At 41.8% G+C, this 72,089-nt stretch overlaps 3 protein-coding genes across 6 annotated transcripts in view; 2 read left to right on the top strand and 1 right to left on the bottom strand.

Annotated features, from left to right (window-relative positions):
* Positions 1-2,946, top strand: part of LOC124479289 (serine protease 33-like) — a 6,315-nt gene extending 3,369 nt beyond the window's left edge. Inside the window, exons 6-10 of the mRNA XM_047037979.1 lie at positions 1-186; positions 661-829; positions 1,498-1,751; positions 1,886-1,977; positions 2,071-2,946. The exon at positions 1-186 is cut by the window's left edge and continues 79 nt beyond it. Of these exons, the coding sequence (XP_046893935.1) occupies positions 1-186; positions 661-829; positions 1,498-1,751; positions 1,886-1,935 (659 nt within the window). The 3' untranslated portion in view covers positions 1,936-1,977; positions 2,071-2,946. The remainder of the gene's footprint in view (positions 187-660; positions 830-1,497; positions 1,752-1,885; positions 1,978-2,070) is intronic.
* Positions 2,947-31,508: 28,562 nt separating this feature from the next.
* On the bottom strand, positions 31,509-39,398 carry cln3 (CLN3 lysosomal/endosomal transmembrane protein, battenin). Of its 4 annotated transcripts, none has more exons than XM_047037989.1 (15): positions 39,018-39,398; positions 38,806-38,842; positions 38,348-38,444; positions 38,133-38,216; positions 37,939-38,018; positions 37,364-37,449; positions 36,406-36,478; positions 35,809-35,952; positions 35,513-35,667; positions 35,268-35,317; positions 34,756-34,824; positions 34,367-34,422; positions 34,031-34,124; positions 33,744-33,884; positions 31,509-33,078 (listed from the first exon to the last, which is right to left on the bottom strand). In XM_047037989.1, the coding sequence occupies exons 1-15, from the start codon at positions 39,070-39,072 to the stop codon at positions 32,959-32,961; spliced, it is 1,341 nt and encodes a 446-aa protein (XP_046893945.1). In that variant the 5' UTR covers positions 39,073-39,398; the 3' UTR covers positions 31,509-32,958. The 4 variants fall into 4 exon arrangements, with proteins under 4 accessions (XP_046893945.1, XP_046893943.1, XP_046893946.1 ...); XM_047037987.1 differs by having other exon boundaries at positions 35,268-35,320; positions 39,018-39,396; XM_047037990.1 differs by having other exon boundaries at positions 31,509-33,075; positions 39,018-39,395.
* A 15,602-nt stretch (positions 39,399-55,000) lies between these two features.
* Positions 55,001-57,214, top strand: LOC124479327 (tryptase-like). Its single transcript, XM_047038045.1, has 5 exons — positions 55,001-55,104; positions 55,238-55,412; positions 55,725-55,999; positions 56,513-56,646; positions 56,873-57,214. Exons 1-5 carry the CDS (start codon positions 55,053-55,055, stop codon positions 57,026-57,028), a joined length of 792 nt encoding a protein of 263 aa, XP_046894001.1. The 5' UTR covers positions 55,001-55,052; the 3' UTR covers positions 57,029-57,214.
* The last annotated feature ends 14,875 nt before the right edge of the window (positions 57,215-72,089 follow it).

The raw sequence follows: 72,089 nt of genomic DNA, 5'->3' as shown, positions 1-72,089 counted from the left end.
GTGCTCTGGCCAATTTCCCAGGAGTCTATGCCAGAGTATCCAAGTACCAGACGTGGATCAACAGCATAATCACCAGCAGCCAGCCAGGATTTGTTACTTTCAACTCTGGTGGAACTAACTCTGACCTAAGTATCACCTGCACTGGCTTACCACCTGTCCCGACCACTGTATCTCCTACAACTAAACGTGAGTTACAGTATTACAGTTACAGTAATAGGAAACTTTCATGGATTTGTCTCTAATGAATTGTAAAATGAGTAGCTCAAAGGCTCTCTACAGGTAAATGATTTGGGTGCATCAAAATGCAGATGTTCACATATGGCTTCAAACCTCTACTTGAGGAGCAGAAGGGAAATTAATCATTAATTTGCACATGGACTGGGAGGAAAATAGAACAGCGTTTACTTGAAATTCCTTAATTGGTAAAAAATATGCTGATAGTTGATTATAGTGAGTTAATCTCAGTGTGTAGATCCCACCTTAGAAATGCAGGCAAGTCCAGGCAATTGTTCAAAGTGACAATTTTTATAAGGGAATTATTATTTTATACATTTATGATGACTGTAGCATATATATCAAATTAATAATTATTGAATAGTTCAAAGGACTATAAAGGTATTTAATCTTAGTGTCCCCTTTTTTCCATTGATCCCTGTGTAGCTGGGGTTTGCGGCAGTGCCTCTTTGAATTCCCGTATTGGTGGAGGTTCTGTGGCATCAGCTGGCACATGGCCATGGATGGCCAGCATACACCTAAATGGAACACATGTCTGTGGAGGAACACTAGTGGCAGAAAACTTTGTCATGAGTGATGCTGGCTGTTTCTCCAGGTAAAATACTCAAATAATGTTTCAGTTCTGGCCTAGCTATAAATAGCTATTTAGCAGAAAGAGAGCACCACTAAAATATATGCTTAAATACTTACTGTTTTAGTGTCAAATACAGTGGCGGCGCCGGATAATTTTTAATGCAGGTGCTGAGGGGGTGCAAGATCATTGACAGGGGGAGCTGCGCAATTATATATATATTATATATAAATACTATTAATAAATAAGCAATATTTTTTGGGGTGCTATCGGGGTGCTTTGGTCTTTCTTGGGGGTGCTGAAGCACCTGCTAGCCCCTCCCTAGCGCCGCCCATGGTCAAATACATAATAATGACAAACAATGAGACTAGCAAGGTCAGTTCATGCATGCCGTACTCAATTGAACATACTGGTTAGTATAAAATAAAAAAGTAAATGTTAAATTCCACGATACCACAAATTTGGCTTAGGTTAGTTAGTTGACTTAAATAAAGTGGTAATATTTGTCAACCACACCCTTCCTCTCTCTTCTGTGGTATATTACTTTGAATCAGTCAACTGTTTGTGTCCAGATGTAGTCTTCAGAAAAACCAACAAATAAATCGTAATCACGTAAAGGTGTCCATTAGGTTGTATTGTATTGAAAAAAATGACAACATTTATTGTTTCTTTCATTTCTGCACTTTACCCAGCCAGCCAAAGGCCTCTGGTTGGATGGTCGTCTTGGGAAGTCTGAAACAAAATGGAACCAATCCATTCGAGGTGACCCTGAGCGTAACCAACATCACTATGAGTAACTTGACGGGAAACAATATAGCACTTCTTCAACTAGGAACCAAACCCACACTCTCGAACTACATCCAGCCTATTTGCCTGGACACCAGCAACACAAACGTTACCTTAGGCTCTACATGCTGGGTGGCTGGCTGGGGTGCAGGGCAAGGAGGTATGTGAAAAATGTATACATGTGTTTGTGTACAGAGCAGTTGTTTGAATTAAGTAGTGTATGGAATGTGTTAAATTAATAAGTGTATGAAAATAAGATGCAGTGCATTCATCTGTCTTTCCTTCATTCCCAAGTGAGCCTGCAAGAGTTGCAAACCTCTGTGGTGGATTGCGGTAATGCATAAACAGCTGACAGCATTTGCACTGGAGCTGTGACTTTGCAAAAGGTAGAGTACCTCCATACTGGCCCTTGGTTGACACAGAGTTACAGTATTGTAGCTGTATGATAACCATAATGTCTCTTCCCTTTCTTTTTACAGGGTGATGAAGGGGGTCCCCTAATGTGTAAGCAGAATAATGCATGGTTTCAGGCTGCTGTGTTGACTCTGACAAGCATTTCTAACAGCAGTACTAACAGCAGCAGCAATAGCAACAAAACACTATCAGACTTGGCACAGCGATCTTCCCCCATGGTCTTCTCCAAAGTATCCCGCTATGGGACCTTCATTATAGCCACTGTAGGAGGTTTGCTGTCCCCTGCCTCAACCAGCAGCCCTGTTGCTGCCACCACCGTCAATGGAGCTTTCCCAGCTCAGACCTCCTTCTCTTCTCTCCTTCTCTTGTCCCTCAATGGTGTCTTATTTTTCTTCAAATAAGGTTTAATGAACCAGAACACTTCCACAAAAGTTTAGAATGTCCTTTCCATAACATGTGTCTAGGAAGTTTGTTTTCAGTCCTGAATGTTTACAACCTATTTTGCCCTAAATCATTCAAGGACATTTTGTTACTGACACAGAATTTTTTTTTTTCACAAAGTAGGACAAATATGTACTTACAAGAAAAAAATGATATTCAAGCAATGCAGTTAAATTGGAATAACCTTTGTCAGATTCCGTTTGTTTTCACAGTACATAGTAAAAGATTATGTATTCTTTCAAATTTCGAAAATGTATTTCACAGATTTGAAGGACTAGCAGCACTAAAACCAACCTGTGTCATAGTTGTCAGCACTGCATTCACCATGTTGACCTTTTGAGGGTTTACCTCATCTGCAGACACAACTAAAGTGTACTGAATCTCTCTCAAATATTATGGTATACTCAAGCTATTTCTGGTAATTTATAGTCAAGATGTTTTACTTTTTTGCGTTGAGGCTCTGGATACCAATTTGTACCATTTAGCTGCATGCAGTCATAAAAAGAAAGAGTTGCATCAATTGATTGGCTTTACGTTCATGGTACTGCACTGTAGGATAGTTAGAACTAGAGCGAGCTAGCATGAGTTTCAAACACAGCAGCATCGTCGTTGTGGAACAGTTGTACTGCATTGTATGAAGGAGCTGTGCCAAGGTAAGAATGTGTAAGTTCTTGGCTCATTTTCTGGCATCTAGTACATTTAATATTTCAGTATCTTAAAGTGCCGAGATTTTTTGATGCTAGCTAGAAATGTAGAAGCCAGAACGTAGCAAAAACAATGTGCTACGAAGTGAGTGATGACCTGTTTATGTAATGTTAAGTGTAGCTTGCTAATTTAGTGCACTATTTATGTTTATTGAGAAACTAATGCCTACAAACAAGTTTGTGTGAGAGGAAAGCTGTATTTAATAATTAATTCATAAAGGTGGTCGCTTATTTGCACCAAAGTCTGGTAGTTAGTACGGTAAGAAATTGGATTATATTATACAGTATCAAGGAACCATCAAAGAACAGAGTACAACATGGTTAATCTATTCATAAAGTGAATGTTTACTAAGCAAACTATGAGTTAGAAACCATTGTAACATTCAGTCCATCATGAGTTAGAGACCATTGTAACATTCAGTCCATCATGTGATTATCATTACAGCTTACTGTCTGTTTATGTGTGTGTGTGTGTTGTGGTTATGGCCCTTGCAGTCTGGCATTGCTACTGAGGTTGATGTGAGCTGAAAAGGAGGCCCAGTGCCTTGGAGGTGGATGTCAGACCACTGGACGAACGAGCGCTGGATGGGAGACCACTAGTTGAAGGAGCGCTGGATGGGAGAACACTGGATGAGAGAGAGCTGGAAGGGGGACCACTGGATGAGGGAAAATGTGATGGAGTGGGCTGTCTTATATTTGAACCACAGTATTTTTGTCATTACTATGCTTTTAATTGTGGTCGTTATTGAGTTATATTGAGTTTGCTCCTGTTGACTTTAGCAAACCACCTCTTTCTCTCACTATCAGCTGGGAAGCTGTAGCCTACATCACGACTCCCTATTTGGAGCATGCAATACATCCAAGATGCTTGGTGCAAGACCAAGACAGCGCAGTGTAGACAAAAGTGTTACCTTTATTGTGACACTCTTTTCATAGCAGAGACTAAAATAACGTGTACATATTTGAATAGTCATGTTGGCTATCATAGTTGTACTGTAGCCTTTCACAACCAAGTCCTTGAGGTTTAATCATTGTGCACTACACATGCTTAAAATGTTATTAAACTGTTTCCTATTTCTATCATTACATGGTCATAATCACCTTGTGTGCTGTCAGTTATTGATGATTCAATAAAAAGGAATAAGTAGGGCAAGATTAAATAAAGATGCAGAACATACTACTTGTTTGTAAGTTACATTTAATGACAACACATGAAGGGTATGAAGAGATTCTTAAATTGGAGTACAGCTCTGGTTGCATCTATATGGCTGTTGATTTGCCTGATAGACTTGCTGTTGATAATGACAAAAATGCAGAACACGCCACTACAAATGCACTCCATAAACTATGACTAAATTGTGTCGGTCAAACTGCAGAGTATTACAGTATAACTATGCTAACCTGCTAGGGAAGTTTACCGGCTACCTGCCTAATGTTACAACATTGGATTAAAATTATTAGAGCTACGTTTTACTCATTTACACGAGTTCCTTAGTTTAACCCGTATGACAGATCGTTGCTAGCTAGAGCTAAATTCATCTGAATTTGTGGTTGCCGTGTACGCGATAAGTAGGCTACACTTCAAAATATCCACATATCATCTGACCAGATATCAATAGTTTGATCAGCTGCCTTTAGTAGCTCCAATATCCGTCTGGACATGTTTACTGTGACTTTACGTCTCTAATCTATCTGGTCTTGCTATGGCATGTAGTGATGTGTCGTTCGTGAACGATTCGTTCATTTTGAACGAATCCTTATAAGGACTCGGGAGTAACGAGTCCTCTCAACGAGTGATTCGTTCATTTCCCGACTCGGTCTTTCTACGAGTCTTTGGATCATTTTTCACGTGACCTGCATAGGCTCTGTAGCTAGAGGAAACGAACGATTCGTTCCTTTCCCGACTCGGTCTTTCTACGAGTCTTTGGATCATTTTTCACGTGACCTGTACAGGCTGTAGCAAGAGGAAACGAACGATTCGTTCCTTTCCCGACTCGGTCTTTCTACGAGTCTTTGGATCATTTTTCACGTGACCTGCATAGGCTCTGTAGCTAGAGGAAACGAATGATTAGTTCCTTCCCCGACTCGGTCTTTCTACGAGTCTTTGGATCCTTTTTTCACGTGACCCGCATTGTATTTTTTAGTAGAGGAAACAGTTTCCTTATTCCCTTTCGCGTGGCCGCTGTTTTAGTAAGACGTGAATGAATGATATTCGCTCAAGTCATCATACTGACTGGTTTTGTTATTTTCACTTTACATTTACACTTACAGTTTAGTGCAGTGTAATTGTTTGACGTGATAATTAAATGCTAGTGTGATAATACATGACCAAATCATACAAACTCATGATACATTATTTTAATGCAGGAATTTATTTTGAAATAGTATTTGCTGGTGCACATGTCATGCACTAACCTACAGTGGACGTATAGGGGCTAGTGATGTGTCGTTTGTGAACGATTCGTTCATTTTGAACGAATCCTTATAAGGACTCGGGAGTAACGAGTCCTCTCAACGAGTGATTCGTTCATTTCCCGACTCGGTCTTTCTACGAGTCTTTGGATCATTTTTCACGTGACCTGCATAGGCTCTGTAGCTAGAGGAAACGAACGATTCGTTCCTTTCCCGACTCGGTCTTTCTACGAGTCTTTGGATCATTTTTCACGTGACCTGTATAGGCTGTAGCAAGAGGAAACGAACGATTCGTTCCTTTCCCGACTCGGTCTTTCTACGAGTCTTTGGATCATTTTTCACGTGACCTGCATAGGCTCTGTAGCTAGAGGAAACGAATGATTAGTTCCTTTCCCGACTCGGTCTTTCTACGAGTCTTTGGATCATTTTTCACGTGACCTGCATAGGCTCTGTAGCTAGAGGAAACGAATGATTAGTTCCTTCACCGACTCGGTCTTTCTACGAGTCTTTGGATCCTTTTTTCACGTGACCCGCATTGTATTTTTTTGTAGAGGAAACAGTTTCCTTATTCCCTTTCGCGTGGCCGCTGTTTTAGTAAGACGTGAATGAATGATATTCGCTCAAGTCATCATACTGACTGGTTTTGTTATTTTCACTTTACATTTACACTTACAGTTTAGTGCAGTGTAATTGTTTGACGTGATAATTAAATGCTAGTGTGATAATACATGACCAAATCATACAAACTCATGATACATTATTTTAATGCAGGAGTTTATTTTGAAATAGTATTTGCTGGTGCACATGTCATGCACTAACCTACAGTGGACGTATAGGGGCTATACGTCCTTTGCAGTGGACGTATAGCCCCCAACCCCCCCCCCCCCCCCCCCTCCTGAAATGAACAAATGACTCGAAAAAAGATTTGTTCATTTTACTGAACGAGATTCAAAGAACCGAATCAGTAAAAAGAACCGAACTTCCCATCACTAATAGGGGCTATACGTCCTTTGCAGTGGACGTATAGCCCCCAACCCCCCCCCCCCCCCCCCCCCCCCCCCCCCCCCTGAAATGAACAAATGACTCGAAAAAAGATTCGTTCATTTTACTGAACGAGATTCAAAGAACCGAATCAGTAAAAAGAACCGAACTTCCCATCACTAATGGCATGATGCTTGGCTGAACCTCCTGCCCTGATCCCGCCCTGATCCCGCCCCTATCCCGCCCCCTAATTAGCTTAAGGATGAAGAAATACAGAAATAAATGTACACAGAAATAAATAAATACAGAAATAAATACAGACAGAAATAAATCTATCAATAAATATATTGCATACGTAGAAATAATTTTACAATTATTTTACTATAGTCTTTTGTTTTCTACATAATTTATTTCTGTCTGTATTTATTTCTGTATTTATTTATTTCTGTGTACATTTATTTCTGTATTTATTTATTTCTGTGTACATTTATTTCTGTATTTCTTCATCCTTAAGCTAATTAGGGGGCGGGATAGGGGCGGGATCAGGGCGGGATCAGGGCAGGACGTTCAGCCAAGCATCATGCCATAGCAAGACCAGATAGATTAGAGACGTAAAGTCACAGTAAACATGTCCAGACGGATATTGGAGCTACTAAAGGCAGCTGATCAAACTATTGATATCTGGTCAGATGATATGTGGATATTTTGAAGTGTAGCCTACTTATCGCGTACACGGCAACCACAAATTCAGATGAATTTAGCTCTAGCTAGCAACGATCTGTCATACGGGTTAAACTAAGGAACTCGTGTAAATGAGTAAAACGTAGCTCTAATAATTTTAATCCAATGTTGTAACATTAGGCAGGTAGCCGGTAAACTTCCCTAGCAGGTTAGCATAGTTATACTGTAATACTCTGCAGTTTGACCGACACAATTTAGTCATAGTTTATGGAGTGCATTTGTAGTGGCGTGTTCTGCATTTTTGTCATTATCAACAGCAAGTCTATCAGGCAAATCAACAGCCATATAGATGCAACCAGAGCTGTACTCCAATTTAAGAATCTCTTCATACCCTTCATGTGTTGTCATTAAATGTAACTTACAAACAAGTAGTATGTTCTGCATCTTTATTTAATCTTGCCCTACTTATTCCTTTTTATTGAATCATCAATAACTGACAGCACACAAGGTGATTATGACCATGTAATGATAGAAATAGGAAACAGTTTAATAACATTTTAAGCATGTGTAGTGCACAATGATTAAACCTCAAGGACTTGGTTGTGAAAGGCTACAGTACAACTATGATAGCCAACATGACTATTCAAATATGTACACGTTATTTTAGTCTCTGCTATGAAAAGAGTGTCACAATAAAGGTAACACTTTTGTCTACACTGCGCTGTCTTGGTCTTGCACCAAGCATCTTGGATGTATTGCATGCTCCAAATAGGGAGTCGTGATGTAGGCTACAGCTTCCCAGCTGATAGTGAGAGAAAGAGGTGGTTTGCTAAAGTCAACAGGAGCAAACTCAATATAACTCAATAACGACCACAATTAAAAGCATAGTAATGACAAAAATACTGTGGTTCAAATATAAGACAGCCCACTCCATCACATTTTCCCTCATCCAGTGGTCCCCCTTCCAGCTCTCTCTCATCCAGTGTTCTCCCATCCAGCGCTCCTTCAACTAGTGGTCTCCCATCCAGCGCTCGTTCGTCCAGTGGTCTGACATCCACCTCCAAGGCACTGGGCCTCCTTTTCAGCTCACATCAACCTCAGTAGCAATGCCAGACTGCAAGGGCCATAACCACAACACACACACACACATAAACAGACAGTAAGCTGTAATGATAATCACATGATGGACTGAATGTTACAATGGTCTCTAACTCATGATGGACTGAATGTTACAATGGTTTCTAACTCATAGTTTGCTTAGTAAACATTCACTTTATGAATAGATTAACCATGTTGTACTCTGTTCTTTGATGGTTCCTTGATACTGTATAATATAATCCAATTTCTTACCGTACTAACTACCAGACTTTGGTGCAAATAAGCGACCACCTTTATGAATTAATTATTAAATACAGCTTTCCTCTCACACAAACTTGTTTGTAGGCATTAGTTTCTCAATAAACATAAATAGTGCACTAAATTAGCAAGCTACACTTAACATTACATAAACAGGTCATCACTCACTTCGTAGCACATTGTTTTTGCTACGTTCTGGCTTCTACATTTCTAGCTAGCATCAAAAAATCTCGGCACTTTAAGATACTGAAATATTAAATGTACTAGATGCCAGAAAATGAACCAAGAACTTACACATTCTTACCTTGGCACAGCTCCTTCATACAATGCAGTACAACTGTTCCACAACGACGATGCTGCTGTGTTTGAAACTCATGCTAGCTCGCTCTAGTTCTAACTATCCTACAGTGCAGTACCATGAACGTAAAGCCAATCAATTGATGCAACTCTTTCTTTTTATGACTCTGCATGCAGCTAAATGGTACAAATTGGTATCCAGAGCCTCAACGCAAAAAAGTAAAACATCTTGACTAGCACTTTTTTAGCAAGGTTAGCTAGCCAAAACTATCAAATCTCTGGCTATCTGTTGCGTGTGTGCAGTCTTTTGTTTACTAAGGTATTCATAGCAACCCCAGGCATGGAAAGTCCATCTTCGCACTCTGATACCAATCAACCAATGGGGTTAAGGTGACACCGTGACATACATTGATTGACAGCTTACCTCATTAGCTTAAGGACAAGGAAATACAGAAATAAATGTACACATAAATAAATAAATACAGAAATAAATGTACACAGAAATAAATAAATACAAAAATAAATAAATACAGAAATAAATGGCCATGTAAATAAATAAATACGTAATTAATATTTTTTCATACATTTATTTTTATATATTTACATTTTTTTATGTATAAGTACATTTATTTATACATTTATTTATTTATTCATTTATTTTTGATTTTGGCAGGTTTGGTCCTCCATACTTTTGACAGCCACACAAAATACGGCACAAAGAGGACACTGTGAGTCTGAGCAATCTGACAACAAAGAGAATTTCTTGAAATGATTGCTAGACACAATCGCATGGTAGCCAAAAAAATGAAAGCAAAACGCAATGCAAAATACACAAGCAATACCATACAAAATGAAATTCTGCAGTGCTTAGCCAGTATGGTGCAGGATTCCATTGTGAAAGAAAGTGAGGTATTCTCCATCATCGCTGATGAAACCAAAGATTTGCAAAAAAAGGAGCAGCTGTCATTAGTACTTTGATATTATTACAATGGGGCTGTTCATGAAATTCCAGCATGCACAAAATATAGATGCTAAGGGGCTTAGTGACATGATCATCAAGTGCTTAGAAAGCTGTGACCTTCAGTATAAATAAAACCTTGTTAGACAAGGTTATGACGGCGCCTCAGTAATGAGTAGTAAACATTCGGGTGTGGCAGCCAGAATTAAGACAGAGGCTAAAACTGCGTTTTATGTCCACTGTAATGCGCACTGTCTAAACCTGGTCTTGGTTGACACTGTAAAGTAAGTTCCAGAGGCAGATTGTTTCTTTTCGCTGCTTGAAAAGATCTATGTATACATGTCAGGCTCTTATGTGCAACAGAAATGGCTTACTGTCCAGAAAGAGATGTATGGTGGCACACCTAGAGAGTTACAAAAATTAAGTGACACAAGATGGCCATTTAGAGCAGTAGCTTGCAGGAATTTAATGGATAGATTACCAGCTGTGTTGTGTGTTCTTCAAAACATAAGTGCAGAAAATCACAGAGACAGGTCCATTGATGCTAGAAGTCTGCTTGCACAGATTGACCTCACATTCATAGGCCTCCTTGCAACCTTCCGAAAAGTTTTCGGTGACACTAAGCTGCTTTCTGACCTGTTGCAGAACAGAGACATTTTGTGATAAACTATGGCATGACAAAGTAGAGACAGCCAAACAGTGCAACATAGCTGTTGGGAATGTTGAGAAGAAAAGAGCACATAGTCAGCACCAAACTTGGTGGGTCGTATGTGACATGTACTATAGGCCTGCGCAAGGGTAATGCAGACAAAGATACATTCAGGCAGGGACTACTCTACCCCATCCTTGACACCTTAGTTTCTGAAATGGAAAGAAGGTTCTCAAAAATTAACTGTTCAGTAATGAGAGGTTACAGGCCTTAAATCCTAAAAGCAGTACATTCCTCCAGGATGACCAGGTCTGTCACTTTGGAAAAATACATGGGTGTGATAAGAAAGATCTTACTCATGAGCTTCACCAGGCTAGAAGAACTTTGCCAAGGAAAGCTAAGAGTGGGGCGGCACAGATGGGAAACATCCTAGATTTAACAGTGTTTTTGGAACCATACCAAGAGGTGTTTGTTGAGCTCTTCAGGCTATGCAAAATAGCTCTAGCCCTCCCAGTCAGCAGTGCTGCATGTGAGCGGAGTTTTTCAGCTCTAAAGCTCATTAAAAAGACAACCATGCTAGACAACAGACTAAGCCATTTAGGTTTGCTAAGTATTGAGTCAAGAAGAGCGAGGGCACTTAACATGGATGATTTTATCAAAGTGTTTGCAAGCAAACACAAGAACAGGCGAATTGCACTGTTTTAACCCTCCTGTTTACCTCAGCTTAATAGTCCATGAGCCAGGGGGTTGGTCGTGCCACTTTGGAGGGACCAAGTCTCATGGTGAATTTTTTTAAAGGTCTATGTCCCTAGCCTGGCTGCCAGCCCAACTTTTCCCCGCCCCCAAAAAAATTTGGTCGGGAAGTTGGGTCTGGAGGGTCTCGTATTGGGGACCAACTACAGAAAACCAGAATCTGGGCGAACCAATGAAATTGCCAGGGCGGGCTTTATACGATGATGGACAGATGATCAACAGTAACGTAATCACCCACGACACAAAAGAGCGCTTAAGTTGAATTCGTTTTGAACAAACATGGCTACTGCTGGAGATCTGGGATGTTATGATTCTGCCATCGAGTCTGTTTTAGAAGACATCGACAGCGCATTAATTTTGAAAGAGGAACAGAGACGCAATCAAGGCATTTGTCGATGGAAAATATGTTTTTGCCGTCCTTCCTACGGGATTCGGTAAAAGTTTAATTTATCAGCTGGCCCCGATGGTTGCGAAGAAGATGGGACACAATGAGAACCCAGTGGCCATTGTGGTTTCTCCTTTTCTTTTGTGGATTTGTAATCCTAAACGTAGAACTTGTTCGTATATGCATTGCCCTTTATTGTTTCGCTCAAAAAGGTTGACCGTGTGAACAAGTACTCCCCCTGCCCTTAAATTAATTTTACAACACCAGCAAAAATCGTTTGTATTCATTCTTCAAGCATACTTCAAGTCTGCTTGCAGTTTAGTCAGTAAAGATTTAGCTGCCTCTCAGTTTACTTTTGTTGACAACAACTATGCGGCGCTTAACATACGTCACATACTCTGTTGCTCTGATTGGTTGTAGATCTATCCAATTGATCGAAGAGGCATTTGTTTTCCAGGCTCGTTTGAAACACGCCTCGTAGTCAAAGCCCAACGGAGAGTTCTCAGACTCATATTCTGACTAGAATTATGAGTATGACAACGTTAGGCTACTATGTCCCTAGTGTAGGGGTAGAAATCACCTTTTCTGTGTTATCGTGTTGGGTTCAGGAGATATGATGCAAAATACATAATTTGGTTGTGGTGGAAAGTAAAATGGCCGCCATGGCTGCCACGAGGCGTTTTTGCGATGGTTCCCTATCTGAAAATGTTCATGGCCCCAAACTGTTCAAGTGTACCAAGTTTCATGAGGTTGTGAAAAAGTGAATATCATTCTCACATATCACCTGGATACCCACTATCACCCACTGCTACTGAAACGGGGCCTCATCAGCTGTGACATGTTAATATTGACAACAGGGTAAGAGTGGAAACAAATCAAATAATTGATAAACCTGGTAGAGAATACGTTTCTTGGAAGGTTTTTTGAGTTTTTGTATTATTTTGTGTTTCTGCTGCTAAGAAAGTCATTTACAAACTGCCCACAATAACAGAATCCAATGCAAAGTTCTGAATATTCTATCAGATGCAAATTGCACAAAGTTACATTTATTCTGATAAGAAATATTGTTATTGTTGTTATTCATGTAATATATCATTTTAAAGCTTTATGCTGGAACTATCTATGTGCACATCAGATCAATATGAAGTTAGATATAAGGGCATTTGCAATGGCATTCAGAATTGGCCCGATTACAGCATTAGAGGTCAAATGTCAAATTCTCTTGACCTCAGTGTCATGACAATGTGACCGATGGACAGATTATAGTCTAAGCTTTACAATCATATATGACTTCATGGCATTGTGTGTTGGTTTCCCTCTTTTATACTGGATCTATGTGTAAAATGGCGAAAAAAGATGTAAAAATGTGAACGATGGAGGGATGAAAAAAGGAGTGATAGCACATAGAAAGCTACCATTGCTGCAATGCTATCATGCATTTCCCAACACTAGGGACATAGACCTTTAAAAAAAATCACCATGAGACTTGGTCCCTCCAAAGTGGCACGGCAACCAAATGTTGGGGGTCTGGCTCATGGACTATAAGGAAGGAAGAAGGGGGTAGGAAGGACGGAATGAATAACAGAGGAAGGACAGAGGGAGGAAAGAAAGAGAGAAGGACAGGAAGAAGGGAGGAAGGAAGCAAGGAAGGAAGGAACTGCCAAAACAGATTGGGTCTCTTGAATGGTAATACTAGGTAATACTATAGTAACCAACACTGTAGCACATGTAAAGTTTATAATTTGTTTGGTTAAATAATTTGTTCAAAGAGACGTATGTATTTTAAATGTTTTCACTTTATAGGCGGTGATTAACTGTGTTTTTTAATGTGCATTGTTTTCTTATGTTGGCTTTTGGAGTCACAGGTTATTTTGTAGCATTATTACTGTAACAAATCAGTGTTGAAACAAGATTTGTTACAAGTGATGTAAGCTTTTTTATGCACACATAAGCTCTGGTAAGGTCAGCTATCTCTGTTGATAAAATATTCTACACGGTCTGTACATCCAACCATTACATTGTTGCACATGTAAAGTTTTGCACAGTTTTGTCAAGTAAATATTTTCCCCAAAGAGTCTTATTTATTTTAATTTTGTTGGCACTTTATTCAGAAAGTACATTGTCTTTTTTGTATGTACTGTATATCATACCTTGGAAGGTTGTTTTTAAGTTAGAATAAAGCATGGTAGTTTTCAATTACATTTGTGTGTTGCCTTTTCCTGAATGTTGTGACTAGTAGGTCGGGGGGCTATTCCAAGTAGCGGGTTTAATGAAAACTTTGAGTTGTTTAACCCTGAAAATAGGCATACTCCGAGTTCCACGTTCCAGAAAGAGAAGTAACGAAACCTTTTGGTAAGTTTCCATGGTAACGTACTCCTTGAAACTAACCTGCTCGCTAGCAGGTTTTCCATAGCCTGACGTTGTCATACTCATAATTCTAGTCAGAATATGAGTCTGAGAACTCTCCGTTGGGCTTTGACTACAGGGCGTGTTTCAAACGAGCCTGGAAAACAAATGCCTCTTCGCTCAATTGGATAGATCTACAACCAATCAGAGCAACAGAGTATGTGACGTATGTTAAGCACCGCATAGTTGTTGTCAACAGAACTAAACTACAAGCAGACTTGAAGTATGCTTGAAGAATGAATACAAACGATTTTTGCCGATGTTGTAAAATTAATTTAAGGGTAGGGAGAGTACTTGCTCACACGGTCAACCTTTTTGAGCGAAACAATAATGGGCAATGCATATACGAAGTTCTCCGTTTAGGATTACAACTCCATCGGGGCCAGCTGATAAATTAAACTTTTACCGAATCCCGTAGGAAGGACGGCAAAAACATATTTTCCATCGACAAATGCCTTGATTGCGTCTCTCTGTTTCTCTTTCAAAATGAATGCGCTGTCGATGTCTTATAAAACAGACTCGATGGCAGAATCATAACATCCCAGATCTCCAGCGGTAGCCATGTTTGTTCAAAACGAATTCAACTTAAGCGCTCTTTTGTGACGTGAGTGATTACGTTACTGTTGATCATCTGTCCATCATCGTATAAAGCCCGCCCTGGCAATTTAATTGGTTCGCCCAGATTCTGGTTTTCTGTAGTTGGTCCCCAATACGAGACTCTCCAGACCCAACTTCCCGACCAAATTTTTTTGGGGGCGGGGAGAAGTTGGGCTGGCAGCCAGGCTAGGTTTTCCATGCGAAACTCTGCGTTTCTACCGACCCCCTCCCACTTTCTTAGCCTGATAGCGTTGGCAGACACGGCATATCATTTCCTGGTTCAGCCGAGCGATCTCGAACAAAATTGTATTCGCTTAGTTATACGCCGGGAGACGATTTTAAGACTGCGGTTTGATGTACTTTAATTCCCTGATGAATACATAAGTTAACGTTACCGTTTCCTGTCACAATCTGTAATTTATTTTAGCAACATTCTCAGCCCTTGGGTCTTCATCGATAGTGTTACTCGCCGTGGATTTGCACTCAGAATTGACCAAATGCCTTTTGGCACTGAAACAAAGACAAATAATTGAAATTATATTTCGTCTTCTTTATTTCCTACAAATAGAAATCCAACAATGAGTAGCCTTTTTTCTATCGGCTATTGTTCCTACAATTTACATGATTCATATGATTCCTACAATTTACATGATGTAGGCTACCGTCCTGTAACTGTTATTTCAGCAAATCTATTTCAACATTGTTGGGGGTCAATATATTGGCCAAACAACCAAAACTAATTCCCCTATGGTTTGAAGGAAGATGGGAAACTGAACAGTGTATTAACATTAACCAAATAATGCCAATACCAATGGAATTACAGTTATTTGACTCTTTGGGTTAAATCAAAGCAAGAATGGTCAAATTAAGGTTAAATAATATAATCATTTTATCATATTGCAAATGAATGCAATCAATTAAGTAAACTCTTATGCCTACTCTACCATGATTACTGTAAACCAGAGATAGAAAGCATGAGGTGAGGGAGAAGGAGTAGGCCTAGGCCAAGCCAGAGCTGAGGAGAAGGTCTCAGGAGATCAAGAATCCACAGAACAATGCTTCACAATTCCTTTTATACCCAAGAACAACTACAATCACACCAGAATCTTGACCCTTACTTATCAACATGTCTAGCAATGCTACAGTAAGTTACAAAGATGTGAGAGCCATTAAGTTGAGACTCCATCCAGTAACTCCATATTTTACCATATGAGAGGTGGGGGCAGGTGGATAGCCTTACAAGATCAGCCTTTATTCTTCTGCCCTATGTACAACATCTCTTGGTCAAAATAGAAATTCAGCAAATCCAACAATTAATATTAATGTAGGTTATTGTTCCTACAATTACTTCACCTGTGACCATGCATCCTCCCGTAACTGGTGTTCCAGTAAATCTTTTTGGAGATTAGCCTTTATTCTTCTACCTTAAATAGGCCTACACCATCTCTTGGTCCGTTTTTGGCACTTTCTTCACGAGGTGCAATTTGTACAAATCATTTCCTTGTAACTGGGTATACATGAGATTAGCTACATTTCACAGTTCCACATGCAAAATTCACTTGCCATTAAATGAACATCTCACTGTATACAGCATCCATGCTCTGTTCAACAGGATCAGAATGTGCAAATCGTTTTTTTAATATTAATTATTCTCACAATGTCAGTGTAACTGACAATTCCATACAAGCCTGTAAATAAAAGTAGATGTTGAGAGAACTACCAGTAGCTACATACATAATTCTCTGCATCCATTTCTGCGGCAGCAGTCAATGTCTCTTCGTCATCTTAATCATCATCATCATCATCTTTTGATGAAAAACATTCTGTTGGGGGAAACTGCTACTACAAATTGAAATAGGCACCAATTGATATTTACTTAGTATCATGTCGAATATGATTAAAACTAAGGTGACGTCGAGACTACAATCACAAACATATAGCCTAAGCAAAATATGCGTTACCGGTTCGTAGTATGTTTTTACATTTAATAAAACATTGAACACTTTTTGTCCTGTAATATTAACAAACAGTGGGGTTAAATGTTCAATTTATGGACTGGCTATTGCCTTCAAATGTATGCATTGACTCGGCAGAATTGTCTCCCACGCCAGTTGTATACGCTGCTACAGCCGTGTTGCTTTTTTCCTGGAATATGTGCTCGACCATAAACTCAAAATAAAACTTGTATCTGAAGTTTGGTGGAGTATGCAACGTTTTTTTTCGCCGTGTCCATGGTGGATCCTAGAATCGGAGCTCCATTGATGTTGTTTTTTTACTAGTTCTCATGCCCGCGCTTAACTCTGAGTTGACGTACTCCAAGTTGAGTTAACAAATTCATATCAGCTTTTCTGGAACCGAATTTTCAGAGTTTCCCATGTTGGAGTAACTCAACTCAGAGTTCAGGGTTAATCTCAGAGTTTGTTAAACCCGGTACCTGGAATACCCCCTGTTCTTGCTTGCAGTGTTAGTAAGTGAAGTAGATATGGGTTGTGGATACAAAAATGGTAAATTAATGCTATGCCGACACCTGGGTGTGGGTGTGTATTTTCTTGTGTGTTTGTGTGCATACGTGAGTGTATGTGTCTGCGCAGGCGCTCCTGCTCACACTTCATGCCACCCCTGCATACGCCCCTGCCCCACTGATGCTAGATATGATTTGAAATTCCCTTCCATGACAAGTTATGACATTCCAAATTAGTGGTGCACCGATCCGATACTAAGATCGGATATCGGCCCCAATATCGGTCTTTGTCAGGTGACGTCACAGTTGCGAAAACCGAAGGGCATTATGGGAGTAGCCACCATTTTCCATTTACGCATACAGCGGTGTTCAGTGAGTTTGCGTTGATTGATTTGATTGATTTAATTCAAGGGTCAAAATGGGACGTTCTTGTTGCGTGATCGGCTGCAATAGAAGATATCACAACAGCAAAGGTCATACACTTCACAACGGGGATATATTTTTTCCTTTCCCACTTCGAAGAAAATATGGGGCAACATGTAGCGGATCGCCTGGGTTGCAGCAGTCCGGCGCAAAAACATAACTTTTGCTAACATAAGTTCTATGTATGTTTGCGCTCGACATTTTCATAAAGGTGAGATATTTAAGTGATGTTGACAAATGTGTAGTTTTGGACGAATTATTTGGCACAGGAAATGAATCAAAACAATGCATGGTTGATTATGTTCAAGTTCAAGTCTTTTATTATCGGCGAAACATCTTCTGTTTATACCGTTAAATGTCATGCAATCGTCTTATAGGCTAGAGGGCTGTAACATAAATGTACTCTTACTTTATTATAATTTATTTCTAATAGTAACCCTTCTGGTCCCATGTAATGAAGCTTAAACCTTTTTTAATGTTATTGCAGGTCAATCAGCATATGACATGATGGAGACAGAAATCACTCGCACCAACACTGCACGCTCTGCAAGGCAATGTTGAGCCAGCCTTGCATTTACAATAAAACATTTAAAAAAATAAATAATGTGTTGTCAATTGTTTTCTTGTGATTTACTTTGACAGCTAAATGGAAACAAACATATGGGTAAGGTTTAATACTTCAGGTGTTTAAAAGTCATATTTTGACAATTACAATAGTGCAAACTGCAAATCAGTGATCTATCTGAACAGAAAATGTATGCTTAAGTTATGTCAGTGCAATTGATATATTTGTGCATGTACTGACATTAAAGTGCTTTGGTCGGAATGAAAATCCGCACTCCAATTTACTGCAGTCAGCTCGTATAGATCTATGTCTTGAATGGATGACGATTTCTCAAAATAACGTTCCCTGGCATTTTTGGTAAGTTTATCACAGTACAGCCATTTCTCAGTTTTTTTGTGCTTCTCCAGTTTAGCGATTTATTTGCTTGTTATCTTCAGTAAATTATTATCAGTGCTCATCGACTGCACGTTAGCTGTACCTGGAAAATGGTGGCGCGGTGACGTCACACACAATAAACCACGTGTCTGACAAAGACATGTCTGACACGTGGCTGGATCGGGGATCGGAAAATTTAGCCGATCCACTGGCCGATCCATGCAACCTTTAGATGCGTGAGTTCTAAATATTTCCAACGGTGCCCACAGCAAGCATAATGCTCGAAGCAATGGTACTAGAATGCTAGTGTAATTACCTGTTAGCCTTCTCATTAGTACATATTGAAGCCATTAAAGATTGTATAATACATTACAGTACAATTCTAGAACTATAATCATCAGCTGTATCACGGGCATGGCCCTATCTTTAATGCCAGTTATTAATATTCGTGGCAACTTAATCACCAAATGCATCACGAGCACTGTGCACTAGTGAATATAGCAACGGGAACAATGCTTGCGCGACTTCATAAAGGATGCATGTATTAAAGTAATGTATTGTGCTTATTAAATTGATGTCTTATGAACTTAGAAGTGTGCTCAGGCTTAAACATTGTGTCTCACACAGGGTGTGGGAAACAGGCTGTATATTGTGTCGTTATCTCTCCATTTCAGAAGCAACCTTGAAACCGGGCTGAGACAGCACCCGAGCAGGTGGGACGCGTAGACAAGAACAACTCCCTACTGCACAGGAGAACAAGCTCAACCCTCTTCTTGTTTTTTTTGTTTTACTGCACTGTATAATATATGCTGGGGCAGGGACAGATAGTCAGTTGGACTTTGTGAACCAATCCAGACCACTCTTTATAGAACACAGATTTGTGTCATTGAATAGTTAAAGTTCAAGTCTTTTATTTGTCAGGTACACAGAACAACACAAGGTTAGACTGGGCACTGAAATTCTTAAGACAAGACAACGCAAGCACCTGGCATAACATAACATATAAGTACACGGAACACAATTTACATCAATGCTGAGCTTAAATAAGTGAAACTTCCTAAATATACAGATCGCAATAAATAACGACTATACTAACCCTATTACTAAAACTTCCTAAATTACAGATAACAATAGACAGTACACTATACTAACCCTTAATGCACAAAAAACCTGTTTCAACCCTATAACCTATTCTAACCTAAGTGGAGTACAGTAAAATAGTGCAAATTTGCAGATCAGTGACAATGACCATACAAGTCAATGACCATACAGGAGCCTGGTGGCGAGGTACAGTGAGGTACAGTAGTGCAAGTTAATGATAGAGCAACCAGTAGCTGAAGTGACAGTGTATAAGTGACTAGTGTGCAGAAAAACAATGTCCATATCAGTGTCCATTCAGAAGCCTGATGGCCCTTGGGTAGAAACTGTTGTCCAGTCTGCGTGTGCGCGACCAGATGCTGCGGTAACGCCTGCCAGAAGGCAACGGGGTAAAGAGACTGAAGGATGGGTGGGAACAGTCTCTTAGAATCCTGCCGGCTTTCCTTAGGCAACGTGTGTGGTAGGTGTCCTGTAGGGCTGGGAGCTTCCTGCCGATGATGAACTCAGCAGAACGGACCACACTTCGTAGGGCCTTGCGGTCCCGGTCTGTGCAGCTCCCATACCACACTGTGATACAACCAGTCAGAATGCTTTCTATAGTGCATCTGTAAAAGTTAGTAAGGATGACTGAGTCCATACCAAACTTCTTCAGTCTCCTAAGGAAGAAGAGGCGCTTACGGGCCGTTTTGACCACCTTGTCCGTGTGAACAGACCAGGTGAGGTCATTGCTGATGTTCACCCCGAGGAACTTGAAGCAGCTGACCTTCTCCACTTCCGAGCAACAAGGGGGTTTACGTTAAGCACTTTTGCAAGGCACTGTATTCATGTCAGATTAATCTGACATGAATACAGAATTCTCATTGGGGGCTGAAGACCCCTAAAGGTCTAATACTAGAATCGAAATTGTGGGGTGTGCCTGCGTCGGTTGCAGATGGGCCTGTTTTTACTGAAATTTTTACAAATGACAGCGACGCACCATACAAGCTTGAGTTTAAATACATTATTTAATGTGACATTACGTACTGTACATGCAAGTCTTAGCTAAATGACTTAAATGTATGATGCACTTTTTGATCAGTCCTCCCGACACAACAACACGATACTTGCTGAGTATATCAGCACAACAGCTTAAACACAGGCAGGGATACAGTAGCAACGCTAGTGCTAAATAAGTATTTAGCTGCTCACCAAAAGAACAAAGGGGAACCCACTTGTCTGGCAGATTAAGACATGTTCGTAGGAACCTAGCGAAAAATAGCCTAAACTTTCCAAGACTTTTAGGTATGTTTATAGCTACCTAACGAAAAATAGCCTCAACTTTTCTAGACTTTTAGCTACGGTACTAATGCTGAGGGCACGCTGCTATCGCTGACTTACTAGAATGTCGTATCTATGCGTCGTTGCTAACGTGTGTTGACATTGTGCACACCCAATAAATTCCAAATTTGTAGGTCGCACATGCGCGAGTGCTTGTGCTGTCTTAAAAACTGGGCTCAAAATGCGGCAGGTTGGTCGCATTCTGGAGCCCTGGTTTGAAATTGAGGCTATTTAGCTTATGTGCTATCAGATTCACATTGTTTACGTTAGGATTTCGCTAGCTAGGTTAAACCCTCCAGAAAGTAATGTAGAAATGCTGAAAATGCATACATGTTATCAAAGTTTAGTGTCTCACAAATCACCCTCAAAAGAATCAGTGAAAACAAACGTTCAGAACTGTTTGAAAACCTTGTCCAAAAATAGTTTATTTAGCCCTGAATTTTCAAAGACTCTGGAGCTAGCGCGTGGGTGATCACGTTCACAGTCGGTCATGGCATGCACAGCAATGGCGTCTATTATGTCACTAATTCTTCCAATGTGTACATGACATCTGTTTTTAGATACGTTTATTCATTTGAACCTTTAGAGTTATTTTTCCAAAACGGAAGCTATGTAGCTTTAATTAGCTTCCGTTACCTAGCAACCTAGCATAATACTCGTACCAATGCTACTACTTGCTAGTGGTACTTGTTAGCCTATTAATTGTAAATTTTGAAGCCATATTATAGCGTTTGTCATATAGTTTTTGCCTATCGAAAATAGTCGGTTGGAATGTTCAGAATCACACATGTGCGACGCTACGCTGTGGGGCCCTGCTTTCGAACGATCACATATGTGCAATGCTACTCCTTTAATATTGTAGCGGATTGTGGGTGGCGCAATTCACATACTTGTTTCATGTTTGGTTAATGTTGTATGCATGTTTGAGTTGAGTGTTGTTGTTCTGTCAATTAGGTTTGTCAGTGGATGATGTATGGATATTAGTAACTATAAGTTATCGTTGTTGCCATAACTGTGAATTGTATGTGAGTTAATGACTTGTTGTTGGCATTCACATGTGATTGGTGGTGTAGTAATAAAACCTGTAGTCGAGCGGTGTATGGGACACAGGATAAAAAGGTCTTCTTCTCTGCGTCCGATTATTACGCATCCACTCCAATATAGACCCCTAGCGCCATCGTTACATTGGTGTCAGAAGTGGGATGGCGCAACCACGCAGGATGGAGGAAGAAATCGCAGATCTTGAAGAGACCATTAAGAGGACTCAGCTACACCTGGAGAAACGTAGGCTGAAGATGGAGCGTTCCAGGGCAAGAACGTCGTCCCACGCTGATGGGTCCAGTGTGCCACGGCCTTGTCGCCCCCTAGAGGCCGGGAGTGGAACCACAGAACACACAGCCATAGCTGTGGACATCCAACCTGACCTACCTGGGGCGTCCCCACAGGTGGATGTTGGGGCCATCCTGCCCCGTTCCACTGCCATGCCAAGAACACCAGCGAAGGTGCCCAAGTTCAATGGAGAGACGCTCCTGGAGCCATATCTTGCCCAGTTCCAGTTGGCAGTGTGGCATGGTGGTTGGAGCAGCGAGGAAGCCGCCACTCATCTTGCCCTGGCGCTGGAGGGAAATGCGCTGCAGGTGCTCCTGGATCTGACCCCGGGAGAACAGCGGAACCTGGAGACCTTGACCGGGGCCTTGGAGAGGCGGTTCGGGCAGCCACCATTCCCTGACCAGAGTAGGGACAGGCTAGCCAGCTGTCGCCGCCAGGAGGGAGGGAGTTTGGGCGCTTTCGCCGCAGATATCCAGCTCTACGCCCGCCATGGCTATCCAATGTTCGACGCCGCTGCAAGAGGGGAGCTGGCTCTCCATGCATTCCTCAAGGGGCTTATGCCAGAGCAGCTACGCCAGCATGTGCGTCTCACCATGCCCAGAACCCTGGAGGGGGCTCTTCAAGAAGCGGTACGGGCAGAGGCGGTGCTCTGCACTCAGGCTGCCCCACGGCTGTCCCTTCCACACGTCCGGGCCATCGACTGTGAGGGTGAGGAGGCCGAGCCAGTTTGTCAGGTGCAGTTTCAGCGGCGGCCAGCCCCAGCTGGGAACCGTCGACCTCGATCCACTCTTCGGTGCTATCGTTGTGACGAACCTGGTCACATTGCCCGTGACTGCCCAGCACCAGCACCAGTCTCCAGAGCACCACAGCAGACGGGAAACGACGGGGGGGTGGCGCAGTGAGGGGCCCGCCACCCCAATCGTTGGCCCCTCCCTTAAGCCAAGAACTGTTGATTGGTCGTGTAGGCAACACTAAGGGACTGTATTTGGACTGCTGGCTTGATGGCCAACCCTGCCAAGCTCTAGTAGACACGGGGTCTACCGTCTCACTGGTGCGTCCTGGCGTCCTTCCAGGAACCATGGGGACGCTCTCCGGCGCATGGGCAAAGTCAGACACGAACCTGGTGACGGTGACAGGGGAGAAGGCTGCTACAAAGGGGAAGAAGCATCTGCGGATCCAGGCTGGGAACCAGGAGGCGGAGCACGAGTTCTGGCTTGCCAATATTCAGGACTCGTGCATTATCGGCCTGGACCTGTTGTCCCGTTGGGGTGCCTATGTTGATGTCCTGAGGGCAGCCATCACCCTTGGTGGGGAGACTGTGGCGCTCCAGGCCGGCCAGGACAAGAACACAAAGGTCAGAGACCAGCAAGCCAGCTGCCAAACAGCTGCCACCAGCGACTCCATGCCAGGTCAGCCTACCAACCATACATCGGCGGAGACGTCTGAGGCGGTGAGGGAACTCTGCCGCCGCAGCAGTGATGGCCTTGACCAACAGCAGTGCGGCCAGTTGAGGCACCTCCTAGAGGACTATGCAGATATCTTTGCAGCAAAGGATGAGGACTGTAGGCGGACGGGGTTGGTTCAGCATTCCATTGACACCGGTACCGCCCAACCCATCCGCCTGCGGCCTCACCGGCTGGCCCTCGGCAAGCGACAGGTGGCAGAAGACAAAGTTAGGGAGATGGCTGCTGCTGGGGTAATTGAGCCCTCTGACAGTCCGTGGGCCGCACCAGCTGTCCTGGTTCGAAAAAAGAATGACAGCTGGCGGTTCTGCGTGGACTATCGACGTCTCAACGCGGTGACCAAGAAGGACTCTTACCCCCTCCCTCGCATAGATGACGCCCTCGACCATATCACAGGCTCCAGCTGGTTCAGTTCCCTTGATCTGCGTAGTGGCTACTGGCAGGTGGAGTTGGCCCCTGACGCACGACCAAAGACTGCCTTTACCATTGGACAGGGACTGTGGCAGTTTCGTGTTATGCCGTTTGGACTCTGTAATGCACCAGCGACGTTCGAACGGCTGATGGAGAGGGTACTGGCTGAAATACCACGGAGTCGTTGTGTGGTATACCTGGATGACCTGCTGGTGCATGCCAGCGACTTTGACCGAGCCCTGGGTAACCTGCAAGAGGTCTTTGAAGCCATTCGTCAGGCTGGGTTGCGGTTGAACCCTGCCAAGTGTCGCCTGCTGACAAGAGAAACGCAGTTCTTGGGCCATGTGGTCAGCGCGCACGGGGTAGCTACCGACCCCGCTAAGGTGGCCGCAGTCCAGAATTGGCCACCCCCTGCCAACGTCACCGAACTGCGGAGCTTCTTGGGCCTGGCGTCCTATTACCGGCGTTTCGTCCGGGGCTTCGCCACGATTGCCAAACCCCTCCATCGACTGACTGACAAGGGACAGCCCTTTGACTGGGACGACGTGTGTGCCGGAGCCTTCACCCAGCTAAAAACTGACCTTACCGAGGCTCCCATTTTGGCCTACCCAGATGCGGAACAGCCCTTCATCGTGGACACTGATGCCAGCAACGTGGGAGTTGGCGCCGTACTGTCCCAGAGTGTTGGAGGGGTGGAGCGCGCAGTAGCCTACTTTAGCCGCACTCTGAACCGAGCTGAAAGGAACTACTGTGTGACCCGGCGTGAGCTGCTGGCAGTGGTCCTGGCACTGCGACAATTCCGGCCGTACCTGCATGGCAGCCATTTCCTTGTGCGCACCAATCATGCTTCCCTTACCTGGCTGTTGAACTTTAAGAACCCGGAGGGCCAGGTGGCTCGCTGGCTGGAGGCCCTACAGGAGTATGACTTCGAGATCCAGCATCGACCAGGGCGGTTGCATGCTAATGCTGATGCCCTCTCCCGCCGCCCCTGTGCAGTCTTGGAATGTCGGTATTGCCAACGACAAGAGGAGCGGGACCAACCACTGACGGTGGCAGCCATTCAGACAGCTGACTGCGAGGGGAGTTCTCCATGGACCTCCGCTCAGCTGCAACAATGCCAGGAGGCCGATGCAACCTTGGCGGTGGTAATCAACTGGCTGGCGACGGGGCGGCGTCCCGAATGGACAGAAGTGTCTGCCCACGGACCGGAGGTTAAGGCTTACCAATCACAGTGGGGCAACTTGGAGCTCCATGACGGGCTGGTGCACCGGAGGTGGAAAGCTCCTGGCCGGGGAAGCGACCTCCTACAGCTGCTGGTACCCCGTGAACTCCGCCAACAGGTCCTTCAGACCGTCCATGGCTCGGTGGGGGCGGGGCACTACGGCATCGCCAAGACCCTCCGCCGCCTCAGGGGCCGATTCTATTGGCCAGGTTGTCGACGGGACGTGGAGCTGTATGTGCACTGCTGTGACCTTTGCACTGCTAAGAAAGGGCCAACGCAGCGCTCCCATGCCCCATTGCAGCAGTACCTGGTGGGGGCTCCGATGGAGCGAGTAGCGGTGGACATACTTGGGCCCTTTCCAGCGACTGATTCCGGCAACCGCTACGTCCTCGTGGCCATGGATTATTTCACCAAATGGCCGGAGGCATACGCGGTGCCGGATCAGAGTGCCACCACAACTGCGGAAAGGCTGGTAGAGGAGATGTTTGCCCGCTTCGGGGTCCCTGCGGAACTCCATAGTGACCAGGGGCGGAACTTCGAGTCCCAGGTCTTTAGCGAGGTCTGCCGACGGCTGGGAGTATCCAAGACGAGGACGACACCTCTCCACCCTCAGAGCGATGGGCTGGTGGAGCGGTTCAACCGCACCCTGGCTACCCAGCTCGCCATCCTGACCAGCCAACATCAGCGGGACTGGGATCGCCACCTGCCCCTGGTCCTGTGGTCGTACCGGACGGCCGTCCAAGAGTCCAGCCAGTGCACACCAGCTGCCCTCATGTTTGGGCGGGAATTACGGACACCGGTGGACTTGGTTTTCGGGACCCCGCCCGAGCCGGAGATTGCTGGAGGAAAGGAGATGGATTACTACCGGAGGTTGATAGATCGCCTCCAAGTAGTCCATGAGTACGCTCGTCAGGCCCAGGCTAACTCTGGGGTGCGGCAGAAAAGAGCCTACGACACCCGGTGTCGGAAGCTGACCTTCAAGCCCAGTGACAAGGTCTGGGTGTATTGCCCTACTCGTAAGAAGGGGGTGTCACCCAAGCTATGCAGTCACTGGCAGGGGCCCAGTGAGGTTATGGAACGGGTTTCTGAGGTGGTGTATCGGGTGCGCATGCCTGGTCGGGGGCGTGTGGTGGTGCTGCACCAGGACAGACTATCACCATATCGCCCGCTTGCTCCAGAGACGGGTGGAGCAGAGAACGACACCAGCGGCACCATTCCCACTGGACAATGTAACCCCCCCCCTATGGCACCTTCTACCAGTCCCAGGAGGCCAACTCGGCGGCGGTTACGGCCAGGACACTTAAGAGACTACCTGTTGGGTGATGGGGTTGTCGGGGACGACTGACCCCTCAGGTGGGGGCTATGTAGCGACCCACGGATTGGTCGCGTGTTAACTCGCGCTGTTGGCGCAAAGGATTGTGGGTGGCGCAATTCACATACTTGTTTCATGTTTGGTTAATGTTGTATGCATGTTTGAGTTGAGTGTTGTTGTTCTGTCAATTAGGTTTGTCAGTGGATGATGTATGGATATTAGTAACTATAAGTTATCGTTGTTGCCATAACTGTGAATTGTATGTGAGTTAATGACTTGTTGTTGGCATTCACATGTGATTGGTGGTGTAGTAATAAAACCTGTAGTCGAGCGGTGTATGGGACACAGGATAAAAAGGTCTTCTTCTCTGCGTCCGATTATTACGCATCCACTCCAATATAGACCCCTAGCGCCATCGTTACAATATCAATATACTAATACTATGTACGTAAACTACATTCCACTTTCATTTCTGTACAGATTATCTTACCACCGTCACACGGCCTAGCAATGTGTCCCTGGGAAATGATGGTTAAGTTGTGAATGACCGTTTATAACAGTGACAATAATTGTCTGAGCCATGGCAAAGGCTATGTTTTGAAGCAAAAGCATGACTTTAAACTTTTGCATCACCAGATGCCATACCCCTAGGTGTTAACTCTGGTCTGGTGGAGGAGAATCCATTGGGGGCCCAGGAAAACAGCTGGCAGCCAGGCAAGTGCAAATATAAGACACTCAAAAAATGCTCAAAGCTTCTCATAGCATTGCCAACTTATTGTAAGGCATACAGAAGTTGTTCTGATTGTGGCGGGGATACATATTTGTCAAAACAACAAATGTTGTCATACTAAAGCTTTGTATACAACCATTTAAGGTAACATTTGTAATTTACATCAATGTAACAGCTAATCTAGACGAACCACAGTGTATTCCACTTATTACTGCTAGTTTTAGTATAGTTAGACCACATATTTAAATTTAAGATTCCTATATGTTTATTGTATGCACCTTCCTGCCAAAGCAAATTCCTTGTCAGTGCAAACTTTCATGGCGAATAAATCCCATTCTGATTCTGATGCCAATCACGTAAATTCTTGTTAACTTGTTTTTGACCCAGTCAATCACCCCTTTAAGAAATTACAAACAATATATTTACGAATGGACATATATGTGTACAAATCATAGCACATTTGTGTAAATGTCAACTTACAAATCACAAGTAAGAATTTAGTTATTGTGAATCGCAAAACACATTTGTAAATTGTGAAACATTCGTGGATCATGGAACTTGCATTTACGAATACTTTTGAGACAAATCTCTCTCTTTACAAAAGCATCAACTTATTTGTGGCACAAATGGTACACTGCAAATCACAAGAACTGCTGCAAAGTAAACGACTGAGATCCATTGTACAAAAACTAACTTTTTGGGCACCAATGGAACCCCATAATCTTGGGGGTAAATGGGCGTTCTAAGCAATGTATCTGAACGGGTTTACAGTAAATGAAAGTGAATTGATTTGAATGCAATTCAATTAATAAATTAGTTGTTTATTATTCAGGTAAATCTTAATATATATATTATAACTACAATTTGTAAAACTATTTGCTTGAGTATATCATCTTGTTATTTGCCTGAGAACAACATAGTAATGTCGGGTTGAGGACAATATTATGTTACTTGCCTGAGGACAACATCTTGTTATTTGCCTGAGGACCATTTTCATGGTCCGCACGCAACAACATCTGTTGCGGTCCCTAGAAAGATACCGTTTGTTGAGCTGTGGACAACTATTAAGAGATAGCTATCTATCGAAGGCTAGCTATCTAAGTAGAAGCAGCCTCAAGCTAGCCACTAGCCATCCAATTGTAACCATCTAGTTTTTATCTAGCTAGCCTGCCAGCTAGCATGCTACCAGCTAGCCACTAGCCATCCAACCGCAACCATCTACATTCTAGCTAGCAAGCCTGCCAGCTAGCATGCTACCAGTTTCACTAGTTGACACTAACTGTTTAGCATTTCCTGTTAACATACTTTGTAATGAATTTGTCTAAATTGTAAATGTTATAATTAACTAACGCTAGATTAATATAGGGATGTTTGAACCGCTCTGCATGTTTTCCTATTATCAAAATTACAGTTTGTGAGGTGACATTTCACTTACCTTGAAATGGCAAACAAACTGTTTTGAAAATCGCGCGCCTTCCTCTTATCAAACTTAGCAAGTCGATGCCTATTGGCCAATATACCGAAAGCCACCCGCCTCTTGTTTGGGGGCGTGGCTGAAGATGATGACAGGGGGAGCCTGAGGACTTGGTGAAATCAGGGGAGACTATTTGAACAGCATAATACCCCTTTTTACATGTTGTTACAGTAAAATGATCCAAATGTTCCATTTGATGGTTAACGCCTGGGACACACTGGCTGTGAAGCGCCGGAAGCATCACGATTGGCTACGATCTATGGAACGCCGATTGGCTCACAATACCCGTTATTTTTGATTGGACACCCTTTTAGGAAGCGCCTGCAGCTGTTTAATAAGCGGCTGCAACCGTAAATGTGCAGGCTAAAGTTTTTTAATGCATGCAATTGCACGTGTAAATTTACAGCTGCAGCCGCTTATTAAACAGCTGCAGGTGCTTCCGAAACGGGTGTCCAATCAAAAATACGTTTAAACCACGGGTATTGTGGGCCAATCGGCGTTCCATAGTTGATTGGGGAGTTGCACAGGGTGATGGGGGTGAGTGGGGCTGTATTCTTTCTGAAGTCCACAACCATCTACACTGGTGGAGATGGTTGCCAGAGCCAACCTGGTTCTGGCTACACCAGGTCACCAGGTTGTCAGCGTCCCACCCATGAGGGTGGTGTCGTCCACAAACTTTAGGAGTTTGACCGACAGATGACTTGAGGTGCAGCTGTTTGTGTACAGGGAGAAGAGCAGAGGGGAAACGACACAGCCCTGAGGAGATCCGGTGCTGATTGACCGTCGGAGATGTGTGTTCCCAGCTTAATGCACTGCTTCCTGTCAGACCGGAAGTCTGGGATGCACCTGCAGGTGGAGTCAGGCACGTTCAGCTGGGAGACCTTGTCCTTAAGTAGAGCGGGGATGATGGTGTTGAAGGCAGAGCTGAAGTCCACAAACAGGATCTTGGCGTAGGATGCCGGGGAGTCCAGATGCTGGAGGGTGAAGTGGAGGGCCATGATAACTGCGTTGTCTACAAACCTGTTGGCTCTGTTGGCAAACTGCAGGGGGTCCAGGAGAGGGTCCCTGATGGCTTTGAGATGTGCCAGCACCAGGCGCTCAAAATACTTCATTACCACAGAGGTCAGAGCGACGGGTCTGTAGTCATTAAGTCCTATTGGCCTTGGCTTTTGGGGCACAGGGATGATGGTGGAGGACTTGAGACAGGCTGGCACATGGCATGTCTTCAGGGAGGTTTTAAAGATGTTGGTGAACACTGGAGACAGCTGGTCAGCACAATGCTTGAGGGTGGCAGGCGAGACAGAGTCTGGTCCAACTGCTTTGTGTGGGTTCTGCCTCTTGAACAGTCTGTTAACTTATCTTTCCTGAATGGAGAGAGTCGTCTCTATGGAGATGGGGGGAGGGGGGTGGTCTTGGGTGGGTAGGTGCTGTGGAGGCAGGGGAGAATCTAGGTTCCCACTTTTGGGGGGGCTGAGCCCCTAGATAAAACCTATTATTTTTCCTGTGACCCAGCAAAACTAGGGGGTCTGGGGGTGTGTTCCCCCAGAAGACATTCTTGAAAATATCCTTTCAAATAGTGTCCACTAGTGGGTTTTAGGAAAATAAATTAACACATTTAGATTTAAAATATGAAAGAAAATAATTTTAAACGTTTTTTTTTTTTTTTTTAATGTTTGGGGGGCTAATGAAACTTTTGGGGGGGCTCCACCCTGCCTGAGCCCTTTCCAGACAGAAGCAGTCGTTAGCCAAGAACTGGTGTTTTAGTCTTTCTGAGTACAGTTGTTTAGCCTCTCTCACAATCTTGCTAAACCTGTTCTTCGACTCCATGAATGTCTCTATCCCCACTGCTAAACGTTTCCTCCTTCTCCAACCTCAACCTTCTGAGTTTTGCTGTGAACCAGGGTTTGTCGATGTTGTAGCTCACCCTGGTTGGTATACAAAAGTCCTCACAAAAGCTGATGTACGTCAAAGCCTCTGTGATCTCATCCAGACTATTGGTAGCAGTTGTGAACATATCCCAGTCAGTACAGTCCAAGCACATCCGCAGGTCCTCCATAGCCTCACTGGTCCACTGTTTTGATGTCCTCACAGCAGGTTTATAGAGCTTTAGTTTCTGCCTGTATGTATCAGGAATCAAGTGGACCATGGCGTTGTCAGTGTCCTCTACTGACGATCAAGGTTGATCAAGGTTTGATCAATTTAAATAATGACACATCATTCATACGTCACTTTGGCAGTTCATATTTCAATGACCTTGAAATAACTTATCAATAAAAAATTATAATACTCAACATAGAATGTTTAGCTGTTTCAATTGGTTGATTGGTTCATCTTATAAAGTCTTCTAGTATGGTTCATAGGTGTATAGAGTATACAGTATGACTGCTCGTCCGATACCATGACAGTGACAACTTCACTGCACAGTTATTACAGATATATTCCTATCAATAGACATGGAGACTAGAATTTGAAGTATTGCAAAATCAGCATTTTGCAACTACAACTTGCAAAACATTTTAACTCTGGATTAAAACATTTTAACTCTGGATAAAAGTGTGTCTCAGGCCTTTCATTTTTTCAAAATGTTCCTACCTTCACAAAGGATTTCCAAGGCCCATGGGACCCTGTAATTTACTCCATGTGTTTCAGATTGTCTATTGCAATATGGAGAACTGTCTTTAAATCATCCACTGACCCTGCAAACACGATATGTCTCTGTCTTTCTTTACTGGTTTGAATAAACAAAAAACACTCCCATTTCACAAACTACATACATGTTTGAATTGGTCCCAAGACAACAACAACAAATAAGGCAAAACATGTTGAACAATACCGACAAAGTCTTATCTCACACTGAGAAGGGTGTGCAAAATTGGTTTGTGTACAATCAGTGTTGGGTGTACCGTAATTAAATTACTTATCCACTGAAAAAGTAAAGTAAGGGATTACTGTTCATTTTTAGGTAATTAATTACAGTTACTTGTAATGTACTTGCGTTACATACTGTAAATTAGTCAAACAGTTCTGTATAAATCAATATTGAATTAAAATCTAAATGTATTGTTTTAGGGTAAAAGTGAACGCTGCCTCTTTAAAATCGTTAGCTGTAGTGCAGTTGCACGGGAGACGCGAGTTTTTGCTGCATAAGCGTGGGCTCTAGCTGTTTGAAGTGGAAGATTTCGGACTCGGCTGCAGCAAGTAGCTCTAGCTGTTTTACCAGATGGAAATATTCCAAGTACTTTACCTTTTTGTCACAGGTTGACAAGAACATTAATGTAAAGTGCAAGCTATGTCCTGGGGAGAAAAAAACGGTATGCGGCTGTGGCTAGCACAAGTAACCTACTGAAGCACCTCACAAGGCAGCATCCACGAACAGTTTTGAGTGATCCATGTTCATCATGAAAGTTTGCACAGACTAGGAATTTACTTTGGCATCGGCAGATAACACCTCAGCAACACCTGTTAAGCAGGCAAAACTTATTGCGAACTAGATTGCAGGAAGAGATGCTACTGCTGCGTACTGTAGAATCCTGTGATGTCATGTTTAACTTAAAGTTAAGCTTTTGTGTTATGCACATACTGTTTGGTAACTAAAGATGAAAGAAGGTTACACGTGTTACTAAAATGTTAAGTATTAGTAATTAGTAGGCTATGTTTTAAAAAGCTAAAATGCTAAACTGTTCCAAGTTTGACTTGTATTTAATTATTGAAAGACTTTCCTTTCTGTTGTCTATCCAGTCAAGGTTTTTGGGGATTGTAAGAAGTAATGCATTACATTACTTATTGAGTAATTAAATTACCTTTCAGACAGAGTAATTACAAAAGTAATTTAACTACAATATTGATGAAGTAATTAGTAATTAATTACTTTTTTGAAGTAACTTACCCAACACTGTGTACAATCTAAGAAATAAAATTTCAATTTAATTTAACTTTGGCCATGGCTAAATAACACAATTTGATTATCTTAGACTTATTATCATTCTTAAGTGTGAATCAATCAGAAATCAGTAGGATGTCAGTTACAACTTCTGGTCAAAGTCAGTGTGGGTTGATAAGACAGTCAGGCACTGGTGAAGGCCTATTAAGTAGTCAAAGATGTCAAGCTTCACTTAACATTACTGTATGAAAGACAATTCAGTCCAAATCTCCCTTATAATGAACAGAAGTATTTGTGAACTGGAAATGCTGTCATGGCTGACAAGGCGATGCCCATACTGTCCCCAACGCTAGCAGCTGCCATTGCAAATTCCCTCTGTCTGTCTCCAGTCTGCTGGGAGAGAAGGGGACAAGAGTTAAAGAGAATTTCAAGTTGCACACACCCACGGCTCTATCTTAATAATGTTACCACAATGGGCACTATACAATGCACAGTACTCACAAAACAACATTCTTTTGCTGGAACAATTTACCAGGAAGAAGAATAATTGAATAATTTGGGATGGTTGAATGACCAATTACCATTTTATACACAGTACTGTGCAGAAGTCTTAGGCACCCTGGATTTCTTACAGGAATATTGTCTTGTATATAAAACATGTTGTCTTCTGTATTTGTGCAACATAAGTGCAATTTTGCAGTTTAGTCTTTTTAATTTCATTTTTTTAAGGTATTTTTTCTTCACTTTCTTACATTTTGTAATTGTGCCTATGACTTTTGCACAACACTGTATACATCTAAATATCCTAATGTTTAGTCATGTTTAGGGTTAGTTTTATCAGTAAAATGATACTACACATATTACACATTGACATGGAATAAACATTTTCTAGTGCCTAGTGTGTTTGCTACATGGGTCAATCTTCAGTTGCGACAGCTTTTAAATCAAACAACCATTTACAAGCAGGCATACCAGACAGACCCGAAAAAATACAAGTATTTTTGTCTTGACAAGTCTTAAGACCCACAACAGTCTAACAAACAGGACACCGGACGGACCTCCTTGCTGATGAAGTAGAAGGTATTGACATAGGCCGCTCCTCCCAGCAGCCCCTCATAAAGGACAATCCCAAATACCAACCAACCGCTGGGCAGGAACTCATAGTATACCGCCAGGCCCAGCAGCATAGCATTCACACACTGAGAGAGACAGAGAAGGCAACATGGAATGCCGAAGGACATAGGCAGAATTGGAGAGAGGGGAAAAAATAGGGATGCGATAGTTAATTTTTGACATAGTTTGTTTTGTAAACATTTTGCATCACTGTCCATATCCCCTTTCTCACCTGCAGCAGAGATAAAGCCCAAATGTTCCTGATCTTCAAACAGCAGAGAGAGGAACGTGAGATTAGCACCCCCACCTGGTAAAGGGTCTGGTACCTGAACACACACCAACATTTTTTTTTTTAAATCCACATCAGAATCAGAATGGGATTTATTCACCATGAAAGTTTGCACAGACAAGGAATTTACTTTGGCAGGAAGGTGCATACAATAAACATATAGTGTAATGGGAATGAAATACACTGTAGATTTTAAATAGATTTTGAGACAGATGTACAAACACAGACTTAAAAAGATATTTCAGAGAAGCAAGACATGGACAAAATCATTTTACTGACCATCGGTATTGCTCTGCATGTGAAAATACAAAATTAGGAAAATACAGGAGCTCCATCTGAAGCAAAATAAAACATATTTCAGACCATACTGAATACGACATACCAATTGCAATGTCATAACCAACTGTAGTGATATATAATTATATAGACTAGTGTAAAGTGCCCGTGAGACATATGTCAATGACACCCACACACACACAAATTATAGATTGAGTACCTCTCTGAAAAGTTGCGAAAAGATGATGACGTGAAATAAATTGTAACCAAATTGTGCCCTTCATCCACACCCAGCGACATAGATTCCATGCATTATAGTACAGATGGTAATATGAATTCGATAACTGGGTGAAAGTTCTGAGGCTTCCAGGGGAAGCCAGAGGGCCACTCACCAAGCCTTGGTTGATGAAATACTCAGCAAAGTAAACCAGGCCCAGAGGGAGAACAAACCCCAGGAGACCCTGAGAAAAACAGCAAGCATAAAGGGATACTCACCTTGACAAAGAAGCGTCTGCTATTGCTTGGTTACAGTTTGACAGTTATCTATATAAAATATATCCAAATATATCCAAATATTATTTGTTACGAGACAACTGCTGTTCTGGCCAACTTCAAACAAAACAAAATACCTCATGGAATACTAACCTGACTGATTTTTTTCAAATGATCTGATTTATACCCGAAATACACTTAATTTTAATATTAAATGTCATAACCCAACAGTTATTAGCAATGTAAACAGTTGGACAGCTGAAAATGCAATTTGATCCCAAACAACTTATCATAAAAGCTTGGATGAGGATATATATATATTTTTTTACCTATAAATCGACATTCTAATAAGTCGATTGAACAAATATATGTATTCTCTTCGGGTTTACTAATCTATGCCTTACACACTTACTTTGATACATTGACATTTCTCTGTTAAGGTCAGTGGTCCAGTGGGCATGTCTTCTATAACATTGAGGGAGGAGAAAACATAACAATAGTATTATTTGTTTGGAAGTTATCTGATTGGAATTGATTTAGATCCATCTTTTTCTTTGGTCAAATACTGGTATTTCTTGTGAGTCTGTTCTTTTCAATACATTTTATAACTATAAAGTAAACTGTCAAAAATACGATCCAAAATATACACAAACACACCTTCAGGAGTACTCTGGGGTTGCTCTTCCTCAGCGGAGTCCTCCATCAGAGGCTGTCTCTCCTGTGAACATCTGCCCCTGACTGACAGAGCAGGCCCGACCTCTCTGCACTGCCACTGTGGGAAGGATGGAGGAAATACCAACAGGCAGAAGTAACTAAAATAGAGACAAGAGAGGGGGATGGAGAAGGGGTAGGAAAGCGGGCGCAGAGGTTGAGAGACCTGACAACCCCAAGGCACAGGAAAAATATTTTGGGGGCAAGAGCGTCACGTCAACCAACATCAAAGTAGCTCTCACCTGACCACCATGGCAACGGGGACCACCAGCATTACCTGCAGTGTAACCCTGGGTGACAAGCCAACCTGTGTGAAAACCGAGTACAGCAGAGCTCCAGCCACACCTGCCCCTCCAGTCCCTGAACCCCAGCCCCCTAAAACATCTCTAGGAAAAGGACAGAGAAAGAATTCCATCAGATCTCAGAGATCACACAGTCATCAGATCACCCATAATAGAGCCAAAATACCATTGATGAGCAAGGGAGATATGCTCAATTTAGTCTGTAGAAGTTTAGCACATGATAATCAATTATTACTTCATCAACATGTTTGTAGGTAATTGTCTATAGTGCACAACTCTTCCAGACATCTTTAGGTGCAGGAGTCACATGCAAAGACATTTAAAGGTCTTGGAAGTCGCTTTGGATAAAAGCGTCTGCTAAATGCATAAATGTAAAAGAAGTGTGGTTTTAGACTTAATATTTTGAGTATATACAATGCATGCATCCTACAAATATGAGTAAGTAGAAACAATTCACATAATCCAAGAAGATATCAAAGTATACATGAGCATATGTGGATCCTAGTGCAGAGAGAAAGGATCAGAGAGATGGATTACCTGCTAAAGAACACAGTTAAAGACAGAAAGGAGAGTTCTCCTAGTCCAGAGCTCACACTGGCAAAGACGACTCCTAAAGAGCAACAGAGAAAAATATAAGTTTACATTAAACAGGTTAAATTAGGTTATTCAAATTCCGAATAGCAGGATAAGAAAAGGTTATAATATATAGAGGTTCACTAGAGAATAACCTATAACACAGGTCTGATAAATGTGCAATCTGGCTAAAAGTAATTTTGGTTAAATTGATATTGTCTAATTAAATTTGTTAATTCAGTTTAATCCTACACTCAACATTTCCATCTATTTTTTAATGGCATAAAGACAACGTATGTATACGTTATTGCATGGCTGGTACACTGTTTTCACTTCAACCCTAGATACCTTATTCGTCGTATCAATCAACTAATCATTATAAGCTGTATGGGTTGGAATGAAATCCTGCTATGCTCAATGTACAAAACCCAGTATATTTTTTCCCCAGCTGACCTGGTTTAATTTGATCATGTTTTGTGTAAACATTCATAAATAAATAAAATATCTACATCCCTTTTATCAAAACACCGTTGCAAGAAAGGTTTGCAGGCCTAGATTATTTGGTTTTACATTATCATGTGAGGTCACTACATACACCAATAGATTCAATACTTACATGCTATTTTATCAAAACACTGTGACCAGAAAGATTAGCAAGCCTTGTAACTAACCACAGCAGAGATAGCATCTGTTCCAGTGGAGTACTTTATGAAATCTCCATAAACAGCATATATCAAGATAAAACCGAAATTCTTGTATGACAGCAAAAAACAGTGTTTAAGAAGGCATTAGCTAGATGTTAAGTTAGAATCTAAATATATAGGCCATCATGTATAATTTGATAACAGATCATGTGATGGAGGCATGCACAGTATTGCAATTTTACTGAATACTTATTAGATGCTAAATATGTATTCCTTACCAAGAATACTCATCCACACTGTTGAAGAGAAGGACACCAGAAGGAAACTGACAATCGCTGAGGCAGCACACACCAACACTCGAAAACTGAGGACAAAAGCATAAAGGCTCCATAAAGTTGTTTAACTATTGCAAATTTAAATTTGAAATTATTTTCACCAAAGAAAGGTTCCTTGCAAACACAAACTGAATTGTTCACTGAGTGTGTGAGAAATTTGTGCAAGTCTTTCCATACTTGCGACTTGCTGTCAGCAAGTGTGTAAAAAACGGACCCAAATAACTGCTGCATGTATTTAAGTGTAAACTTTCTGCCTTCCAAAGAACATAAGATAAGTGTTGTTCAGGGGTGGAACATCTGACTGCAGAACAAAAGGTGAAATCCCTGATTGTAGGTTGATATGGATACAAATGTATGCTAAATGAGTACACTGTAACTGTGTACAATATTTTTACAAGTGTTGCTTTTTAATGGCCTTGCCACAACATCTGTACCATGGCTGTTTTGAACACACCCTTGATTTGTGAATAACCAAAGTAAGCAAACACTAAGTGATGTACAGTTGGATCAGCCCTCACCCATAAGGGAATTTGTGGATAAGGAATGGAGCAAATAATTTGATGATAAGAGTAGGGAGAATGTCAGCCAACAGTACAGCCTGGAAAGGAGACAGATCACATAGTTATGCACCAATATACACACACACACCTGTGTAAGAATACTTGATGTTGGAAATGGTTACTCATAAAAACCAAGAAGCATGTATATTAACCGCAGTAGAAACAGGGTTGCAGTCATATCGACTGCTATTGCTGGCATTCCGTCCTTCAACGTGCCAGTGAGATGATGCTGGGATCTGGAAGGGAAGTTAGAGAGATGTTGAAATACAGTCGAGATGGCAGTACATTAAACAAAACAAAATGTTGTGAAATTAAACAAAATCATCTTATTATTGTTAATATATACATGTTTTTTTTTTTATATTACCATCACTGTGGAGTTGTCAGACCCTTGTTGTTTTAGAATGTCATGGGCCGCACTCAGCATCACCACATAGGCAAAGTTGTTGCACAATCCCAGTAACCTTGAGAGATAAGGAAGTGTTGAGATTGGATGATTTAAATACTGGGAGCTATTATGCACCATGTAGCTATAGTAAATAGCAGGGCCAAGCTAAATCTATGACAACCTTGCTTCAGTTTCCTACAAATTGATTTATAATACATTCTGATGACCAAAAAATGTACACTGATAATTGATAGCTACATGCTATTAGTTTCACTGTTAGTTATTAGTTTCACTGCACTCAGCTTCACTGCACTGAACGTTGATCTAATATTTTGATTCATTGTAGCAGTATCCTTTCAGCCTTCTTCGCCAACCCCATTGCACATTTTATCAATATATTAAAACTGGTTGGATTAGACATGGAGCTTGCTACTCACCAAAATCCCAGCCAATTACGCCAGTTCTTGCATCGGCCTGGGTGAGGGATCAGCAAATGGTTAGCTAGCTACCTAACTGAACTGTTGTCGAAATTTGCAGTTAACTAGTTAGCTGGAATGCCAATGCCCAGGAGTCAGGAACTAAATTGTTAACGCTATACTTTTAATGTAGTCCATCTAGACATGCTGTGATCATGTATGACAAAACTTACCCTGCCTGTCAACAGTAAGAACTGGGTCTGCATTCACACTATCAGTTTGGTCCATGATAGAACTATCAAGTCAAGTTATCAAGTAAAAAATGACCCAAACTGGCTAAAGTTTAGGATGGGAAATTGGCTGTATCCGTTCAAATCAGCGTGCTTTGCATGAAAGCAACACACCATAAAATCACATTGCTAACGAACATCTAAATTACAAGCTACACTTCATATGAGTAAAAACAACAACAGGCAGTGATTATTGGCCGCCTAGTTATTTGCAAAGCGGTGTCTTGTTTCTGTAAAATGTTTTAGAAGTGACCAGCCTTCCTGGTAAACATTGTGAGTGTTGCAGAAAAATATCCACCAATGTACTAAGCCTACAAGAGTGGTTCCGCATCTGTTTAGTCCTACCCAACCCGTTATATATTTTATGTATTTTTCTTTGGCCATTTGCAATATTTTGCATCAACCATCCCGCACCAATGTTCTTGAGGGCCAAGCACAAGCAGCGAAGCTGCCAAGCCACCTATTGTGTTTCTAACTTTTCTTACTAATATACCTATTCATAGTTTTCAGTCACGTGACATGCACGGTGACCAGGGGCCTGTATTACGAATCAAGAACATGCTGTGGATTACTTTCAGTCACCCGGCTACACGAAGCCTAACCATCGCAATCACTATAAGCGGTAGTACGACGGCGGTTCTCTATGAAGTTAGATTAGTTTCATAATTCAAACAAACAAACGCAACACAATTCAAACAAATTTAACACGATCCAAACAAACGTAACACGATCCATACAAACATAACACGATTCAAACAAACAAACGTAACACGATTCAAACAAACGTAACACGATTCACAAATGTATTTCGTGATTCACAATTGTAACGCGATTCACAAATAAATGACCCTATTACATTCGTTTGCAACCTGACAAACACAAGTTACAAATCCCTGCATTCGTTGGTGTGAATCCTTGCATTCGTTCATGTGGATTTTTGGAACTTTCCTGGCGCGCTTTGATCCACAAATGCATTTTTTCTAAAAGATATCCTCAGCAGCCTATCAGATCGTCTCTTCCAATTTTAGCCAATCACCGGAGAATGTCTAATATGGGTAGACGGGCTCTGCGTTAGCCTAGGAAACACGGAAAATGACTAAACATGAATCCTGCCATTCTCAACGATATTTAATCAGGTATGATCATCGGTTTAATAAGATTAACAAGCAATATTTCACCTACATGCTACCAGACGACATTGCTCATTATCTAAAGGAGACGATGTCCGTCATTATGGCAGGTTGTTGAAGTCCACATAGACACGTTAATATGATTGGCTAAAATTGGAAGAGACGATCTGATAGGCTGCTGAGGATATCTTTTAGAAAAAATGCATTTGTGGATCAAAGCGCGTCAGGAAAGTTCCAAAAATCCACACGAACGAATGCAAGGATTCACACCAACGAATGCAGGGATTTGTAACTTGTGTTTGTCAGGTTGCAAACGAATGTAATAGGGTCATTTATTTGTGAATCGCGTTACAATTGTGAATCACGAAATACATTTGTGAATCGTGTTACGTTTGTTTGAATCGTGTTACGTTTGTTTGTTTGAATCGTGTTATGTTTGTATGAATCGTGTTACGTTTGTTTGGATCGTGTTAAATTTGTTTGAATCGTGTTGCGTTTGTTTGTTTGAATTATGAAACTAATCTAACTCCATAGTTCTCAACTCTCTTACTCAATCCTTGGGGGTGTTCCATCAACGTCGCTAACGCAAGTCGCGCTAACACGAATAAGGCTCTGTTCGAAATGTCTTAAAATGCCTCCTTCCTTCCTATTAGGTGACCCTATAGACCAATTATTTGTTTGTAAACAATCGGGATGCGCGCGCACTGTGGCTGCAGAAAACCGGGAAAGGATAGCATTTTAAATGGCAAAAGGACCACACGGATAATACAAATAGTTAGATTTAAAAAGACCAAAAGCGTCGAGGAGGACATGCCTTTAGGAGAGAAAGCGATTACCCAATGATCTGTCACATCAGAATTTTGATTTGGGTCACGAAAGTCTTGAAATTTGAGTGAGAATGTCGCCCGGTACAGACAGCATATAATCGAGCGGCAACCATGTCTTCACGTCATGTCACAAAGTTCATAATTTTACACTTTTACAGTCAATTCTACATTCCACAAAAAGTCGAGCAGGGAAGCTTTCAAGAGATATGGGAATTCTGCTTTTAGTCAGCTGGTCCGATTATTTTTCTGATTTGTTTAAACTGGCAATCTGAGTGAGACTACATCCCAGTTACACTGTTTTGACGTTAGCCTCAGTCAGACTCGCTCACTGGCAGTGTGCACAATGTTGTATTTCACTCCATACTACACCAGAAACGTCAGGGAGGACTGCCTAATGTAGATACGAGTCTGGTGAAGATAGCCAGAATCTCGGATTTCTTTAACCTGTCTGTTTCATTCGTCATTTGCCTGAGAAAGCGACCTCCGTTAGCCAGGCTAGTTTTGCCCGATCACTTGGACAGGCTATTTAAGGGTATCGGGGTCAAGTGACTTTTGTGCATAGACAAGTGAACGTAAATGTATTTGTCCAAAGGCCAAGAGCCTCAAAAAGTTAATATCAAGACCTGCAATCCAGTGGCCAGAGATATGATGACCTGAACGACACTCCAAGAGTAATAGAACGGAGAGAAGTTCGTCTTTTGCAACCCACATGCGCAGTTGAGCCTGCTTGACACTTGTGTGACATAGGGTGATAATTGGTCTATTAAGAGAGCAAGGACTGTTCCAGAGCCTGTTTAACGAGAGCGATCCGTGTATTTTGCGGCCAATGGATTTTCGTTTTAAAATTAGAAAACCAAAATCGGGAAACGAGCTGTTCCCCGATTACCATTTAGAAATAGGAAAACGAAAAAACGACGCGTTATCGGTATTGCTTTACAGATCTTGTTGTATTATCTATAAGTACAGTTTAAATTATATTTTTTGAAGAAAGCTTTATATTCAAAAAGGTTACCAGACATCTAAATTATAACATCATTCACAAACACAATGCATAACTAAACACAATTCATACCAATCACAGCCTGTTTAAACAATGATTTCCTATTGATTACAATGAACCTAATGTTCCATAAGGCTCACATTTTTTAAGATATACATTTTATGCTCAAAATTGATAGGCTCTGACATTTTTAAGGTCCAATTTTTTGGGCCCTCAAATTTGAGCAACCTGAATTTCCGAGTCTTGAATTTTTGGGTCAGATTTTTTTTTTTCATTGAAATGTATATTCAGCTCGTTTCCCGATTTTGTTTTTTTAATTTTAAAACGAAAATCCATTGGCCGCAAAGTACACGGACCGAGAGCCTTGCCACTCCCTATAGACAAGTTTATGAGCCGTTTCCGCTCTACTTCCTGAACTGCTCCCCTATATGCAATCCACTTCCGTTCTGGCGGGCTGGGTTTGTTTTGCTAGCTAGATCCGTTGTGCCGACAAAGCATTGATATCGCAGTGACAAAGATGATAAAACATTTACGACATGAAGAAAATTGGTTCGGGAACGACATGTGCAGTAGTTGGTTGCAAACACTCGAGAAAGCACCTGAACGAGTGGTTATATAGAGTGCTACGACCTGTTTTAAAACCTAGAATCGCCTCTAGAATCGCCTCTAGCCTGTTACTGTTAGGCGATACTACAGTATTGTTTGTAGGCTATTCACATTTTGTTGGTGTTCCTTTGTCCTATTGTTGCAGTGGATTTAATAATTATAAATTGATATAATAATTCAAACCTTTCAAAGTCCCAATACACACATCTATATAAGCCCGGCATGAGGTGTGTAGCCAACCGGTGCTTGTTTAAAGCAGTCATAACCGGGTTCATAGGAAGAATAGATACGTAGGCACTTCAGGCAGTGACAAGCCACATAAATAAGGATAACAGTGTACTGCCTGTCTTGTCCTTCTGAAGTTGTTAAATTGAATAGGCTGAACATCAACATGTAACATCAAGTATAGCCTAGAAATTACAAACAAATTAGCGTTAGCTTTCAATTTTACGTATGCCTAGGCTACTTGTACCGTGTCCTGGCGATAAATAAAGAACATTATGCTGTTTTGCCAGGATAACTGGCAAGACCATTGAATGTTCATGATGTTCCTGTGTGTTTATTCCTTTGATTGGGTACAACAACGCGATCAGTCAACCGACTATAAATGTTTTTAATGTCGGGATACGAATGTATTGAACAACTTCTGTTTGATACGTGTGGCATCCTTTGGCCAAATAATTAGCCTACATTTTGCTGAGAGATTGAAGAGCTAGACAACAAATGCTCTAATGAATCACCGACTAAATGTCATTTTCTGACATTGCCTTTTCTCCATGTTAAAAGCTCCAAAATGATGGACTGGTAAAAGCTTTATAACTATAAATCTACTCTAAATGTACCTAAAAGTATGGCAACAACGTTATCCACAAGCACATGCCACAACGTTGGCAACTTATCCAGTAGTAAATGTCAAACGACAAGTATGTCAAAGTAGTAGAACCGTGATCCCAAGTTAGCATGGACAAATCGCTGTGTTTACACCGGCAGACGCTGTGCAAACCACTTCCGGCGGAAATGAATTGCATATTTGTAGAGTTATGGCAGCAGCCCCCTAGTTTTGGCGCGTAAACTTGTCTATTAAGCCCCATTGGACCGAATTTGGTTGCAGTTCCACCAGAGTTCCACTAGGGGTGATCGCGAGCGAGTGCATGTTGAATGGGAGTCTATGGAGCTAAACGGCTAAATTAGTCTCTTTCGCCTGATTGTCGTTGAGAAATCTCAGATTTGATTGTAGCTTTTGCATGTTCAAAATGGATTATATGTTGAAAGTTGAATGAACAAGTACTTATGTCCTTTTGATTTCTTACAGGGTGAATCGTTGTTGCCCATAACACGCTAGCATTCTGCTAATGAATGCTGATTGGTTAGTGAAGGACTGACTAAGACCAGAGCTCCCGCTTGAATGTCAGAGCATTAACAACATTAGCAACAACATTAGGAAGCCAGAGAGTAACCTGTCAGCTGTGTTGTCGATGCCTTGAGAGAAAAAAGGAAGTGACCAGAGCTTGCCGTAAAGCAGTTGCTCTGGGTGTACCATGTGTGTGACGTCAATTACATTTTCAAAGGCTTTTTAGAACAGAAAGGCGACTTTAAAAATATCTAACAGCCAGCGGTGTGTATTCTTTTTGCCTCCCCTTTCGAATTCAGAATTCTAATGAACAAAAAATTATATCCAGAGAAAAGTGGATTTTGGGGGGTATAGCTCCATCGACCTCCATTCATTCTGCACTCGCTCGTTAGCACCCTCATATGGAACTAGCGTGGAACTGCAACCAGTTCAGAACCCGAAAGTTTCCCGAGAGTGACAGTTGTCTCTATATTAGACATTCTCTGACCGTTCGAAATGTCTTAAACCTTCTCTTCCGCTCTAATAGACCAATTACCACCAAACGTCACGCGACTGTCAAGCAGGCTCAACTGTGCATGTCGGTTGCAAAAGACGGAACTTCTCCGCGGTCTATTACACTTGGAGTGTTGATCAGGTCATCATATATCTCTGGCCACTGGATTGCAGGGCTTGACATGAACTTTTTGAGGCACTTGTCCTTTGGACAAGTACATTTACGTTTCACTAAAGTCACTTGACCCCGATACCTTTAAATAGCCTGACCAAGTGATCGGGCAAAACTAGCCTGGCTAACGGAGGTTGCTTTCTCAAGCAAATGATGAATGAAATAGGTTTGGTTAAAGAAATCCGAGATGCTGGCTAGCAGGCTTGTATCTACAATAGGCAGTCCTCCCAGACATTTCTGGTGTAGAATGGAGTGAAACACAACATTGTGCACGCTGCCAGTGAGCGACCCAAATCTGACTGATAACGTCAAAACGGGGACGCATGTCTCACTCAAATTGCCAGTTTTGAAGGTCACATGATATCCTGTTTTTGGATGCTTTTATATAGGCCTTCGTGGTTCCCTATTACTGTATCTGAAGTATCTTTCCCGAAATTCAGCCTTGGTGCATAATTACAGCCACTACGAGCTACGACTCGGCTTTCCTCAAAACGCGCTGTTTGTGTCTGTAGCTTTAAATGCTAATGAGGAGGAGAGGGGCGGCAACATGCGCTAATGTTTACAACGGATGTATCGCAATGGCTCGTAGCCCACGTTGCTGTAAGTTGCCTCGAATTTAGCCATTCTCTCATCTGATCACCCTGGTTTGCAGGGTTGCACACTCATAGTCATTTCAATGAGGAGAAAGGCGGATATCGCGCGCGCCAGAACACCAACAGCATAACGGTTATCCAAATAACAAACAAGTGTACAACACTGGCGTTACAGCGTTTGTATTCACACACACACTTGATGCCATCTACCTAAAATAAAATAAGTTTATTTTATTGGAAAGCTCCCCAAGCAAGCACAAGGGTAATTGACGAGGGAAAACTCCCATGTAGGAAGAAACCTCGGGAGGGCCCAGGCTCAGGCAGCGACCACCCTCCTTGGTCATTTTTGTGTGAGTGAGTAGGGTGGGTGGAGTGAGTGCGGTGTTCCAGGCTCCTGTCCGTGTTCCTGCAACGACATGAACGGTGTTATAACTTAATTAATGTAATTACAATTTACAATCAAAGAACTATGAAACAATGTATTAATCAAACAACTATATAACAATGCATCAATCAAAGAACTATATAACAATTTATTAATCAAAGAACTATATAACAATTTATCAACAATGATCGTTTCCCGATGGAAGACACTGAAGTGCGGACAGTTTATCTGCAATGCTGTCTCGCAGGGCACCACCACTTGCTGTTTGGCCATGGTCCTCTCCCCGACGGGCTCTTCAGGGTCCTCCTCATCCACCGGTAGGACATCATCATTGCCCAGACATACATTGTGACCTGATCACCCTTAGCATCGCCACGACCAGGACCTCTATGGTTGGCCCCCATCCATGGCACCGCTCCTGGTTGAGCAGCTGCAGCAGACCAGTTATGGAGGCTCTGCTGAGCCAGAAATCAAAGAACTATGACTATGAACTATGAACTATGTCTTCCCCAGCAAAATAATGCCGGAGATGGGGCACTGCCCTGTTCAGGCTGGCATACCACCCTGAAATTATGTAACAATGTAAACAATGTTAAACAGTTAAACAGTTGTTCATCAAAGATGTTATTTATTCATGAATTCATCCATCCATGACATGGACAGTGCACATAAATGAATATAACTGTAAATATCACATCTGTTAATGATATGTAAATGATTGTACGGTGACAATTAACCTTTTACTATAATCACTGATAGCATGAAGCTATCGTGAGTGACTACGTGCCAGTTAGTCACTCTACTGTACTGTATTTACCTCAGGAAGGTAAGGTTGACGGTAGCTAGATGCTGTACGTGGTGATTGTTACTCAACGATAACTACATACTATAGCAGAATTATGTCACACACAGTGAAAATTGACATTTTACTATAATCACGTATTACCAAAATGATGTTTTAAAAACTTACCTCAAAGAAGTAGGCTGCCAGCATCTCTATCCTTGCGCGATAGGCTCTGCGCTGACCCCTGTCCTGTCCCATTCGACACCTCTCCTCTTCCATCCAATCCTGCAGAAGCTGATGGACAATCGCAATGTTCGCCATTCTTGCCATTTTAAAATATTTTAAACCTTTCATTTTTAAACTAACTAACTAAAGCTTAACTTATCTTAATAACTTCACTTAAAAACGACTTTCCTTAGTTTAGCTTACCTTAGCTTACCTAAGCTAAGCTTAACTTACCTTAAGTTTACCTCAAACTAACTTAACGGAATCTAACTTTATTAAAATTTTAGCTTAATTTATGTTTAAATACACTACAGATTCACCGGACTTAGTGTGACAATAAACTTGTGTGACAATAACTCTCTCAAGTTGCAAAGTACCGGTACGTTGAAGGAAGATGCAATTGACTGCCGTCTGACAGAGCGCGCTAGTGCGATAAGTACACGCAGCGCAATGACGTACATCCTACCTTAATAGACTGTTCGAAATCAACGGTTTTTGAGATACCTTCCCTCAAAAGGTCTAGTTAGACACCTGTCTAGTAAGAGATCAAGGATTAAGACACCTATCTAAGATTTCGAACACAGCCAAAGTCTCACTTGGGTAAACCTCAACTTAGACTTAAGCATCAAGCCGTTCCACTAACGTTCCGTTCATGGAGCTAAATCAGGGTCAAAAGTTTTGTTAATTTGAAAAAAATATATAGTTGAAAAACTAAAGTTTTGGTCTAAAACTTGAAAAATGAAACCATGTAATCAAACTAAAAATAAGTGTACCCAATTTTCTTTCTGTTTGAATATAATTTAGATTACATTCTGGAATTTTTGGGAATGAATTTTTTATTTACATTTTCCACTTTTATATTAGTTTTCAGTTCCACATTTCATGTTTTCAGATTCCAAACTTTTTTTTTTGCTCCGATTTTGTGGAGGGGGCATGGCTTCAACTCAGAGGGGCGTGGAATTATGAGTGACAGCCTAACAAAGAAGACAGAAGACTCTCCTCAGTCTTGTTGCCTTCAGGAAATGGTGTTACTGCAAGAACTATGATTGAATGATTTCTATTTACCATATAGACCTACATGTGATTTTTACTAAACTGATGCCAGTGAGAAAGTTCCATTTAAAAAACAGTTTTGGACAACACGTGGTCCCAATTACTGGTCTGGTCCTAACCAGACTCTCGTACATTTCATTTGTACAGAGAGTCTGGCCTCGCTCCATTGACAAGCGTTGACTTCCTTGTAGGCGGGTACTCTGTGGAAGTTTAAAACTATTTGATCTGCCCAGAGCCACTCTGATCTGCCATAACCAATCGCTAGCGCTCGCCTTAGCCAATTCCTTCACCACTACTGTAACAGACCTAGCTGCCGTAGCTGGAAAATCAAACTTTTCCTGAACCCCGTGGGGAGAAGGGCCACAACATCATGGCTACCAACAAAACTCAGCAAAACTTGTTCTTGCTCTGGCTTTAGCTGTTGGATATTCGGCTTCGCTCGCATCTTTCTCCGCCGCCATTACGGAACTACAACACAAACTAGCGCACGACTCCAACGTCATCATTCTCAGCCACTCCCTCTGTTCGCTGATTGGCCGGTTAAAAATGAACCTGCAAAATCGGACTTATGTACCGAATGGCCAGACGGAGTACAGAAGCAAAATCAAAATTGAGTGGAAGTACGTAGGACGGCAGAGCCAGGCTAACCAATTACACTATAAGAGCAATAAACTGTGCCAGATTGTGCAGTTCACCAGGAACAATGACTTCTCCCCACTTCCGTACGACTTTGAATGTATGCACCATAGTATTCACTTGGCAGACAGCATGGCGTCTGCTCCGCCAAGGCAAGACACTGGCGCAAGTGCACTATTTCCTGAAGGCAACATTACTGAGGAGAGTCTTCTGCCCTCTTTGTTAGGCTGTCACTCATAATTCCACGCCCCTCTGAGTTGAAGCCACGCCTCCTATGCATAATCGGGGACAAAAGTCTGAAACAGAAAAAAACAGATCTGAAACTGAAAAACAGATCTGAAACAAACAAAAAATGTATTTGAAGCCGTAACAAAAAAAGTTTTGAATCTGAAAACATTAAATGTTTATGTCTAAACTCTATCTCTCCCCTGTCTGAGGCAGAGACCTCTAACCTCATTTTCTCTCAACACCCCACTTCCTGTCCCCTCCCCTCTCTTTCAAACTATCTATCCCTCCATCATAACGTATTTTCTCTATGTCCTTAAAGATCCTGTAAAGTGGAAGTAAAACCGAGTTTCAAGTTCACCACACCACAGCATATTGTGTTATTAACTACCCATTCAAATTCGAATGAAAAAAAAACACAGACAAGTATGTTAAATTGGGCTTGAAATCGTAAGAAAATCAGCAGTCTTCTCTGTTCGAGATTGGGGGGGCGTGTCGCCCGAAGGAGCTGAAGCTCGGCCCTTCGCTGGAAGGCGCCGCCTCTCTCAAGTAAGCCGACCTACGACCCAGATAATGGACGCTACGACAAGCCGAACAAAACAGTATAGAATTAGAATGTATTTGTTCAATGAGTGAAACATCCAGATGCATATAAATGAAATATTCCCCTGAGCTGTAACACAGGAGTAAACATTTACAGCAGAGACGGCAGACAGTGAGCTCTCCAACTACTTCTAGCACATTAGCTACCATTTCACCAAAATACCATCATTCTACACCAAGTACATTTACATTTACATTACATTTACATTTATGCATTTAGCAGACGCTTTTATCCAAAGCGACTTCCAAGAGAGAGCTTTACAAAAGAGCATAGGTCACTGATCATAACAACGAGGTAGTCCCAAACATTGCAAGCAGCCAAAACATGAAGCATACATTGTGAAAAAACTAAACAAGTGCCAAAAGGGAAGACCCATAAGAGCATGCAGTTATAAGTTACAAATTAAAACAACATGAAACAACAAAAAGTGCAGGACTGTACCTGTAGAAGAACAATCAACAGTAAAATATATACTAAAGACTTAACTTTGTTAGAACTAACCTACAAGAGCAACAAGACACTCAATAAGAGTCATTGTGATCCTGGAGGAAACAAACATCAGGTCCAGCCAAGCATTCCTAAGTGCCATTGTACTCCCGTAGCAAGTGCGTCTTGAGCCTTTTCTTGAAGGTGGGGAGACAGTCGGTGTCCCTGATGGAGGTGGGGAGCTGGTTCCACCATTGGGGGGCCAGGCAGGAGAAGAGCTTGTGTTGGGACCGGGGGGTCTTGAGAAAAGTTATCTAGTATAATTATAACAAGCACACAGAACTGAGTGATGAACTGCTGGCGGCGGTGGATGGTCCAGGTGCGACCGGAGGATGAACGGCCAGGGGGGCGATGCTCGGTACACCCTGCTCGGCAAGAGAAGCCGTGTGTTGGTGAACCCTGTCTGTCTCTGGTCCATGTTAAAACTGTCCACCGTGAAATGGTCAGTGGCGCAGAGGCCCCTGTTGGAGTTTATCCGAAGCTTTCCATGAGCGTGGCTCTTCACACAATCTATCCACCTATTTTTCCTTTCATTATCAACAGGGAACTTAAATGGCGTTGCAGATGCAGTTGCGGGTGGTGGGAGACATCCTGAAGCTAGCTAGCTGATGTAAGCTAAAATAACAGTAGAGCAGGAGGATCCATTTAGTGATCTGACGTAGATGGGGCGAAATTACGTAGATAGGGCATTTTTTGGCTCCGCCCATTTAAACCTGATCTGAAACGGAAGAGAAACTGTTCTTCGGTCTAACTCCACATTTCAGTGCTACAAAGTTTTGGAGCTTTGCACATGCTTTCAGGAACTAATTTCACACTTATATAATGTACTTAGAAGCAAAACATGGAATTTACTTTACAGGATCTTTAACTCTTCTCTTACTTCTGACACTTTCCCCTCTGCCTTCAACAGGCTAGAGTTAGCCCTCTACTCAAAAAGCCCTCCCTTAACCCAGCTGTCCTCCAGAACTACAGACTAGTATCACTGCTACCTTTCTTTTCAAAAACAATTGAACGTGCTGTGCTGAACGAGCCAACTGTCAAACTTTCTCTTTCAGAACAACCTGCTTGACCCCAACCAATCGGGCTTCAAGACTGGTCACTCTACAGACTGTCCTCCTTTCAGTCACCACTGCCCTCAAGTCTGCCAGAGCGGCTTCAAGGTCATCCGTCATCATTCTGCTGGACCTTTCTGCAGCGTTTGATACAGTTAACCACCAGATCCTGCTGTCCAGACTTTCTGAGATGGGCAGCACTGGCAATGCACTCCAGTGGATCTCATCTTCCCTGTCGGGAAGATCCTACCAGGTCTCCTGGGGAGGCAAACTGTCAGACCCTGGTTAGCTCTCCACTGGTGTTCCACAGGGCTCTGTCCTTGGACCACTCCTCTTCTCTCTGTACACCACCTCAGTTGGACCAATCATCACCTAAAGTAGAAAAAACCGCACTCTCAAGCTTGCTCGTTGTCTCTTTTGACCAGTTTATTTAAGATGACAGACGCGTTTCGGCCTAAGCCATCGTCAGTGTCTTAGGCCGAAACGCATCTGTCATCTTAAATAAACTGGTTTATGGTCGCACCCAAATCACCTCTTATTTATTTTGGAAGCAGGCCGCGCCTATCCTTAGTAATACCAATCATCACCTCCCACGGCTTCTCCTAACACTGCTATGCTGACGACACGCAGCTGTACCTGTCGTTCCCCCCGACTGATCCGGGGATCTCAGCTAGGATCGAGGCCTGCCTCACAGACATTTCCGCCTGGATGACCAAGCACCACCTCCAGCTGTACCTCGCCAAAACAGAACTTCTCATCATCCCAGCCAAACCCTCCATCTCCCACGATCTCTCAATCACCCTGGGATCCGCGACGGTGACCCCCTCATCCTCTGCCAGGAGTCTCGGGGTGACCATGGATGACGAGCTTTCCCTCACAGCCCACATTGCTGCGGTCTCCCGGTCGTGTAGGTTTCTTCTACAACATCCGGAAAATCAGGAGATACCTGTCTGAGCACTCCACCCAGCTGCTAGTCCAAGTGCTTGTCCTCTCCAAGTTGGACTACTGCAACCCGCTGCTCGCCAGTCTCCCAGCTTGCGCAACCCGCCCTCTCCAGAGGATTCAGGACGCAGCGTCCCGTCTGGTCTTCAACCTACCCAGACGCTCCCATGTCATATGCCCATATCGGATTCAAGACCCTGGTACTGACCTTCCTAGCGGTGAACGGGACTGCACCCGACTACATCAAGTCCTCCTGCCCTACACCCCCACCCGCCACCTACGGTCTTCTTCTGAAAACCGTCTGGTGGTCCCTCCGCTCAAGACCGCCCGGTCCCAACACAAGCTCTTCTCCTGTCGGGCCCCCCAGTGGTGGAATCAACTCCCCACCTCCATCAGAGACACTCACTGTCTCCCCACCTTCAAGAAAAGGCTTGAGACTCACTTGCTCCGGGAATACAACGCCACCTAGGAATGATTTGCTGGACTTGATGTTAGTTTCCTCCAGGATCACAATGACTCTTACTTAGAGACTTGTTGCTCTTGTTGGTTAGCTGTAACTGATTTAAAACTCTTGCTTGCTTTTCTACAGGGACATTCCTGCACCTTTTTGAGGTTCATGTTGTTTAATTGTAACTTGTTTAACTACATGCTCTTATGGTTCTTCCCTTTGGCACTTATTTTGGCTTTTTCACAATGTATGTTGTGTGCATGTTTGGCTACCCGCAATGTTTGTGGATATCTCGGTGATATGATCATTGACCTATGCACTTTTGTAAAGCTCTCTCTTGGAAGTCGCTTTAAATAAAAGCGTCTGCTAAATGAATAAATGTAAATGTGGAACTGAAAACAAATATAAAGTGAAAATTGAAAATGAATAATTTATTCAAAATAGTTCCATAATTTTATCAAAATTTACTCCAGTGCGTCTGTGGCTTTCAGTGATTGTGTCTTATCCTTATATTAAAGCAATAATGATAAAAAATACAAAATTCTAAATAATAAATTGTTTATGGTCACATATTAACATAAGAAAATTAAGACACTTTTCAGTCCTCCTCATATATTCAACAAAGGCGGCAAGGTGCTCACATTGTTGCCAGATTGGAAATGGTATCATACCAAAGGCTCACAATCATCGTATTTGGAGGATAATTATCGTGCATCTGGCAACATTGAAAAGGGGGTTAACCAATGACTATTCTCTCTACGGTCAGAGCTCGCGCAAGAAGGTGGAACGTAAGGGAGATAGCCTACCCTTCCAAAACTCGTAAGGCCGGGCGTAATAATTAGTTAGTCAAAGACCCAGAGAAACACAAATATCCACCGAGGCAAAATCCCGGACGATTTTGGAATCCCTGCCGGACGCATTTTTTAGGTCTCAAAAAGAGGACATGTCCGGGTAAAAGAGGACGTCTGGTCACCCTATGTTATCTTAATAAAAAATTCTGTGGAGAAAAGTTAAGCTAACGGTGGCTAACTAGCTAGCCACAGTCACTAACGTCATAACGTCACCAACCCACTTGTAATTACCTACAGTAGAACATTAGTTTAGCATCTAGTTAACTTTTGAGAGATAGCTAGTCTAGCTACCTAAAACGGAAAGACAGCTTCAGAAACACCATAGGCAAAGGCCAGGGAGATAACATGTAGCTAGCTATGTTTCCAGGCTGTGATATCAACACCATGTGTTTTTGTACACCCGACTGGTTAGCTCCTACGATTCCCACACAGCGGTAGTCTAGGAGTTAGCTAGCTCAGTTGTACAATTTACCGGTTTGAATCTAGGAGCAAATCGGAGCACAGCTGGCATCTCCAGGCAGGGCTCTAGACGTGACCAAATGGTCGTATTTTGCATTGTTACAATGATCGCTTCCAGTAACCTTTATCACTAAAAGGGAAGAACTTAAGGGACGCGTAAGTCATATAGGTTAGGACCAGCAACAAATGTATGCTTTTTAATATATGCAATCTTGATATTGTGTAAAAAGAATGAAAAAAGAATTGCCCCCGCTGCAACCAACGCAACCACACTTCACAATTTCCTCAGAAATTGTACCCTCTCTAGTTATACATCTTCTTCCTCCATTGGAGTCTGGCAGCCCCAAGAACCATATGGTAGAAAGGTGTGAAATTTGGCTCCACACTCTAGCGCCACTAACGGGTCAAAGTTGGAGGTGTGTTTACACACGTAACCTTTGAACGATATGCTCCATTTTCAAACATTTGACATTATTGGATTCCCTGGATCAACACAAGTTCAACGCATGGCGTCATTTCCAGTTATACAGATTTTCCGCCATTTAGAATTTTAAGGAAAATGTTTTTTCTACTACTCCTCCAACAATTTGTATCCGATCTTCCCCAGAATTTGCAGACATGAACTTCTGAGCAAGCCTCACAAAAGTTATTGGATGGATTTTACATTTTCGCTACGATTAGTCCGGTACAACCAAGGTCGTTGACGAAGCCGACAAAACAGGAAGTGAGGTAATATCTCAGCAAATCTTTGCTGCATTGCCACCAAACTCGGTATATGGACTCGGGACCCAGTTTTAAAGACATTCAAAAAAGGTTGTGCCATTTTGCCTCTAGGGGGCACTGCAATATGCAAAAATGTGGCACAGATAATCTTCAGATCAAGCCTCACAAAAGTTATCACTCGGTTTATCGATTTTCAAAAACATTTGTCTGGTATCAAAATCAGCGACGAAGCCTCCAAAACAGGAGGTCATATCTCAGCAAATCTTTGCTGAATTGACACCAAACTTGCCCAAGGACACAACAAAATGTTTGTGTCTGTCCGGAATCAAACTGGTAACCTTCTGAGTAACAGCCCGATTCCCTAACCGCTCAGCCATCTGACTCCCTTACACGTTGCTGCCATCAAATTTTTAATTACCGTATTTTTTTCTTGAAATGGTACATTTCATCAGTTTAAACATTGATATGTTCTGGAGCGAATCAAGTCTCAACTTTTTGGGAATTGGTGTTGTATGTGAGCTGCATACGTCAAAGGACCAAATCACCAAAATACAATTTTTGATGTCTCTGAATATGAGTAGCACAAGTATGATGAATAAGTCAATTATTACTTTTGTCATGTGTACTCAACATTGTTAGATATGTCAGTTGTAGATTCATTTGTGCGTTCTCATACAGATTGAAATTAAATCAATTATTAGATTACTTTCATGTAATGGTGTTGAAAACATTAGTTGCACATTGACTGGTTGTTCTGCAATGATATAAGCCAATGGTTTTTCAAGATAAAGTATCGTTTAGTGGTGTGTGTATGTGTGTGTCTGTGTGTAGTGTAGTGTGGTGTATCTACTGATGGTATCTTCGTTGTGGTGTATAAAACTCTACACCAGTCCGTTGGACAGGTGACTGTTTGGTTGGAAGACAAGTTATAGCTATGAGTTTGTGGGCACTTCTGCTTGTGTCGCTGCTGGTCCATGATGCTGCAGGTAAATATATATATACACACATATCTTTACATGACACTGTTATGTGTAGTAATAATAAAATAAATAGAGATTTAAAAAAATATACATATTTATTTTATTGCCAATAGTGTATCCATCCTGTATTCATTCTTAGGGTTTTTTCGAAACCGAGCTCAGAGCTCCATCATGGGCGGAGAAGATGCCCCTGTTGGCCACTGGCCATGGATGGCCCAGTTGACCATTTATAATGGTCTGGATAGAAAGAATTATTGTGGTGGCACTCTTATCTCTGATGAATGGGTTCTTACAGCAGCACACTGCCTGGATGAGTACGTTTATAATGACAAAGGGGGGAGCTAGACTATATCATGCGTGCATGCAGGTTTGAGCATATGTCCTGTATATCTGCAAATCTAAAACTGCTACCAGTGTTTATTATTATATTAAAAGTGCTTTTTTTAAGATTACACAAAAGAAAATTATATTGACATGGATGATTAATGTTTCTTAGTATTTCAAAACTAATATATTACACACAGACATCCATTTTAATCAACACAATGCACCTATGCTAACATGCTACATTTATTTATAGAAATAATGTTATACAAATTTCACATAAATGTGTGTGTGTTGTACAGTGAAGATCTTAACCTAGGTGGTTCCTCTGTTCGACTGGGTCTACTCAGCCTGGAGGGACCATCAGAGTATGACTTGGGTATATCCTACACTGTCAGTCACCCTGACTATGAAGAAGAGTATTCAGTCCTTCTACATGACATTGCACTGGTGAAGCTGTCTGTGAAGGTTACCTTCACCTCCTCAGTGGCTCCTGTACACTTGCTTGGCTTGCAGGAGACATTTGCTCAACATTCTGAGTGCTGGATCACTGGCTGGGGCCATGTTGCTAACAATGGTGAGCTCCATGTTGTATTGTGCATTCTAAAACTGGTTGTTCTCATCCTTGATTGTGATTGGCTATATCGCATTCCATGCCGTTGTAAAATCCAGCATAACCTCAAAGGTTGTCCTCATAACATTCTCCCCTTACCTGTTCTAAAATCAGCGTAAACCACGGCCTCTTGGGGCTTATTGCTTAATTTGATCACATACTCAGACACTAGTCCTAGGTCCTAGGGAGTCAGATGGCTGAGCGGTGAGGGAGTCGGGCTGGTAAAAAAGAAGGTTGCTGGATTGATTCCCTGCCGTGCCAAATGACGTTGTGTCCTTGGGCAAGGCACTTCACCCTACTTGCCTCGGGGGGAATGTCCCTGTACTTACTGTAAGTCGCTCTGGATAAAAGCGTCTGCTAAATGACTAAATGTAGTCCACACACAAAATTCCCTCTCTCACATACACACACACACACTAAAGGATGTTGCCATGTCTTTTTTTTCTCTTTTACTCTGCCTTTCTCCATCTCTTCTAGAGCCATTGGATGGTAAACGGCCCCTCCAGCAGGCAAAAGTGCCAATTGTAAAACAAAGTGCCTGTAAGGAGGTGTTTCCTGGCGTCACTAGTGATATGCTGTGTGCTGGTGATTTGAAGCGTCTCGCCTGTCTAGTAAGTCATAAAAACCCCTCAATGGGTGATCTAGTAGCTTATGGCCTTCAGATGTTTCAATCAATGTATTTTTGTTGTGAGTATTTCCATGTTACATAATTTGACCCGGAATAACTCAAAGGTTTCTTTAATTGTATAAATTAAAGGGAACCCCTCCCCAACACACACACGTAAATATTTGTTATACATTTTAAATGCATCTTTATGTTGGTTGCTTTCTTCACAGGGGGATTCTGGTGGACCCCTGGTATGTGGTACAGTGCATGCAGGATTTGTCCAGGTGGGCATTGTGAGTTTTGGGCCATCAGAATGTGGCTTTCCAGGGGTTTATACAAGAGTGGACAAATACACCCAATTCATCAAAGAAACTATTCACTTCTAAACAAAAGTTTCCTGTTAGACTAGACTGTTATTTAGCTCTGCTAACCCCAAATTAGTAGCTGTTGCCCTTCTGCTGGCGTCCAAAAAAGCTCAATGTTTCTATTTAGATGCACAAATGCAAAGAAGATTTACATAATTTTTCTTTGAGTGCTGTCACTACCCATGAATAAATGTAAGCATCAACTTATTTTGTACCTTGAGCAATTTTGTGGAATATCTGAAAAGTTCATCAGTTATGTTCAGGTTTTCTCAAGAAGCGAAGTCAAGTACATACTAGCAGGGGCGGACTGGCCATCGGGGATACCAGGGGCATCCACGGTGCTCCGACGGGGTTGGGGTGTTCCAAAATACCAGCCCACTTCCATCACCAACCAGCCCTCCCCTGACATTGCCAACGGCTCCGACTATTTAACATTCTACACAGCTTGAACACATAATTTGCTCTAAGACCATCTAAATCACTGACTGACTTTTATACTCCTCCTCGCAATCTATATTCACACTCATGGTGCCTATTTTTTGACGTGTCTTCTGAAATGTGTTCTTACGGACTTCGGACGTTCAACATAAGAAAATATATATATGATGTAATTTCTCTGTAATCATCCAAAATAATGTTAAGTGTATGGGTATTTTTCCAAGTAGGCCACTGATTGGTCGATACGTGCGATGCATTGAGTGGGCAACTTGCCGTGTACTGAATGGGCTGGTCTGTCAGTAACTCCCGGGCCACTTTTTTCCCCCATTCCGCCCCTGCATACTAGAAGGTACTGTTTGTGAAGAACCCTAAAAACTATCGTTTCATTGTGTCAAAATGAATTTGTATTTTTTTCTGATTGAGACTATTAGTAAACTGAATGCACTTTAATGCTGGCTTTCACAGCAGAAGAAACCAATTTGAGTTTCACCTCAGTCGCAATTCTATTACACCCCATTTCTTTTATTTAATGTGTTCCATTCAACCAAAGACTCCACAAGCAACAATAGCACACAGGTGATGACTTACAGATGTTTCCAAGGTTTGCATGTTTATTTTCTAATAAACTCTAGTCCTTGGCACACATTTCTGCATTACAGATGACAAGTCCAGCAGGTAATGATGATTTAACGACACGTCCACTATATGGAACTAGAAAAGGTACAATTTCTGTGGAAATTGTGAGGTGTGCTTGCGTCCGTTGCAGATGGGTACATTTTTATAAAAAATTACAACAAATATTTCTATTTATTTAAAATAATTATGCATAGGCCTACCTGAATGCATACATTTGTTGCTGCTCATTTACACTTTAAAATACTAAGAGTGAAGTGTAAAATGAAACAGGGTTCTCTTTTAATTTCCGTTAGTACAAGAGGTAATGGTTACAGGCTTTCTGGCAGCCTCACATAGTTGAAACACTTGCATCAAAACAAAGAAATTGGGCAATCCTGTGTGAATATGGTCCTGGTAAATTGTACAGTTGAGCTAGCTAACTAATTGTAGATTATCGCTGTGTGGGAATCGCATGAATTAACCAGTCGTAGGGCTAGCTAGTTAGCCACCATTAGCTTCATTTTTCTCCACGTAAACTTAAATTTAGCCTAAACCATGCAACGGAACGTAAAATCCAATACAAGCAACGCAATCATGACCAATACAAACCGACGAAGACACCGGCATTGTCTATGTAGTGCAAAAACTGAAGGATAAGTTAGGGTGGGAAAATGAATAATAATAAAATATATATATATGTGAGAGGGAATATAGGTTGTGCTTTGCTGCTCGGCAAGCAGACCCAATGAAATGTGTTCAACTTAACTCATCAGTCCAACACATTTGAAAACTAACTCCATAATAGTTGCCTTTACATTTAAGTATCGGACCGTTGTAGTTTTTCACAAGTGGTAATACACGTTTCTCAAAACAATAACGTCTTACTGAAAACCTCACACACAAAATGCTAAACCTGACACTCCCTTTGCAAGATGACTCTTTGCCATCAAATCTCTTACCTGTTCACAAAATGGAACTTGTGTTCTCATTTGGTACTCATAGCCATATTTTCAAATGACACAAACATACCATTCATAACAGTACACACAATAAGCATTTGCTGCACACTACCCAGCATTCACAGCACACAGTAGTGCAAAACTGAAAACACAATTCGAGAAATGGAACACACCATATGAATGACAATGACTCTGGAGAATGAGCCATTTCAACTTTTGTAAAATGTCTCAGTGTAGGCCTATTTTTTCATAGTCAAACATAAAACAGCACACATACGCGGCATTTTTTTAAAATATTTTTTCAAATCAAATCAAATCAAATTTATTTGTATAGCCCTTTTTACACGCAAGCATGTCACAGAGGGCTTCACATGCGCCCATAGAACTGCCCCTCAACCAACCTAAACCCTCAAGGAAGACAAGGAAAAACTCCCAGAAAAACTCCCACCGGGAGAAAAAATGGAAGAAACCTTGGGAGAAGCAATTCAGAGAGGGATCCCCTCCTCCAGAGACGGTTGGTAAGAGAGAGGAGCAGAACACAAGCTAAACATAGTCAGACAGTGTCAATGGGTTTTGAAACACCAAAATCCATTGTTCGGCTTTATAGACGTTGGATGGGACCGGGAAACTCGCTGTTGGCCGTCATGGAGACTGGATTCCGGGTGACGACCTGGTTCAGCGTTGGCAGACCGACGACCAAGCAGGTCCTGACAGCTCAAACCCCCCACACCACAGGGAATGTGTGGGGGGGGGACAGAGAGGAGAGCAGGGATTAGAGAATGCCAGGAGCAGCTAACAGTTACAGTCATAATAGAATGAGATCCCCACCGGTCAAGTGTGGACTAGTGCAGCAATTTAACAGAGCAAAAAGGGTATTTGATGCAGCCCCACACACCAAAACAACGACAGCCCCCCTCAGTTGGAACATGAAATCTGTTCCAGGGGAAAGAACTCTAAAGTAGGTTATACTTATACAAATAAGGATGAAAACAACCAGTCCCCCGTTGTCTCCAACTAGTAATAAAAACTATAACAGTAACAATATACAGCAACGGAACTATAATAATAATAATACTAACAATATACAGTAACAGGTTTACTTTATTTGTAACATCTAGCTGGGCAATGTGAACATAAGCTATAATTACAATTTAAAAGTTACATGTGATACACACATAGGCAAGCACACACCCCAGGTTTAATAATAATAATAATTCATTTTATTTGAGGGCGCCTTTCAAAGCACCCAAGGTCACCTTACAGGGCATAGTTAAAAAAACTAAATCAACAATGATAAAAAACAAGAACAAGACACATTAAAACAATTTACACAGGGGTGGTGAGATGTGTGATAGACAATGAATTATATGGAATATGACAGTTTGAAAAGATGGGTTTTTAGATGGGTCTTGAATGTTTAGTCAATTTACATAGAAAGTACACACATACTTCCCTTTAACAATCATAGAACTGACTAAACAAGAACGTTTTTAATCTAGTTTTAAATGTCGAGACAGTATCAGCTTCCTTAATTGAGATGGGTAATTTGTTCCAAAGAAGAGGTGCTCTATATGAGAACGCCCTACCTCCAGCAGTTTTTTTCTTAACTTTGGGTATTACCAGATAGCCGGCATTTTGAGACCTTAGAGTCCTTGCGGGGCAATAGGGTGCAAGGAGACCGGAGAGGTACAGTGGTGCCAATCCATGCAGAGATTTGTAAGTTAGTAGTAGAACTTTGAAATCAGCTCTGGCTTGGATAGGGAGCCAGTGTAAAGAGATAAGAGTCGATGTTATATGATCAAACTTTGTAGTTTTAGTCAATAGTCTAGCAGCAGCATTTTGCACCCGCTGTAAGTTTTTTAGGTAGGTAATTGGGAGGCCAGAGAACAACACATTGCAGTAGTCCAATCGGGACGTAACAAAAGCATGTATTAGTTTTTCAGCATCATCCTTTGAGAGGAATTTTCGTATTTTGGCAATATTACGTAGATGGAAAAATGCTGTTCTGGTGATTTGCTTAATATGGTACTCAAACGAAAGGTCTGTTTTTGAACAGTACAGTACTGTCAACGGGCCTGCTCAACCCATTGCAGCACAAAAAGAGATGTTCCCACCACGCTCGGCGGGGACCTCAACAATGGTGCGCTGGCCAATGACATTTCTGCCCTGGCACCTCCTCTTCACCAGGTTGAATCCAGCCTCATCAATGAATATGTATTCATATAGCTCATTAGCTGTGTCATGCTCCTGGATCCGCTGGAACAGACAGCATGAGAATGCAAGTTACTGTATAGTATGGACACAGATGGGTCAACACAGTGGGGTACAGTGAGACACTGTAGAAAAGGAACAATATTGGATTACAGGTACAATACATGCATGTGTCAGTGCTGAATGTATGCACGTACACTTGTTTCATCCGCATGGCATTCCTGCGGAGAACACGGTCCAGTGTAGAGAGGCTGATGGTCTGGATGTTTCTGAATGTGGCATGGTCAGCCAGGATCCTGGTTTGCATCTGTCGGAGTGTGATAGTGTTGTTTTCTCGAACCATTTTTACAATGTCAGTCTCCTGTTCAGCTGTGAAAGTGCATGTTCTTCCTCCATGTCGTGGTTCTCTTTCAGTCCTGCAAACTACAAATACAGTGAGCACACTGTATTCTATTGATATGCAATATTTCAGTACACAAGGCAAATATAATTCATACCTGTTCTCCATTCTAAAGGTTCTAATGATGGCAGCAACTGTAAAGCGGCTGAGATTTGATTGGACCCTCTGGCCAGCCTCCCTCATGCTCAAACCATGGTTGAGCACATGGTCAACCACGGTGGCCCAAATCTCATTAGAGATCACCGTTCTCTTTTTTCTTTTTTCCTCCTCCTCCTTTTTTCTCCTCTTCCTCCTTCTTCTTGTCGTCCTCCTCTTCCTCCTCCTCCTCCTTGTCATCCTCTCCCTCCTCTTCCTTGTCCTACTCTTCCTCCTCTCACTCTCACCCCTCTCTTTCTCTAGTTATTGATATGTTCTAAGTTCTCCATTGTTCACCAAACAAAATGCTGCAGTCCTGATCGCAAATTGCTCACCAGACATGAGTGTTTAGAGATTTAAATAGTTGTGTGTTGTAGGTTGATGCTTTGAGACTTACTTGAAAAGTGTGTGCAACAACTGAACATTGTGTGTAGTGTTTTGACAACACGGTGATGTGTAATTGACATCAGTGCGTAGACAAGGAAAGTCAGTCTAATGCAGATAAGGGAGTGTGAAGTTGTGCCAAATTGGGTCGAGCAATTGGTACATGAAGTTAAGGCTGTGAAAATTGTGCCAAAGTTTTGCTTTGTGTGTTAACAATTGTGAAAAACTGTAATAGCTTTATCTGTTCTGAGGTGTTTTGCTGCACCGTAAAAAAAAAAGTGTACATAACTCAATTTTACTACATTTTTAAGTTTGGAGTCGAACGTAAACTCTTAAGTTTTGAAATTAAACAAAAAGGAGTTGAAAATTAATTTCGGAGTTTTAGAAACAAAAAATTATGTATTTAAAAAATGGTTGAGAACTCATTTAAGTGAATTAGGATTAATAATTAAATATTTTCAGTTGCAACCCAAAAAATTCAAGCACCAAATGATGACAAATTGGATCCACAGCTCACTTGAAATGTTTATTGTTTACTGTGAAACAGCATTAAATTTCTTTTAACTCCAAAAGCCAAAAACAGGGCTTCTTGAATGAAAAGCTGACAGTGACCTTTCGCAAAATACAATGATGGCATAGTGGAAAACGGAATGCCAGATATCTGAATAGTTTTTCAGATCAACTCATTCAATATTAGGATGTTGAAAACCTCCCAATGAACTACATTAAAATGTCTTAGTTGACTAAATCAGACGGGACAGCCAAGTAGGGCTACTTGGAACACACATCAAATGGTGAAAAGCATGAACCCAGCTGTGCTTAAAAAGCAAGGTCTATCCAAATCCTGACTTAGATAACGTGTATGGAACAATACACAAAACATACCATACATCAGTGGTTCTCAACCCTGGTCCTCAAGTACCCCCTGTCTTACATGTTTGGTTGAGAACCACTGCCATAGATGGTAGTTGTGGGAGCGCAACTTTCCTTCTACGCTTGGTTCCCTTTTGTCCTTTGGTATTGTGCCTAGGTCGACGCGCTTTAACAAGATTCAGACTCACGCAACAGTTTTCCTTTTTCTTGTTGCTTTTATTTTTGTTCAATCTTCACAGTTAGATACGTTTCCACAATTAACAACAGCAGAGCAAAAATAAAGACGTAACAAAAAACAATTCAACTCATGTATCTGTTCAGAGGGGTAGTGTCTTGAAACAGCGGTCAAAAACCATATGACTACCAAACCAAAGGCCACTAACTCAATGACAGCCAGCTGTTTTATACTCCAGCTGATACAATTACCGCCTTGCTCAGCTGATTGACAAAGTGCTGTGACGACATGTGACGGCTAGAGACAGACTAATGCTGGGGACACACTACAGGATAATCGGGCCGATTTCGCCCCTTCCGACAGTCCTAGGTAACATCCCGATTATCTTGATGGTTCCACAGATTATTTCATCAGATGTTCCCTTGGTGTGAGGTGTGTCAAGAGTGACCGAATCTGCTCGGAAGGACGTCGGAGGCACCCCGATCGCAAATCCTAAATATTCAACATGTTAAATATTTGTGATCAGAAATCCTGATGTGAGTCACGGCGCAACACAAAGTTAAATGGAATTGATTTGTGGCAACAGCAAACCCTTTACTTTTTTCCGTGAATTTTCGGTGATAATAATTCCAAACACTATCATCGCAATTTCTTCCTGCATATAGTCCGCCATGTTTATTCTTAAGTCTCGACAGATTTAGCGAGATTTTCTTGTGTTAACAGTCTGGTTGGAAATCTGTTTGTGTGTGGTGTGCTGTCTTTGTCAAATCATGGCACACTACACACTGTAGGAGCAAAACGGCAAAATCTAGGATTCTTTTTCCTCATGTTTGACAACCGCCTGGTGGTCCCACCGCTCACGACTGCCAGGTCCCAACACAAGCTCTTCTCCTGCCTAGCCCCCCAATGGTGGAACCAGCTCCCCAACTCCATCAGGGACACTGACTGTCTCCCCACCTTCAAGAAAAGGCTCAAGACGCACTTGCTCCTGGAGTACAACGGCACTTAGGAATGCTTGGCTGGACCTGTTGTTAGTTTCCTCCAGGATCACAATGACTCTTATTGAGTGACTTGTTGCTCTTGTAGGTCAGTTATAACGAAGTTAAGTCTTGTACTCGCTGTAAAATATTTACTATTGATTGTTCTTCTACAGGAACAGTCCAGGGGGGTGTTCCATCAACGTCGATTAAGGGAAAGCGAGACTTATTTCGTCAAGTCTCACTAACTTTAGCGAGAGTTCCGTTCCATGAAGGTGGATTATTCTAGTTCTAGCTACGTAATCAAGGTTCGAAACTAGCCTGATCCGTGTCAGGCTAGAAGTCAAGCTAAACTAAAATGTGTTGCAAATAATTTCAAACAGGCGGAAACAGAATTTCAAAAGACAGTCCCGTCGAGTAAATTCCTACGCGCAAAGCACTTTAGTCCGTGTTCGGAAACGTAAATTCTGACTTGTGCAGACATGAATGATTCACGTGTTTAGGCCTACTTCATCTCCAAAGAATATATTAGTTTAAATTAACATGTTAAGAAATAATGTCACTTTAGCTGTTTTCAAAAGCCATTGGTTAATTGACATAAAATAAGGCCTTAGAAACTAAGCAGAGCCTCAAGACAAGTTACAATCAATTATGGCGTATCCGTTCTTTGACAAGCCTGTGGTGGATGAAGGTGCTCAGATTATACAAAGAGTGTTTATCCCACCAGCCCCAAGGGTCTTCAGAGACAGTAATGCTTCCCTGACCAGTATCTGTGGAAGAAGTATAGGTTCAGCAGGCCCAGCATAGTTCATCTAGATAGATTAGAATTAAGAATTGTCATTCTTAAAAATATAAAACATAAATAATATATATATATATATATTAGAGCTGTCAAACGATTACAATATTTAATCGCGATTAATCGCATTAATGTCATAGTTAACTCGCGATTAATCTCAATTAATCGCACATTTGTATCTATTTTAAATGTCCCTTGATTTCTTTTTCATCCATTCTTTTTTCAAATTGTAATGCTCTTATCGACATGGAAAAGTGGTTCGGATTGCTTCGTGCAAATGTTTTTTTTTAAATTGAAAACAACATTGCAATCGCCTGGCTTTGACGAGCAGGCGGAGAATTCGCATCAGCTGTGTGCTTGGCTGTGTGCCATCAAAATTATATTTTCGACTCCACGACGTGCTGCGATGATAGCTCATTCCCTCCGGCTCAGTTCACAACGACAGAACACACTGATCACTTTGGTCTTGTCAATGGAACCATTTGGCAACCTTTTAAAAGTAAACTTTCCATTCAGAATCTTATTGGCATCCATTTCGGCGTCTGGCGCTGGCAATCAACTCAAAACATAACGTTAGCCTACTACCAGAGAATGTCTAATATTCGTAAACGGGCTCTGCTACGACTGTTTAGCCGGCTCGCAAGCCCAAACAAGTGGGTGTGGCGTGCCTGATGTTTTGTTTCCGGTCTAGCTAGATCCGGTGTGGTATTGTAGTTTTTCTAACGTCAGTGGTTGTTGCAACAGAATGTAAAAAAAAACCCACTAAGTTTGCTAGGTCAAAAAGAGCGTTATTCGCGGGATAAAAAAATGTATGCCGTTAATTTGGGTTTGCGTTAACGCCGTTAATAAGGCGTTAAACTGACAGCACTAATATATATATATAAAATAACACTTTAGCAACTCTTAAGGATGGCAATGAACACATAAGAGCAGCCTACCATCCTTCGTAGAAAGTAATAGAAAGGAGAGTAGACTATAATAGTAGAAAGGAGGGTAGTAGACTGCAGTTTATGTAGGTATGCCTACACTATGTAGTCTGCAGGAATCACACACAAGGAAGCAAATGACCCACTGTAGCCAAGCCTTGACACTGTTCAGTCTGTCTGCATATGTCTATGTCTTTGCATGTGGGACGTTCTTGAACTATGCCAGGAAATATGAAGGGTATACTTTGCTCCAAGCAGTACCGGAATATTATCATCAGTTTTTCAGGTAATCTTGAAACACAAAGAATCAAGGAGACTCTTTATTCAATTGGATAAAGTATTTTCATTGTTTAAAGTAGCCTATACGTTGACAAGCCTCTATATTACCTCTCCTCTGGCTTCCCCAATATTCTAGGTGCAATATACTGTCCCCATGGGTGTATCCAGGCCCAGTGGAAGACTCAGGGGGTGACTGCCTGGTGCCCCCATGGTTGAAAGTGTTTCTAAAATGCCTTCAAGTGGCAAACATTAGACCAAGTGCCCTACTGTCTGCCATTCACATTGTGAAATATGCTTGAGTGCCCAGGATGCCCCACGCAATAAATGACAGTTTGCCCTCTGTAAGTGTAAAAACATGTCATGTATAAGGTGCCCTTACAATGGCCTAAATTGGACTGTTCCCATGCCCTTACTTCCAATGGAAAAGGGTGCCGTTATGAAGTGCCCTTTATGCTGCCCCTACATGACAGTGTCCCAAATGTTGCCCTTTCCCTAAAAGACAATTAAATGCTGTGCCCAACAGTCTCCCCTAATGTTCCCAGTAGGGCATGCTTTCCCAAAGTGAGTCTGTCACTGTCCAAGCCCCCTCTGGATCTGTGGAGGCAGACTATGTTAATTGGAAATACTCATTATATAATAATGATAGTCATGCTAAGCAATTTTAAATGACTGTTCTTCCAAAAAAAGTGTGCAGTTTGCGTCACCTTTTGATCTAAAAAGTCAATGCTGGATCTGTGCAATACTAGTCATTTCAATGAATCCCTATTTTAGTCATGGTTATCTTTCCCTTTTATCTTATATCTCATCATTTAGCCTATCAGTTAATAAATGCGTGTGGCAAAGTTATTTTGAAGTAGCCTAATTTAAAACATTGTTAGCCCACATCAAGTGCAATTAACCATGGCTTTCTTCAGTGTTTTGAATTTTATCCTACAATTTTCAATTGCTGCCACGTTCTCTTTTGGGTTAATATTATTTTCAATCTCCTGTTGAAAATATTGGCCATAGGCTAGCCTACTGTCAGAACGGTTTCAGACAGCTCATCAAATTACGCTAATTATCAGTAGGCCTAAATGCATTTATATATATATGTTAAGTCGATTTGGTAGGTCTACAATTTACGCATGTTAACGGTCGTAATGGTTTGACAAGTTGTCTCCCTTGCCATGGTAATTGCGGCAACATTGCTCTTTTTGGGGACAACTCCCAAAAAACTCTAAAAAACAATTTACGCTGCTGAAACAACAACTCTCTGCTGCTTTACGCTTTGCTTTTTGCGACATAACTCCTCTTTTCGACTATCGCCTGATCTGGGCTGCAGAGTCTAAGCTTATTGAGGTCTAGCTTGAATTAGCGTTGCTTGTTAGTGGAATGGAACGTTAGTGGAACGGCTTGAGGCTTAAGTCTAAGTTGACGTTTACCCAAGTGAGACTTATTTGTGTTAGCGCGACTTGCGTTAGCGACGTTGATGGAACACCCCCCTGCACTTTTTTGTGGTTCATGTTGTTTTAATTTGTAACTTGTATAACTGCATGCTCTTATGGGTCTTCCCTTTTGGCACTTGTTTAGTTTTTTCACAATGTATGCTTCATGTTTTGGCTGCTTGCAATGTTTGAGACTACCTTGTTATGATCAGTGACCTATGCTCTTTTGTAAAGCTCTCTCTTGGAAGTCGCTTTGGATAAAAGCGTCTGCTAAATGCATAAATGTAAATGTTTGTGGTCTCTCACAGTTTGAAAATCATATAAGGTAAAAAAAATTGTTTTGTGTGTCCCCAGCAGAACATGCACAATTCATAACAATCTCATAAAGGCAAAAGGTTTACATTGAAATCATAATAAACAAAATTTTGGCTCCAACATTCCAGCCCCTAAAAGTTATGTACATCACATGACTATTACATCAAATACAAAAAACGGAGCCAATACACATGAAACTACTGTTGTCTGGAACAATGTTAGCACAAAGTATACAATATATCAATGTTCCTCTTCTACTTGTTTTGCCTTGCCCGTGAGTATACTGTCCACAATCCTGTTGATGTGGTGGTGCGAAGAAAAGGGGAGGGGGGGCGTTAGTTAGTTTTGGGCCTCAACCAGCAGGACCAGCTTAGTGTCTGTGGAGGGTGCTAATGTTTGTCCGCCCTTGCACTTGCCGTACAAGACCTTTTGAGTCTGGCAAGACTTGAATGATCCACGAGCCTCTTGGAGCAGTGCCGTCGATGATGAGGATAATGTCTCCTGTGGCAATGTTTCTCCTTTTCTAATTTTCTCCTTTTTGTCGTTCTTGGAGTTCAGTTAAGTACTCTTTTATCCACTGCTTCCAAAACAAGTCGGCCAACTATTGCACCTGGCACCATCTTCTTTTTCCGTAACAGTCACTTGGATTGAACACCCCAGCTGCCTGTACTATGAATCAAGATCAACATGCTCTGGATTACTTTCAGTTACACAGAGCCTAACAATCGCAATCACAATAAGCGGTACCACGACAGCGGTTATCCACTCTCTAACTCAACCCAAGGGCCGATTCCATAAAGGCCGCTCTAAAAAGCTAGACTTAAAGTCTTAAACCAGACTTGAATAAGTTTAATTAGTCAAGCGGGGCTTAAGCGGTTCCATAAAGGCCAATTTCAGCTCACGCAGTCCTACTAATTCAAGTCAGATTTACGTAGTCAAGCTAATTGCGCGTGCACCCTACTTTTTAACAGCCCGAGAGGTAAAACATGGATCATACAATCCACCACAGCAAAAGCAATGCACACGGTCACATGATTTCTTCTAGAAAGAATGCCCCCTTTAAATCGTGTACAATGACAGCTCCCTCATCTATGGAGGATTATAGGGGCCAAAACTAAATAAATAAATACTTGGATAAATAAATAATTATATAACACAAAGCTTAAATAAATGACACAAAATATATAAATGTTACATGTATTTGTGTGTATATATATATCTGTTTACGTTTTCATGTGTTTACATTTATTTATTTATACTTACATTTATTTATTTATACTTACATTTATCCACGGTGAAACTTGCTGCAGCAAAATAAATCTGTCGTCCCCCCGTCACCAAGTCAGGGGGCGGGTCAAAGCCTCTGATTGGTGAATGAACAGTATTACACACCAGGCAGGCTCAACCAGTCGATCAAGCTCTCTTCAATCTAGAGGGATCCTCTATCGCCTCACTCTACAGCTGCTAGGGATGTGCGACACTGCGGACACTGCACAATGTGGTATAGATCCGATACCAAGGAGTAAATACAGAGCCAGTATTGCCAACATCGATACTTTGGGCTTAGAAAAGCAGTGGAGGGGCAAAGTGAGTTTGAGCGAAGTTAGACGGTGTTTGCACAACCACTATGATGTAAAGGGAGTTGTGTACTCAGTGTGGAATGAAACTTAAGTATCGATCTTATCACGCTATCAATCAGGCTATTGATACCAACGTTGGTATCGATAGTTGCCGGGTTTCCCAACCCGGCCACTGTCGGTCTTAAGATCGATATGCCCACCCCTATGCTGTATCATCTCGCTGAGGATCGTGAACACATTTTCATTGATGTCTGTGTCAGTTAAGGCCAATATCATTCAACGAAGCTGAATATATCATTCAATATAATTTCAGCGAAGCTCTCAATATGATGTTAAAAAAAAGTGAACTGGCAGGTGCCTACATCTCTTCAACTTCCGCCAACATTTCGACCACTGTAGCATTCAATATTTCATTCATTGAATCCGCACAAGGTGCTGCCACCTTGGAATAGTCAAAAGCAGTCGATTCGAGTTGAACCACCAATCAGAGGCTTTAACCCGCCCCCTGACTTGGTGACGGGGGGACGACAGATTTAAGTTTCACCGTGGATAAATGAATGTATAAATAAATAAATGTAAGTATAAATAAATAAATGTAAACACATGAAAACGTAAACAGATATATTTATACACACAAATACATGTAACATTTATATATTTTGTGTCATTTATTTAAGCTTTGTGTTATATAATTATTTATTTATCCAAGTATTTATTTATTTAGTTTTGGCCCCTATAATCCTCCATACTCATCCACCGCTTCAATCAAAGTAAAATGACACGCCATGATTGACGTTGTGAACGTGGACCTTCGTTGATTAAAAAATTCCCCTTTAAACGAATCTAAATTGACTTTTTTGACATCGTTTAAAAAAAATAGCCTACTTTTAATTAAAACATTATCCAGTAGCCTAGTGCTAACCTTTTAACATGCGTTTTGTGTTGGGAAAATGGGGGAAAATGGGGTCTGGAGGGTCTCGTATTGGGGACAACTACAGAAAGCCAGAATCGGGACGGACCAATGAAATTGCCAGGGCGGGCTTTATACGATGATGGACAGATGATCTACAGTAAACGTAATCAACAACGTCACGAAAGAGCGCTTGGGTTGAATTCTTTTTTAACAAACAACATATTACGTTGCTCTGATTGGTTGTAGGTCTATCCAATTGAGCGAATAGGCATTTGTTTTACGAGTTTGGTTGAAACATGCTCCGTAGTCACAGCCCAACGGAGAGTTTTCAGACTCATATTCTGACTAGAATTATGAGTATGACAACGTCAGGCTAATTGTAGGCTACTGTTAACAATTATATTGCTATGATAATTATACTCTGATTAATTTAGATTGAGATGTAGGCCTATGCCTGATGCCTTAACATTTTAAATCACTAACATCCATACATTTAACGGCTATGGTGCGTAGCCTATCAAAGCATTGTTCATCATTGTTTAATGCATTAGGCTAAATGTTGTAGCCTATGTAGGCTATTTACGTTGATTTTCTATCAATGTTGAACTGATGAGGATAAGAAAATGAGAATATACGTGGTAAATCATCGTCTTCCCGTTGGGTCAGTGTTACAGGGACGTCTGGTTAAGCACCAAGTCACGCTAAGCCTGACAGTTAGTCTGACCCTGACCAGACTAGTTTCGTAGCCTAAGTTGCCATAGTAACCGAGTTCGAACTATGTTGAGCTAGCTTTATGGACCAGAATGAACAAGAAATGAGTCCGACTAACTGACATAAGTCTGGCTTATTCGGTAAACTCGCTTTATGGAACAGGCCTCAGGTCTTTCCGATCTAGAGACTTGCGTGTTCGCATAAAGGGGCGGTGTTTGCACGGTATGTCCAATCGCAAACATGGACAAAACAAGAGCCGCAATAATCTTACAAACTTTGTCTACTCCTCCCGCATGAAATATTGTAATACAGTCAGGAATACAGACATATAATACAGACAAACATCAACAAAGTCGCTGCTGCCAAGTTGGCAGAAAATAGAAGATGCTGTAAATGCGTAACCTAAATGACTTACTGATATCTTGTGCCCCAGGCACGACCCAATGATGTGACCATAATTACACGTTTGCATTCCATAAGGGTTAAACTGTTGTTGCTGTATTATTTTATTTGCAACCCTGGCACTGGCAAACGATCGTGGGAGCAAATAAAATATAAATATAAAACCATAATTCAAAACGGTAAGTAGGAGTAGGCAATACTTGCACATATTTTAAGGCCAACAAGTACAAGTCTGAATTGAGTCCCTTTTGTAGGATATTGGTATAGCTACAAAGGGCCTATAGAACAATGAAATTGCTTGCAATTTAGGCAAAGAAAACTCGAGGGGGCCCTCCTCCACAGGACTTCATTTCTGCTGAGGAGCTGGCCCTCCCCTTATGGAAAGAAAATATATTTACCAATATATGATTTGAAATACATTTTAGTATATTGTAATGTATTATTTTCCATTACATTGACCAATATATTATATATGGAAATACATGGAATAATATATTGATGATTAATATATATGGAAATACATGGGATAATATATTGATGATTAATATATTATAAGCTATAATATA

The sequence above is a fragment of the Hypomesus transpacificus genome, chromosome 17 (genome assembly GCF_021917145.1).
Source record: "Hypomesus transpacificus isolate Combined female chromosome 17, fHypTra1, whole genome shotgun sequence".
Lineage (NCBI taxonomy): Eukaryota > Metazoa > Chordata > Actinopteri > Osmeriformes > Osmeridae > Hypomesus > Hypomesus transpacificus.
Note: the sequence above shows the minus strand (reverse complement) of the source record. Positions and strands in the feature narration are given on the sequence as shown.

What these genes read in the sequence shown, in the direction of transcription:
- LOC124479327 (XM_047038045.1), top strand. Translation starts at nt 55,053, where the DNA reads ATGAGTTTGTGGGCACTTCTGCTTGTGTCGCTGCTGGTCCATGATGCT. An exon ending in GGGCCATGTTGCTAACAATG is followed by an intron (nt 56,000 to 56,512) that starts GTGAGCTCCATG and finishes CATCTCTTCTAG; the next exon opens with AGCCATTGGATGGTAAACGG. An exon ending in TGAAGCGTCTCGCCTGTCTA is followed by an intron (nt 56,647 to 56,872) that starts GTAAGTCATAAA and finishes CTTTCTTCACAG; the next exon opens with GGGGATTCTGGTGGACCCCT.
- cln3 (XM_047037987.1), bottom strand. Translation starts at nt 39,072, where the DNA reads ATGGACCAAACTGATAGTGTGAATGCAGACCCAGTTCTTACTGTTGAC. An exon ending in ACCCCAGAGTACTCCTGAAG is followed by an intron (nt 35,321 to 35,512) that starts GTGTGTTTGTGT and finishes TCAATGTTATAG; the next exon opens with AAGACATGCCCACTGGACCA. An exon ending in TCTACTTCATCAGCAAGGAG is followed by an intron (nt 33,079 to 33,743) that starts GTCCGTCCGGTG and finishes CTTCTCTCCCAG; the next exon opens with CAGACTGGAGACAGACAGAG.